Below are 72089 nucleotides of genomic sequence, written 5' to 3'. Positions count from 1 at the left end.
AAATAAATAATAAATGTGAATAATATTAAACAGACACTTCATTAAAAAGAATATTAAATGACCAATAAGTTAGTGACCTTATTTGTCATGACAGTAATGAAAGTTAAAACTATGTAAGAATTAAATGAAAAAAACCCAGGATTGTTAAATAGAAAAAAGACAAAAACATCAAACATTCTCTAGGATGTGGAGCAACTGGAACCCCCATGCTCTGATAGAGGAAGTGTAATACTTTAGCTGCTTTGCATAAATGTTTGGCAATATCTACTAAAGTGAATATTTATTTTCTTTATTACTCACCAATTCCACTTCTGTGTTATGGTCCCCCCTAAATTAGCATATATGTTTGCTATGTTCCTAGCAACACATTATAATAACAAAAAAGTAGTAATAACTCAAATGCCCATGAACCATAGCTTTATGAATAAATATGACACAATCATACAATAAAATGTTAAGTTAGAATCTTGGTTCTCATACTTAACAATCCTTTGAATTTGGGCAACTTATTTAAATTCTCTAGATTTTAATACTATGTCTGTAAAATGGCTACCGTATCTGTTTGGCTGGACTGAGATTTATATAGAAATGTGTGCATGTAAGACACCTGAAAAATAGCCAGCAGAATAATCATGTCCCTGCTCCCAACACAACCAGTAACATTTACATTTATAATTGTATTTATTAGACCAAATATATCTCTTTACTTTGGTTTCCTTCTAGTTAATCTAGTATAAGAAATCACAGTTTATATTTTAAATTTGAGTATTTAGAATCTTCTGTTAATTTGCACATGATTTGTTTGTGTTTATTTTCATTCTGTTTCATTCTGTTTCTGTCTTGCTAGACCATCCACACTTTTGAAACCTCTTGCTCAAATTTTTCTGTAAAGTTTTCCTATCACTTGACACTCTTTCTTCTGTTCAGATATAACAGTGAATTGCAACTGCAGCACCTACTTCCTTATTCTTGAACATTTTATTAATAACTTTGACGCTGGTGAGGAGGAGGGAAAGATGTTCGATTAATATTTCATAAAATTGAAATCTATTATTTTCTTCAAAATGTGCATCATAAAAGAAATATGAAGGGAGAAGATTCCCCACATTAACCCTCCCACTCCTCCTTCTTAAGTGTTGCTCATGTTAATTTGTTAATAATAGCAGTGTCTGGAGAAACCTATTAGCACTTTAACAGCTTAGTGGAGGAGTCTCACAAGAGAAAATGGAATATAAAGATGGAACTAACATCTTGCCACAAAATCCTACAATTTATGGACAAAATTTGTAATAAATATTTGAAAAGACTGTAGGATTACCAGAAGTAGCCAGATATTGGATCTCCTATAGCATTTTTTCTCATTAATTTTTGTACCTAGGGAGTGTACCACTGTGTTGGCCATTGGTTATTCCACAATCTTCTCTTTATAAATAATTTTTAAATTTGTCCTCAGTGTTTGCAATAACAACAAAAATGCTGAAGTGAATAGCCTTGTCATTTGGTACATTTTGCCAGAAAATTTCTGAAATTATTTAATGAGTCACCAAAAAGTATAATGTTAACTACAGGTTTTTCAAATATGGCATTTACTAAGTGGAGAAAGTTCCCTTCTGTTCCAAATTTGTTGAGAGGTTTTATCAAGGATAGGTGTTGAATTTTATCAAGTGCTCTTTTTTATGCATCCAATGAGAGAAATAGCTCTAAAAGAATATTACTGAAATTTTAATGTGAGCTCAAAACTAGATACAGAACTGATCTAAAAAGTTGATAATTGAATTGTGGTTATATAAAAATGTTTTTGTTCTGATAAAATACACACGGAGGGACACAAGGTATGTAAATCTGAAATTGCATTCAGTAGTCTTTATTTTTTCAGGAATAGTAGTATTGTGATCTTGAAATGACTATTGTAAGAGAAAACAAATACATAATTTACTAATACTGGTAGAAATAAAGATTTACCAGACAATAGAAAATAGATAAAAATACAAAATCAATGAATTAATAATCTTAAAAATGAATTGGAAGAACTAGTATGAGCTCATGAAGATTTTGCTATTAAAACGTACTAAAAAGAGATAGAATAAATGACAACCCAACAAACAATTCTAGCACTTAGATCATGGTCTCTAAATAACACTTTCCATTAAAAGGGATGAGAGGTATTTGAAGCAATGTCTAATTTCTTGTCTAAGGCAAATAAAAGATGATCCTGAACATCATAGTTTTTCAAAGCAAGGAAACAATGAATGATCAATGGAATAATGTCAAAGAACAAAGAGAGCAAAATATAGAAACTGACTACAAGTGACTGAAGTTAAGACAATGTGACCATTAAAATGGTCAACAGTGCAGGTTGTTAGAGCAACAAGTCATTATTCACAAAACTGATAAAGAGAAAGACTTGAGTATTTAATCTGTCTTTCTGATACAAGCTATTTTTAGTATAATTGGCTTTCATATAACGATAAGTTTTTCTTATAGAAAAATTATACCTAATAAACATAGAAGGATTGATAGTATTAGGAAATCATTTTTGCCACCTCTAATGACAATCTGGCTCTGGGCAGCAATTTCATTGGATATAAAAGCTATCAGCTAAAGTTTGATGAGAAACTTTTAAAAGAATAGATCAAACTGATACCACCTGAGCTCAATAATCTCAAAAAGTGGATCAACCAAATATTATGAGCTGGATGATGAGATGCAACGGGAAATGCTTCAGAATCATTTTTGCCTAAACATTTGAAAGAGGTTTTTAAAAGTATCATAAGGAAGGAAGTGATCAAGTCTATCAGAAAAATAATTTGGTTTTTCTTAAAAAAATATAAAAAAGAAAGTTGAAATATAAAATAAAAGAAACATAATGGATTTTAACAACTAGATGCACCAGTTTGGATCCTGATTTGAGCAAACCAGCTATAAACACACATTCAAAGCAGTCAGAGGACATTAAATAGGGACTAGGCATTCCATATTTTGTTAATTTTGTTAGGAAGTGGTGTCACAATAGAGTTTATAGATGTTTCTTAGAAACATATCATGTATAATGAAGTTCTAGAGGAGAAGGGACAGGAATTGATGTAATATGTTTTAAAAGATTCACACAAAATGAAGTAGGGGCACAGACAGATCGAAATCAGCAACAAGTTGACAACTGCTCTTGCTAGCGGCTGGTAAAAGGGACTTTAATCCATCACTTTTTCTACTTTGTTATGGTCTCCAACAAAAAAATAAGGAAAACCTACAATTTAGGAAGAGCACTGTGAAGGAAAGGAAAATGACCTAGGCTGGGAAAGAGAGAGCTGGAGTTGAGCTTTGAATGGAGAGGAAACACTAGGAGGGTTTAAGCTAAACTGGGTTGGCTGGACTGTTCCAAAAACCAGGACCAGAACACATAAAGATCCTGTGGAGGTGGAAGCAGGGCTCTATGAAAGAATGAAGATATCTGAATGCTCGACTAGCCTTTACGTGTTAATATTTCACCGGAGTCCACCTGGTGGGTACCATAGTATCTCCAGCTGTAAGCAGTTAGCACTACTAGATAATTATTTTAGGATGCAGAGCTACAGGTGAAATATGTTAAGTCTCCAGGGGTCATGTGAAACCCGTAGCTGCACCATACGTAATTTCAGCGCTCCAGCCTCTCTCCATGCACTCTCCAAGGAATCTTGCTGTGATGAGTTTTAAGTGCCTCCTGTACTGAATTTTCTCCAACCTCTGTCTCCAGCTCCAATCTCTGTCTTGAACTCTATCTAGCTCCACATTCCTAAAAGGATGAGAAAACCTGGAGGCCTCTAAGCACTTCATGCTGAATTGGTTTGCACCCAAAACATCATAGTCCTGTAGAATTTTGCAAGAACTTTGTGAGCAAAGTTCTTGTCTCTTTGAATGGCACATCACTCCAGCTGCTTAAACCAGGGCCCAGAAGAGTCTTAAATGCCTTCTTTACCCTTTTACTCCATGTCCATGCAGTCTACCTGCTTTCAGGTATGTTGATTCTACTCGCTAAATTTATCTGGAAATGTGACACCCCCTCACCATGCCCCACAGGCCTCATCACCTTTGAATGTTTGTGTGTGTGTGTGTGTGTGTGTGTGTGTGTCTTGTTACTGCAATGCCTACTGTATCCTTCTTTTAGTTCCTGCAACAAGGTGATTTTTTCCAAAACACATATCTCATTGTGTCAATCGTCTGAATTAAACCTTTCCTAGCTACACAACTCCTGAGCTGCAATAAACAATGAAAACCCCCGAGAACATCAGGCAAGGCCCCTCACGATGAGGACTTTGTCTACTGCCTTCATCTTCTCTTCTCTGCACTCCTCCGTATGCACCCCCCAACCTGACAATTTGTCTTACTACTCACAGTTCCCTAAGTGTCCCATGAAATTGTGCTGTTCCCTGTGGAAATCTGGTGAATACCTACTCCTCTTTAAAGGATGGGGCAATAGTCCCTGGGGCAGGCAAGCATCTGACATGTATTTGGCCAAAGGTAACCCCCTTGAAAATATTATCCACCTGTGTCATCTGATCTCCTTATATTTCTCTGGCTCATAACAGCTAGCATCCTGTAGGGGTGGCTGTTTCTATGAATGGCTAAGAGAGGCAGCTCCAGTTAACACTGGCCCCTGGTGGACAGCCCTGTCCTGTGGACCACGTGAACCCCAGGCATTTGTCTATTGCCAGGAGCACAATCTTCCCTACTGGGACCCCCGTCCTCTCTGCCAGGCAAAGGTTGAAATGCAGGGCCTAGGGCTAGCATGCTGGGACCTCTACAGATGTTCCCCAGAAGTTCCCTATGGCTAGACAGATGGGGAAAGAAGTAAGAATGTGGGTGAGGGGGACTCTCTGGGCTGTTCTCTGTTGGGTTAACTGGAACCAGCAGTGACTAGGGATGACAATACGGCCAATGTTCCACAATCAGAATAGACTCAGGTGCTCCAGGAAGAAATCACAAGGTGTGGAGAAAGAGGCAAAAAGCCTGGGCATTGTTGCAGAATCATCTAGAAGAAGGTTGGCAGGAAGTCCTTCCTCAACAGATTGAGGTAGAAATGTAGAAGAAGAAGGTGTCCGTAAACCCCCTCTGCAGTCAGGAGTGAATTGAAGTGCAAGGTTCTTGGTAGCCTTACAGATCATCAGACCCTAGAAGCCCCTGCCTTACTTGGCATTAATTAACCCCTTAGTTTCTGGGTCACGGGGAAACCTGGTGGTAACAGACCTTAAAAAACCACTCTAGAAATACTTTAGCATTTTAACAACTGCCATGACAGTACTGTTTCTTAGCGGGTTCAGAATCCCTGGTCTCTTGATATATGCTCTGGAATGTTGAGCTGTGTCTCTCTGTTACTTCTGAAATAAGCACAATCATGCAGCTCCAGCCCCTTTAAGCAACCTTCCATCTGTCTTATCCAGGAATGCAGCCCTCTGGTCCCCAACCTGGCCAGATAAATGGACTGTGACTCTGCATTGCAGACACAGATGTCCCCACAGGCAGGTCCCAACAGCTTACTTGAAGTAGGAGTAGGAGGCCTGAGTAGACTTCAGGCCTAAGTAGCTAAATTATCTTACAAGTTACTAGAAGCCCTAAAGGTTTCAATAAATTTGAATTTGCTCCAGGCAATGATGAAGCAACTGCTGTGACTCTGTTTATCTCTAACTTATGAATTTCTTAGAACCCAGAGGAAAAGGATGTCCTCATCCCCAATTTACAGTAAAAGCCATGAATTTACAGATGACAGCTTCAGAATTCATGTCAGGATATGGTTCTAATCCGAATAAAGCATTATTTCCAATATTTGGATAAGCCTATTTTGTGAGGAATGTGTTCTGACAGGACAGAAGGAAGGGGCAAGAGTTGTGTTGCATCTCTGTTCCTGAATGTTTTTACGTTGCACTGGCCCAGATATTCTTGACACAAGATAAAGAGTTGATTGACATAAATTCCAGGCTACTGACAAGTCCTGCTGCTGACATTCTTTGCAACCTTGAGATAGGAGGTTGGCACAAGATACAGGTCACAAAGACCTTGCTGATAAAACAGCATGCGGTAAAGGAGCTGGCCAAATCCCACCAAAACCAAGAAGGCAAGGAAAGAGACCTCTGGTCATCCTCACTGCTTATTACACACTAATTATAATACATTAGCATGTTAAAAGACATTCCCACCAGTGCCATGACAGTTTACAAATGCCATGGCAACATCAGAAAGTTACCCTACATGCTCTACAATGGGGAGGAACCCTCAATTCCGGGAATTGCCCCCACCCCTTTCCCAGAAAACTCACGAATAATCCACCCCTCGTTTAGCATATAATCAAGAAATAACCATAAAATAGCCAAAGAGCAGCCTGTGCTGCTGCTCTGCCTATGGAGTAGCCATTCTTTCATTCCTTTACTTTTTTAATAAACTTACTTTCACTTTATTCTATGGATTCGCCATTCTTTCATTCCTTTACTTTTTTAATAAACTTACTTTCACTTTATGGATTCGCCTTTAATTCTTTCTTGCGTGAGATCCAAGAACACTCTCTTGCAGTCTGGATCAGGACCCCTTTCTGGTAACAGTATTTGTTTACTGAAGTCAAACCTGTTTCTGTGAGGATAAAGGAGGAAATATCAGTATAAGTGAATAAAAAACGGGCCATGAAGATAGTCATACAAAAGTCTACAGCCATCACAATTTCCAGGGCGGGAGCAAGAAAGAAGTAGAAAGCTAACGAAAACTGATTCTGAGGAGGAATCTTCCCAGGCCAATTTCAGAGAGCGTGCTGTGAAAGAAACAGCCAGGGAGTAGCTGCTCAAAGTGACTGGGACCTTCAGGAGACCTGCAGAGGTTTGGCAATACATCTGCAGTTTGAGTCTCACTAGTAAAACTGATCTTTAATATTATTAAATTGTGTTGAATTACAAGACAATAACTAAACAGCAGCAACAATAACAAAAAAGTCTTCTTTTGACTGTCTAAGTAGGGGATTAGGAAAAGAACCATGAGAAAGCAATCTTCCTGTGTCTCCCAAACTGAGATAAACAGAATACTAGTGTCCTGCAAAATGTTAATAAGTATTAATCAGTAAAGAAGTTTCTGTGATCAAATAGGTTTGACAAGTTCTGGCTACACAAAATAATGGAATCATTCACTAAAGAATGTCTCAGGTTCTTAATGTGCTAATATGCATGATAATTCCCCGGGTTATGTGGAGTTTTCCAAACTCATTTAACTTCAGAATACGTTTTTTTTTTTTCTTTTCAGAACTCCCATTAGCATCCCACTGGATATTTGTGTTCTGTGACACTCAATTTGGAAAACATGAGGGTAGAACCATTTACATTTCAATGGATGCCAAGAAAAAAGCCCCAGGAGAAGGATTCCATTCTGTTTGGCAATAAATCCGCTCTGAAGCAGACTTCTGAACCGGCCAGAGCAGAAGCACAGAAACGCCAGTGTGTAGACTCATCCAACGCCTTAGCCAGGAAACCTCCAAACTGACCCACATTGCTCCAAAAGGAATAGAAAATTTTAGGAACATTTATATTAGACGTTCAGATAGATGCTGATGTACAAGGAGCCAAAAAGGCCTGTGGGTAAGCTCCTGCTTCCTGTTTGACAGACTAGGATGGGAACCGGGAGTAAAGAAGGTAGGAAGGGGAAAGATGAGCAGGGGACCTGAAGGAGCAGAGGCAGACCCTACTGCCAAAGGAGGAGGAAGGGCTTCCTCCCAGCGATGTGGGGCTCCTGGACTGCTCCCTCATCCTGCCTTCATGAAATCCTGCTCCCTCTTAGCTGTGGGATAACTGTGGGGAGGGAGGGAACCAACTTCCTGTCTCCAGAGACACTAAGAACTTTGTTCTCAAATCCCTCATTGAAAGAGTTTCTTAGTCCAGATGTTACCCGAAAGGGGTCCCGATCCAGACCCTAGGAGAGTTCTTGGATCTGGAAAAAGACAGAATTCAAGGCAAATCCATAAAGTGAAAGCAAATTTCTTAAGAAAGTAGAGGAATAACAAATGGCTACTCCATTGGCAGAGCAGATGCATGGGCTGTTGATTGCCTACTTTTACGATTATTTCTCGATTATGTGCCAAAGGAGGGGTGGATTATTCATGAGTTTTCTGGGAAAGGGGTGGGAAATTCCCTGGAACTAGGGTTCCTCCCCTTTTCAGACCATATAGGGTAACTTCCTGATGTTTTCATGGCATTTGTAAACTCTCTTGGTGCTGCTGAAAGTGTCTTTTAGCATGCTAATGTATTATAATTAACATATAATGAGCAGTGAGGAGACCAGAGGTCGCCATCTTGGTGTTGGTGGGGTTTGGCCAGCTTCTTTACCTCAGACTGTTTTATCAGCAAGGTCTTTGTGACCTATATATTATGCCAACCTCCTGTTTCATCCTGTGACTCAGAATGCCATAACTTCCTGGGAATGCAGCCCAATAGGTCTCAACCTCATTTTCCCCAGCCCCTATTCAAGATGGAGTCGCTCTGGTTCAAATACCTCTGATACAGAGAGGGAAGAAACACCAACCCTCAGCGTGAACGCTGGCAGCTGCGACCTCTCACGAAAGGGTGAGGATGGCCTCTGGTGAACTGGATGCGGTCTCTGGTGAGTGGGGTGAGGCCTCTGGGGAGCGGCGTGTGGCTTCTCGTGAGTGGGGTGAGGTCTCTGGTAATGGCGGTATGTTCTCTGGTGAGCAGGGCGCGGTGGCTGCCTGGTGCACAGCAGCCCTGGGCAGCTGTTGAGCAGAGTGGGGAATCCCATGGGTAGCCCAGGACAAGCCTGCGAAACCAGTCATGGCAGCAAGGACGGCTAGGGTTGGGCTACTGCTGGTACCGCACTCCCTGGTAGCCGCGGGGACAGGCGCCTGAAGAGCTGAGGCCTCCACCAGGCGCTGAAGCCAAGGAAACCCCATGGGCTCCCTGGTGAGATACAGGGAGGAAACGTTTCAGGAGTGAGCAGGCAGTGAATCGGCGGACGCGGAGGTGTTTCCATGACGGGAGCTCGTGGAGAGCGCGGCGTGGCGTGGCGTGCTGCAGCCCAGGAGGAGAAAACGCCGGCGCCCACGGAGCAGTGGGAGAGAGGCCCTTCCCCCTCGTCTTGCAGGAAGCGACTTGTTCACTTCCTTATTCGGGAAGGAGCCCTGGGTCTGTGTTCACTGTTGGGGAAGCTCCCGGGCCGCTCCCCGATGCAGCGGGAACGGCTGAGATCTTCAGCCCGGAAGAGGGAGTCTCCTTTCCGCACTGTGGCGTGGTTGTCTAGGCTTTCTCTCCTGAGTCTCCGTCCAGAATCTGCGGATCATGGTGAGCAGGCGTCCGTTCCAACGGGATGACGGGAACTGAGCAAAGGAAGGAATAATTCACTGAGAATTCGAGGGAAACCTTAAACAGTTCTCAGGAATGGGAGATTTTTGTATTCTGTAAAAATTCCATTTGCATGGAGACTCAGATTTTAAATCTCTAATTAAAAACAAAAGTAGTTGAATCCATGTCGGGTTATTTCAATGAACTCATTCCAGGCCCTGCTTGAATCACAGTCTTGTAATTTAGCTCTTCCCACAGATGAGCCCCTGAATAAATCCTCACCCCACCCGAAGCTGAAACGGTCCCAAGATGGAGCCTTAATGCAAGTCTAGGAACCGCCATCAAGTCATCCTGGCTTTGGGCCAGCCCTGGCTTGTTCTGTCTGGCTCTTCTTGGGTCCAAAATATTATTATTTCAGCATGCATTCAATATACAAATTATCAATGAAGCAGTTTCCATTTTTTCACACTAAGTCTTTGAAATTCATTGTATATTTTGCACTTAGAGCACATCTCAATTTGGTCAGAGCACACACAGCTGGTCCAAACCTGTGGCTGCCCTACAGGTTTATAATCAATCACCTCTTAAGTGACCCGCCTCCTATCACTATGGGGAATTAGAAATTCAACATATAAATAGTAAAAACAAACCCCCTCATAAAAACTTACCGAAATTTTAAGAATTAGTAAATGAATTGAGTAATATTGCCAGCTATAAGTAATATACATAGTCTTTCTACAGACCAACAATGAATAGAAAAATTAATAATTAGAATGATGCCATTTGCAATAGCTATAAACATTTTTAAATATCCTGAAATAATTTTATTAAGTGCAAGTCTTTTTTTAATGAAAATTATGATACTTCATTGAAATTCATTTAAAAATACCGAATTAGAGACATACGATCTTATTGAATATGAAGCCTATCATAAAAAAACTGCAGTTCTCCTCAACTTGATCCATCACTCCAATAAAAATTTCAACAGGTGTTTCTGTGTAAGGCAATAAGCTGAACAAATGGTTGAAATTAGCAAGGCTTTCCTGAAGAAGAGAGAGGAAAATGAAGTGTGGAGAGGGCCTGCCAATATGGTAAGTGCAAAACGTTATCTTCTTAGAGTTTTAATTTGCATTTCTGTGATTACTAAAAAGGTTGAACAATTATCCATATCTTTAATTCATTTTTTTCCCTCATGAGATGCCTACAAATTATTTGCCTGTTTCTCAACTTTTTCTTTCTGATCCATAGAAATCCCATTTAATAATCCGGATATTAATTTTTCAGTTATAGATAGGTAAATATTTTCTACTGGCTTGTGGCTTATTTTCTAACTCTTCATGGTGTCTTTTGGTGCACAGATATCTCTTGATGTAGTAGAATTTATCTTTTCTTTTATGGTTGATGCTTTCTGTGTCTTGTTTCAAAATGTGTGTTTTTTTAGCACATAATCATAAAGACATTCTTGTTTTAGTCTATTCGGGCTGATATAACAAAATGCCATAAACTGGGTAGCTTATAAACAACAGAAATTTATTTCTTCCACAGTCCTGGAGTGTGGAAGTATACGATCAAGGCAAATTCAGTGACTCACAAGAGGCCATACACAGATGGTACCTTCTTTCTGTGTCCTCACAGGATGGAACAGGCCAGGAGTCCGGTTAGGGCCTTGTTATAAAGACGCTAATCCCATTTCTGAGGGGTCTGCCCTCATTATAAACTCACCTCTTAAATGACCTGCTTCCTAATACCATCACCTTGGGGATTCAAAATTTAACACAAGAATTTTGGAAGGACCTAAACTCAAATCACCACAATTCTCCTGTGCTGTATCTTAAATTTTGAAAAGTTTGCCTTTTACATTTTAAGTTGTTGATACATAATAAACTGACTTTTGTTTATGGTGTAAAGTAAGAATATAATTTTATTTTCCCCATATAGATAACAAATTTTTCCAGCATTATTTATTGAATGACTCTCCTTTCTGCACTGAAGTGCAATGGAACCTCTAACATTCAGAGAATTTTCCACATATGTATGGATCTGTTTCTAAACCATTCCTGATCTGTTTCTGCCTTATGTTCTCTATCATTACATAAGTAGCACAATGTACTAATTTGTATACTTTAATTTTTTTACAAATGTAGCAACTAGAAAAATTACACTCCTGGCTCACATTATATTTCTGTCTCTCCATGCTGATATGAAGAATCATAGTAACTACCTCTTTCTTTCCAAACCTTACACTATTCGTTTCTTTTTCTTATCTGTTGTGGTGACTAGGTGCTGAAGAACAATGTTGAATAGATGTGGGAACAGCAGAAAATCAATTATATTCCTGACTATATAGTAATGTGCATAATATTTCGTAATTAACTGTTGATAAAATATATTTTTGTGTGTGTTTTATTAGAGCATAAAACTTCCCCACTATTCCTAAATTACTAGGAGTTTTTGTTTTGTTCTGTTTTAAACATTAATGGTATATTAATATCCATTGTTAATCCAATTGACCAAATAATTGAAATATATCTAATGTTTTTTCTGCATGAACGTGATATATTTTATAAATTTGTTTTCTAATATTGAGTCAACCTGATCTTCCTGGAATGCTCTAAACTTGGTCAGAATGCATTATCTTATCAATACATTTTTGGATTTTATCTGCTAAGACATTTTGAAGTTTTGGTATTCATGCTCATAAATGAGTGAGTTTAGCCTGAAATTTTAAATGTTGTTGTTTTCAGGATGGTGTATACACACACACACACACACACACACACACACAGCATTCTTATGTTTTATAAAATAGTTGTTTGTTTACACTTATTTCTATATTTACCTTTTCTTTTGCTTACATTTCTTATTATATCTTGCAGCTTCCTTCTGCGAACATTGTTTTCTTTGTAAACCATATCCTTCAGAATTCTGTCAATGAGGGACTAGTATAATTTTTTTTAAGATTTTGGGGGCCATCTTTGTTTTGTTTTCACTCTTAAAAGATGGACTTCCTACATTTAGAATTCTAAGTTAAGATCTATTTACTGTCATCATGTTGAAGATACATAAACCCACTCTTTTGTTGGCTTCTCTTGTGGTGCCAGCTTTGGGTCTTATGGCCAGTGTTCAGTAGGCGATTTTATCTTTTCTCTCTGACTACCTTTAATATTCTTTTTGGTTTTGTTTTTGTGTTCAGCTGTTTGCTTATGATATGTTTAAGTATACGCCTTATTGAATGTTTATCTTTCATCATATTCAAATGTTATCAATCTATTTCTCATTCTTTTGCTAGTCTATCACTCTATTTTTTTCTTTCTAGATCTTCAGTAAGACATACACTTCATGTTATTTTTCTATAATCTATGTCACTCAAATCTTTATGGTTCCTCTTTTTGGTCACCTTGGGCTTATGCTGGTTTATTTTTTCAGTTCAGTACACTAAGACTTTTTTCTGCTTTGATTAATATGTTCTTTAGTCCATCCATTGAATTTCTAATGTAAAGTAGCAGGCAAGTATATATAATTTATTCTGAAAGGTTTATTTAGTTCTTTATTAAATATTAAATATGTCTGGTCATGTATACCTTTTCTCTTTTTGTTTCATTTGTTATTCCTTATATATTTAGGTATTTATCATATATGAGCTATTGGATAATCCCATATCTGCAGTATAAGTTTTATACTGAGCTTTGTTGCTTGTGCTTATCCTCAGCTCAGGTCTGTACATGAAAATTAGCTTTTTCATTTTGTCTAGTAGGTTTAGATACAATAAACCACATGCTTTCTCTGCCATATTGGTAGAAATAAAAGTCTTCCAGTTACTTAAAAAATTAGTTTAATAAAATACTGACTTCATAGTAGAAAGTAGAAACTTTGCAAAATACTTTAATATAGTCTAGCCCATAAGAGATATGTTTTACATCCTTTCTTCAATTTTTTTTTCTTAAAATATTTACATTCTTGACCACAAAGTACTATTAAATGACATGGGAAAATACTAATGATACAATGACAAATGAAAATAACAAAACTGCTTTTCAATATTCTTGAAACTACAAATAAAAAATGTCCCAGGTAAGTTTTAGGAAATAATCCCTTTCATTTTTTGCTCACCTGTTTATTTCAACCTCCCTCCTTCCCCCCACTTTTTTTTGGATTCAGCTTTGATTCCAGCAAGCCTGGGCCTAATCCTAGAGATACTGATTAAATAAATCTAGATAGTTTTGGAATATGCTTTCAAGAAAAAATATTCTCAGGATTCCAGTGTGAAGTGGGGTTTGGAAACCCTTGGAAACATAAGTTACATTTCTTATAAAGAAATCCCACAATTACATGCAGGGAGTATAATGTTTTAACGAAGTATAAAATACATATCTGAGCTCACACAAAAGTATATCTGAACTAGCACTTAGTAGCATTTTTAAGTATTAGGAAATTTTGATTTTAGTTCAAGTTATATATAAAATAGTCAAGTCTTATATCCTGTTTTATTTCAAATTGTAAAGAAAAATTTGATCCTATTTGCATTTCAGAAAATAAAAACAGAGATCAGAAACACAGTATAGGCACTCCCAGGGAGGAGGACGGCCTCGTCTTCCAGAAGCCAGATTGCAATTGCCAAGCACCCTGGTCTGCTCTGACAAATCACAAATCCTCTCCTTGAAAAGCTAATAACATTTCCCAGAAAGTGAGATACTTACTTTCCTTCGTAAATTCATATTTCTTGGCCAGAAGCCCTGGCCAGTTCGGGAATTTTTATTACAAAATTTAAGTATGGTACCAATACTTTTTAACCACCATGAGTTCTGTTAAGTTTTTCACTAATCAGATAGGAAAAAGAAATGTGTACATTTTAGATCAAGTATGTCCAGTGTTGTGGTTTTCTTGAGCCAACCAAATGTAATGTAAACAAAATGGAAATTAAGTATGACTTTCATTATGAGTTTCTGTCACATAGATCTTTCTATGGATAAGAATATCTTAGAGTTATGGTTTTTACATTTAAATTCTTCATTCGGTGTCAGTTTTAATATATCTTCTCTGTGCTGACACACCATATGCTTTCTAGTAGTTCGTGGGTAGTTGTTGTAGTCTAATCAATAAAGGACTTCTAACAAGTTGCAGGAATTATGCAGAGTGAGGACAAAGGATCCATCTGAACATAGTCTTGGCTTTGCAAGACAGTAACTATTTCACTTTCTTTTAGTCCCCATAAGTGCAGAAAAGATGTCCCATTTTGTTCCAGAATACATTTAAGCAAATCTATGTCTTTTAGAAAAATGTTCTCTAAAATGGCATCTACCATAGAGATGTGGGTTGGAAATCCAGGTAGCAAAGGTGCTTTTCCTGTCTGTACAACTTTGGGGAAAGGGAGAGGAGGGTCCCAAGAGAAAGGGTAGAACACAAGTTTTATGGGAGTTGGCCTGCCCTCTCCACTAGGGACACCGCTTTGAGCCAGGGAATGTTAAATGGAACTTCTTTCAATGTTAGAAGACCATCTTAGCAAGAGAAAAGGGAGGCTATCTCAGGTTATTTTTTACTCTTCCTGAAATCTTCTTTATAAAATAAAATATTAAAAAGTAACTATTTGGGAAATACACAAACTACCCATATCTGTGCATAAAAATCAATGAACTTGGTGGTTACGTAACAAATATGAGCAAGGAATTTTTTTTACAAATCCACATAAAGTCAAAAAGTTCATGGATTTCACCACAGCAGCTGCTGTTGAGAGATCACTGATAACATCGCACAGGAAACAAGCACACAAGTCTTTTGAGTAAGGGCAAGAGGGAGTGCTTTTCAAGGAAGGAAGTAATCTATAGCTCTTCTTTAGTTTCGCAAAGAAGAGATTTCTACATCCCCCACACAGCCACCTGCAAAAAGCATTCATAGACATCTGAGAGAAACACGTTTTTAAAGGGCACTACCAGGCGCATTCAGAGAACTGTATTTCTAGCTGCTTAGCATTATGTAAACACAATGGGCAATAGAATGAGCAAATCAAATGCTCAAAGCAATTGAAATAGTTTGAGTCATATAATCTCTTATTTTTAAATAATACATGCTAACTGGAAAAGAAATTGGAACATACAGATAAGTGAAATATGAAAAAAGAATCAAAATCACTTACTATCCTATCACTTACATACAACTACTGTTGGTATTTTGATACGTCTTCTAGAATTTTATATTCATCTACCAAGATATTTAAATATCTAGACATCTATTTATATCCATCTGTAACAAAAACAGAAATGGATGATCCTGCATTATAGCCTTTTTAACTTAAAATTAATTTAAAATTATGCACCACATAGCCACTATTTTTTGAAAATACACAATTTTATCATTTTAAATCACTATACATTGTTTCTTTTCTTTTCTTTTTTTTGAGATGGAGTCTTGCTCTGTCACTCAGGCTAGAGTACAGTGGGAAGATCTTGGCTCACTGCAACCTCTACCTCCCAGGTTTAAGCAATTCTCCCACCTCAGCCTCCCAAATAGCTAGGATTACAGGCACGTGCCACCATGCCCGGCTAATTTTTTTAAATATTTTTAGTAGAGACGGGGTTTTGCCATGCTGGCCAGGCTGGTCTCGAACTCCTCGGCTTAAGTGATCTGAATCCTCGGCCTCCCAGGGTTTTGGGATTACAGGCGTGAGTCACCACGCCCGGCCCCATTGTTTCTTTTCATGTTATATGTGTATTCTATATATTGTGTATATGTATACTCTAGATATATAGAGTATGTATATATGGAGAGTATTTGTTTATGTGTGTGTGTGTGTATATATATATATATATATACATATAAACATAGACATATAAATATATGTATGTATACATATATACACTCTAAACCCCAGTTTGGAAGCCCTTGTTTCTACATTTTAATACAGAAAAACATTTAATTTGCTTCTATATTTTTCAGTGAGTCTGTCCACGGATTGCTTAGGCTTGCTCACAGCCTGCTTGTGAGAGTTCAATATTAAACATTCTAAGAAAGTAAGGGTCCAGGCGTTTTTGTGACCTAGCCTCAGAAGTTGCATATTGTCAGTTCTCAAATCCTCTATTGGTCAGGACAGCCGCACAGTCCAGCCTAGTTTCAAGGAAAGAAAAACCCTTTCTCTTCTTTTGTCTCTTCTCTTGTTGAGGAAGTGGCAAGATTTCGGAAGCTCATGGGGCATATTTTGCAACAATATTTGCAAAATACAATCTGCCATAAAAGTCCTCTCATTGAGCAGTAATTTGATGAAGGGTTGTCTTTTCAGCCCTGGAAGATAGAGAATACCTGTGTAGTTTTTCATAGTTTCTTTATTGCATGAGTGAGGCCAAAAACAAGAGGATAATTATTTCCGAAGTATATTTTTTATTTCCTTCTTTTTGTTTAAAAAAGTACTTTTATTATGAAATAATGAAATTATCATTTGAAATTTAAAAGAAAAATTTAAAGGCAACTTGAATTTTTTTTTTTTTGTATCTATTAGCTTGGTTTAGGGTTTTAGAGATCTAAAAGCATGGAGCATTGTTTTTAAATCTGCTCTGTGCTAGTTTAGTGACATACACTGATAGACACCAAATACGTTCTTTAACTATCTGAACTGGTTCTATTATTGGTTAAGTGTTTTGTTATAACATATATGCAACAATGTTATAGACCATGAAGATATTCCTGCAACCTATAATTACCTGGATGGAAAATAACACTGAAGTCTTAACCACTGAGAGCCCTGTGGGTGAAAAATGCTTCTGACTCTTGGAACAAAGTGATTAGGATAAGAGTGCAAGGTTTTCTGACCAATAATAAGGATGTTTTTATACTAAAATAGAGCCTAAGTAGGTGCATTATGTCCCAGTATCAATGAGCACCAAGCCTCCGGAATGACTTTCTATTCCTGACCCCTTCAAACAAGCCATTGTTGGTTGAAGCACCCGCCTCTCTCCTAACAGGTATTGAATAGTGAGGTTTTCAAAAGCACCTATAAAGGTAGCTTGGCTTTATATACTGGCTTCTAAACAGTCTGTCTTTAAATGAAGACATGGTATTTTTCAGTAGCTCTTGTACCCCTCCCAATTGAATTACTAAAGAACTTCCCACTTGTCTGAAGTGAAATTCTTTCTTTACAATGAAAAAAACTCTCTTCCTTCTTCTGAAATATATAACAGTCTGACCCTATACTGTTACTTCACACTCTACTCAGTGTCTTTGTCAAGAGAGAGAAGTGAGTCATTTTTCTTAAACTGCTGCTAATACTGACAGTGGACTGCCCTATCATTTATTTCTGCAAGAAAGAGAGATATAATTATTGAGTGTTGCTTTACTTCTTATAGAATTCTTACCTTTTCTTAATTTTTATTTGTCTAACGAGAACTGCTGTTCTGTGAATATTATATATTTCCTATCCAAATCTGGCAGGTTTTAATTTCCCTTCTTTCTTGCATTTTATTTCTCTTCATTGGAAGAGTTCTGGACCTGCAGTTTGCTGAACTGAATTAAAGAAGCTTATTATCTTCTTAAGGAAATGCCCTATGGTCAGTGTGGCTTTTAAACATTTGCTTGTTTCTTTTTTTTTTTTTTTTTTTTTTTACTCTTTAGCATTCTGGTGTCTTTCTCCTTAGGATAATGACCAAATGGCACCCAACTTATGGAATAGGCTACTTTCTAAATACACACGAGACATCCTAGCACCCCATGTGCTTTTTTTGTGTTCCTGAAAATAAGAATTCAGTTCTAATTTTGGAAACACCTAAACATTCATGGAACTGGAAGCTGGAAGGCAACACAGTAAGATATGTTGAAAACAAGAATTCTGTTATAATGCAAATGTAACTTGGGAATATAGAGAGGATACAGTCAATAAAAATGTGGCAATAAAGGTAATGAATATGAAAGTGCTTTATAAACTATGTGGTGCAATATAAATATCTGCTTGCTTAATGACAATAAAAATTAATAGTTTAAGTTAAGAAGCTCACTCTCAAAGGAGATATTTACCATGAGGGGATATGTGCATATAAAGTAAAAAGAATTTTAAAGGAACACTTGCTATTTTCTTCTTATTTTCCATGAGAAGAGAACAACTGTTTGCCCATAATTAGTGCCTTGAACAAGTGGAACATAATAGGTTAAAATCACAAAGCAGTTTGTATAATACCTCCCACCAGCCTTGATGGAAAAATCTTAGGTAGATCACTTGTATTTCTGGTCACCTCTAGATAATAAATAAGTCTCCAAATTGAAGTCACAGCAGCTGCATTCATTCCTCTAATTAAACTGTAATAATGAAAACTCCAAATTTCCTTACTCATCAAAGGTTCTTTCTTGCAGGCTGGATCCAGGGTGGGGTCCTCCTGGGACAGGAATGGGGCTGCCATCTTCCTCTCCCTTTCATACCTTGGCTGCTTGCATCTCTGTCCACTGGGCAGCCATTGGTTCTTCCATGGTTGGGGTGGAAAGGAGAGGTAGGGAACAGAAAAAATATTATCTGACTATAATGTTTTGATGTAGTAAGTGGATATTTGAAATTGACTCATTAGAAATGTCCTCGCTGGAAATAGCAGTTATACTTCCTGTGGTGTGAATGTTCCATCTCCTCCGCGGAAACTTCCTTAGTTTCTTGACATCTGTTGTTCTCTTTGTAGAGTCTACAGCTGTTGTGGAGAAAGTTTGCTCCTGGGACCCGCCATGGGTATCATGGGTAGAAATGCAGGTCTCATGTCTGCCATCGTGACTCTGCTCACAAGGCAGCTGGCAGATTACTATCTCTTGCTTTGGAATTTTCCAAGCATAATTTAGATACCAATTCATTGTGTCTAAAAACTCTGCGAAATTCGTATCAAGCCCATTACTATATCTCTCCAAGTTTCCCTCACAAGAGTTAGGTGAGGGAGGAAAGGGAGAGCCACTGCCTTCCCCTCCATCACAGGATGAAGAGAAATCATGCCACAGACTCAAGTGTGTCTATCAATAGACACTCTTTTACCAGGTTGTACAAAGGGCCTAGTTTCTTTGTTATCATAAGAAGAGTGGAGCAATGGACACAAAATACCTAGATGAAGTGCAAATGTTTGGACATAGCAGATATGAAGGACATTTTATAGATAATTGAAGATATTTGAAAATGATGTGATCTTTAAATGAGATAAAAACGTATTGAAATGAGAATTTGAAAAGTGACTGAAAGATGTACAAAATAAAATCAGGCAGTATCATCTCATATGAATTAAAAAGCATGCATAGGAGAGAGAATAGGTAAATGTATGTTTATAATATACATGAAAGTATTCACAATGGTAATCTGTAGTTGAAATATAGTTTATTTTGCCATTTTTGCTTGCTTTTATTTTTAAATTTTCAACAATGCATATGAATAGCTTCTGTAATAGCAAAAAATATGAAGTAAGGAAAGAAATCCTTTCTTGCAAAAAGAGACTTCTTTCATGATTTTTTCCATTTGTGGTATATTGGAGTTAAAACTTAAAACAGAAAGAGTACGGGCCAGGCACAGTGACTCATGCCTGTAATCTCAACATTTTAGGAGGCTGAGGTGGGAGGATCACTTGAGGCCAGGAATTGGAGACCAGCCTGGGCAACATAGAGAGACCCCATCTCTACAAAAAATTTTAAAAATTGGCTGGGCGTGGTGGTGTGCACCTGTAATCTCAGCTATTCAGGAGGATAAGGCAGGAGGCTCTCTTGAGCCCAGGAGGTTGAGGCTGCAGTAAGCCATGATCACACCACTGCACTACAGCCAGGGCAACAGAGAGAGACCCTGTCTTTTTGCAGGGCTTCCATAAGTACCTAGTACTTCATATTGGAATGGAGTTATATTCAGCACTGTTTCTTCCTTCTTTTTTTTTTTTTTTGCCAAACTAAGTCAGATATAATTCCATTTTGGCATCTTGTTACCAAAATCATTCATTCAGTTGCCAACAAACATAGCTGGTGCTTTAGGTGCGGACCACTCGAAGCCCTCTTTTGTAACAAATAGACAAGTCTGAGAGCTATGGTCTCTGATCTATCTTACCCATTGTCAAAGCACTGTCACTTAGGCAAAGCCAGAAAATGTAGTCATCCAGTTATTACAGCGTGCAGTGACAGCAGTGTCAACTGACAACATAAAACCGACAAGTACCCTCCACACACAGAAAGTACCAAGCCTACGATGTCTTCCCATTACAGCAAGGATAAAATCCATAATTTTTACTATGACCTACAAAGCTCTGTCTTCCCTCTACCCAGCATGATCTCTCAGAACTTCAGTGGCTGAATCCTTCTCATTATTCATGTCTCAGCTCAAAAGTCACATCTTAAGGACAAAGTTACGACAACCCATCCTCCATTCCCTCTCTATCCCCAGTTTTCTATTTTCTGCATATTTCATCAGGATCTAAAACTGTATCATCAGTAATTTATTTTGTATGCATTTGTTTGTTACTGCTTTGGTAGTGTTTCTACTCTTTCCTGCTCTCTGAGGGTAGGACATGGGCTCTCTCCTGCCCTGTGATAAATTTCTTATACAGTGTTTGCCACATAGTAGTTGCCTAGTAAGTTTTTGTCAAATGAGTGAATCAATGCTATAGATATCTTGATACAGATAAATATGCTGACTCTAGTAATAACTGTAATATATACACAACAATATATACAAATATTATATATAATATATAGTATAGAAATATGTATACATGCACCAAATATATATAACAAAATTGTAAATATATGTATGCACATATATATACACCACAATATTTCATTGTATTGTATATGTATATACAATGAAATATTAGAGTACAATGAAATGTAGAGTTAGATATTGTATTATACACTGAACATTTGTATATGTGTATACAGTGAAATATTATTGAGTCTTAGAAAAGGATGGCTGGGCTCAGTGGCTCGCGCCTGTAATGCCAGCACTTTTGGAGGCTGAGGCAAGTGGATCACCTGAGGCCAGGAGTTCAAGACCAGCCTGCCAACATGGAGAAACCCCATCTCCACTAAAAAAAATACAAAATTAGCCAGGCGTGGTGGTGCATGCCTGTAATCCCAACTACTCGGGAGGCTGAGGTGGGAGAATTGCTTGAACCCAGGAGATGGAGGTTGCGGTGAGCTGAGATCATGCCATTGCACTCCAGCTTGGGCAACAAGAGCAAAACTCCATCTCAAAAAAAAATAAAAGGAGTCACTGCTATTTCTGACAACATGAATGAATCTGGAAGACATGTATAAATATGTTGTGTGTGTGTAGATGATAGATAGATAGATAGACATGAACACGCACACAATTTCAGTTTATATATACACACCAAAATCATTTTATTGATTTACTCATTGATGAATTGGTTGCTTCCATATCTTGGAAATTGTTTCTTCTATATATTGGCATAGGTTATTTCTGTGTCTGGTTTATGATCTCACTTATATGTGGAATCTAAAAAATGTCAAATACATAGAAATAGAGAGTAGAATTGTGGTTACCGGGGCAGGGAGTGGAAGGAAATGGGGAGATGTAGGTCAAAAGATACAAACTTGCATTGTATAGGATGAATAAGTCTAGAGAGCTAATGCATAGCATTGAGGACTAGAGTTAAATATTGTATTGTACACTGAACATTTGTAGAGTTAAATATTGTATTGTATATTGAACGTTTGCAAGGATAGATTTTAAGTACCCTTAACCACAAAAAAGATGACTGCATGAAGTGATGAATATGTTAGTTTGCTTGACTGTAGTAATTATGTGTGTGTATATATATATATATACATACGCATATGTATTTCAAAACATCATAATGTAAACCTTAAATGTATATAAAAATAACTAATTAAAAAGATGACACTGGAAAAATATCCTCAATAAAAACCCTACAACTCACAGCAAATATTTGAAAATACAACCAAATTTTAAAATAAAACGTGAAATATTTAGCCAGGTACAGTGGCTCACACCTATAATCCCAGCATTTTGGGAGGCCAAAGCAGGAAGGTTGCTTGAGACAAGGAATTTGAGACTAGTCTGGACAACATTACAAGACCCTGTCTCTTCAAAAAATTGAGAAAATTAGCCAGGTGTGGTGGCACACACCTATATCCAGCTACATGGGAGGCTGGGACAAGAGGCTTGCTTGAGCCTGAGAGATCAAGGCTGCACCAAGCTGGGATTGTGCCACTGGACTCCAGCCTGAATGGCAAAGCAAGACCCTATCTCTAAAATCTAAAAAGAATTAAAAGTAATAATATAACATATTTTTCTCTAGTGTCTTGAAAAGATTAAAAATTTGACAGACTGGAGTTGCCAAGTATTAATAATGGGTACGTTTATCTTATAGTGAAGGAGTGCAAATTGATATAAACTTTCTGATGAGAAAATTTGAAAAAATGTATTAAGATATAAAATGTTCAGCAATCACATTTCTGGGGCATCTTGTGGGAAAAAAGATCACAAAATGGAAATCATTGTAGACAGACAGATATCCATGATTGTTTTCATAATTGTGAAAAATTTACAGCAAACCGTATTTCATCAATGAGAAATGGGTTTATGTGAAACACAGCACAGATATAAAATGGAATAGTATGCAGTCATTGAAATGCTGATGCAGACGAATTGACAGTGGTTATTTCTGGTGGTGGAATTTCAAGCTTTTTTTTTTTAACTTTCTTTACACATGCTGAGGTGATTGAGTTTTTATACTTAACATTTATATTCTAAAAAATAAAAGCTTTACAAAAATCATACTTTTATAACCTTTCAAAGGCTATATCATACTAAATATAGCAGCCAACAGTCCAATATATTGTTCAATGACTTACAAAATAATGGAGATCCTCACTTTGCTATCTCTTCAAATGTGGATGTAGCCTTAACCTTGAATTAATTGAATGTTAGAATTTAATCTGTGTGTATTCCATAAGGCTAATATGAATTTTATGCCTGCTATTCAGAGTTGTAGTTTCTTTTATTGTGCTTTTGGCAGTCTAAGCAATAATTATAGATATCGCTTATAAAAACCTCTGAACTCCTGCCTGGATTTATAATACTATTAATGTTGATCCGGAATTCTTTTGAATAGCTTTGTACATGATTAACTAGAATAAAAATGAGTCATCGCATAACACACAGTGCAGAAATGAGGCTGTATCTTTTCAGGAACAAGTAGTCCCTATTGCCTTAGGATCTGGGGATAGCTACTTAGCCTCTAGACTCATACTCAGTTTCAAAACAAGAATGTTTAACTCCTGTCAAAAAGCTAAGGGTGTTTTGTTCATAACTTTTTTCCTGTGAATGACTTGAGTTTCGACAGAGCTGAATGAACAGCAACAAAGTGAGTGTTGACCCCGAGATACCAAAAAATCCACATTCAACAGTAGATTTATAACCAGCTTGTCTTAGAATTTTAAAGACTATAAATAAGGCCAGGCACAGTGGCTCACGCCTGTAATCCCAGCACTTTGGGAGGCTGAGGCAGGCGGATCACGAGGTCAGGAGTTAGAGACCAGCCTGGCCAATATGTTGAAATCCCATCTCTACTAAAAATACAAAAATTAGACGGGTGTGGTGGCACACGCCTGTAGTCCCAGCTACTCAGAAGCCTGAGGCAGAAGAATCGCCTGAACCTGGGAGGCAGAGGTTGCAGTGAGCCAAGATTGCACCACTGCACTCCAGCCTGGGCGACAGAGCAAGACTCTGTCTCAAAAAAAACAAACAAAAAAAAGACTGTAAATAAGGTATATTCAGTATAAATCATTGAGCAAGTTTATTTTTGTTTCCTCATCTTGGGGAAATTTGTTAGCTTTTCTGGACAATTCTCAAAGACCCTATGTAGATGTTTTGTCTTATTGCAAAATACCATTACAGTTTAGCCATATGAAAAGTATAGTTTTAATAAAATCCTCTTCAACAATATTGCTAAAACCTTGCTTCTTTTTTTTAGTGCCAATGAGTCAGTTACTGTGTATTATTTCATCAGTGTGTTTTAACACTATTTGATAAAATTTTGAGTCATGAAAAATCACATAGTTCTTACATTCATCCACCATCTCAATTTAGAAGACATAAAAGCTAAACACTAAGTAAGAATCAACCAGAAATGAATATTAATTATCTTCCACATTCATCCCACTGATTCAAATGGATTAATTTCAATGAACTTCCTATTCAGAAGGTTCACAGATGTCTTTCATTCATTCTCTTCTTGTTTTACAATTGATCACAATTTCCTTTTGGCCGTTTTGCCAACTAGGTAACATTTCTTGAGAAAAACCTTTCCTTGGCCTTGATGTTTCTTCAACTGTACCATCTCATGTCATTCATCTCCTGGAAATGCCAAAGAGAAATAATGAATGCTTCCGTTTCCTCCTTTTAAGAGAGAGCTCCAACAAAAAAAGGTAAAACTATACCATGATACTTAATCTTTGTGAGTGCATTAATCATCTGACAGAGAAGGGTGTTTTCCATAATGACTGTACTAGTTTAACCTTAATTTATATTAGCATATTTATAACGCTCTTCCCCCAACTCTACTTTCGAGTTAGGGCCTAGCAGGAAGAAGCAAAGTCAGAGAAAAAGAGCAAAGCTCTCTTTTAAAAGGCTGTTAGTCTGCAGCAAGTCTCTTGTAGTTTTCTTCCACTCTAGTTTCTTTAACACACACCCCCTGGGTTACTTAAGTTTTCTCTGTTTACTTAGCTTCTTTCACTCTTTGTTACCAATTATTTCTCCATTGTATCTTTCATGCATTTTATTTTCCATTTCTATAGCCACTAACAACATTTGTTCATTTATAGGCTTATACAGAGTTCTAATCATACTAACAATACATTTCATAAAGCTCCAGATTGCTATGTCTCTGCTTCTGAGGCACTTCACAGTCATCTGCTATGATAGCTCTATGAATATGAGAAAGAAAAACTCTCAATAGTTGAAGTTTACTGAAAATAAATTAAGCCCTCTAGTTTAGTATCAATTGTTTTTTAACAAACTCTTTCAAATTCTGGTACCATCTTTTTTTTCAGCAGATACTCTGTACTTCAGCCAAGACACTTTCTGGAACAACAACATTAAAGTATGCCACCCCCATTCCTAATAGGGGTGTAACTTCTTAATTTAAAAATACCGGTCTGGAAAATCGTTGGTCTTACCCTCTACCATCTAACATCTTTAACTCCTTTTGAAAACTAATTCGTCCATAAATAAAATTTATTTCTATTAAAGGTGTTGTTGGGAATTTGCATGCACAAGATATTATGTTTTGAGGGACATAAAAAATACAAATGACAAAAACATTGCTATATATGATAGAATTGGATGCTAATAAATGTTGCTATGAAAAAAATATAACTACCAGCTACACCATGTGTTACTAGGAAGACCAGGTACAGGGAAATCCTTCCTAACCCTCAGACATCATGGTACACATAGAAAATAATCGTTATCATTTCTGTTTAATATTAACGTGTTGGTGTCAACAGAAGAGACTACACATGACCAGAGGTGACCAGCCTGGGGGTTCCAGAAAATCACCCTGCTTCTGGCCACCCAAAGCTAAGGTGATCGATATCTGGAGCCCAGTTGTAGTTACTCAACACACTTCTGCACCACCCAGTGCTAACTGGAAAGCTCTGGTGCAGGAGTCCGCAGAAGAATTAATACTATTCCCTTTGGGTAATCATGGAATTAAGATTTGAAAAGCCATTGAAGTAATTTTGTTTTTTAACCTTTTAAGTGTCATAGAAGGAGGATAAAACCTCTGGTGAGTAAATATTCAGAGTAAATAAAAAGCAAATTCTGTTGGCAAAGAAGGGAGTAATTTTCTGGATTAAGGAAGATTTGGTTGCTATTTGCTCATACCTAGTTATGTTGAATACTTTATGACTTCCTAGAAATTTTACATTTAACCTTTTAACTGTTATTTTAAAATATTACATAAGGTCGATAATTAATTTTTTTCATTCCCTTGACCCTATTTACTCTGTTTTTCAGCACCTAAAAAGTGAACTGCCATATTATCCAGCTATCCCTCTGCTGAGTATATACCCAAAAGAAAGAAAATCAGTAACTCAGATACCTGCACTTTTATGTTTGTTGCAGCATAGTTTACATAGCTAAGATTTGGAAGCAACCTAAGTGTTATCAACAGATGAATGGATAAAGAAAATGTGGTACATAGACACAACAGAGCATTATTGGGTATTTTCCATTTGTATTTACTCAGAATAAAACGGCAAATAAAATGTTGACGAAAGACAAGAATCGAAGAGCTGAACACAGTTTTGGCAACTCTATAGCAAACAATTAGATGCACGAATGAATGAAGAATAAATGAATGAATAATGAAAGAATAATCTTAAAAAGAAGGTTTTTATTTAGAAGAGCCAAGCTTTGATGAAATATGAAAAAAGTTGTGAGTTTTGGTAAGAAAAGGCTTACAAAACTATGCAGGACGTTAATATTATAAGCCATAGAGTAAGAAATAAACGTGATTATGTGACAGCCATCTTCTACCTGAAGGGTAACAAGAGTTTCCTTTATTCAATAACAGAAAGAACAAGATAGGAGAGGGTGTGTCTAAGGTTGACCACAGTCTGGTTTCCAGTTCTTCACATTCCTAGGCCCTAACTCGAAAGTAGAGTTGGGGGAAGAGCATTATAAATATGCTAATATAGATTAAGGTTAAACTAGTACAGTCATTATGGAAAACACCATGAAGTCTCCTCAAAAAATTAAAACTACAACCAACATATCATCCAGTAATCTCAGTAGTGGGTTTATTGCCAAAGAATATGAAATCAGTCTGTAGAAGAGATATCTGTACTCCCATGTTTATTACAGAATTATTCACAATACCTAAGATACTGAATTAACCTAGGTGACCATCAAGGGCTAACCAGAAAACGTGGTACATATACATAGTGGAGTAAGGTTATTCGTGACAACAAGGATGGAAGTGGGTACATTATATTAAGTGAAAAAAGCCAGCCACACAAAGACAAATAACACATAATCTCACATATATGTAGAATCGAAAAACGTTGAACTCATAAAAACAGAGAGTAAAATGGTGGTTACAGAGGCTAGGGGTGGGAAGATTAGGAAGATGTTGGTCAAAGGACACAAAATTTCAATAATACAGGAGGAGTAAGTTCAAGAGATCCCTTGTACATCATGGTGACTACAGTTAATAACAATGTATTGTGTACCTGAAAACAGCCAATAGAGTAGATTTTGTGTTCTCAACACACAAAAAATGATAAGTATGTGAAGTGATCGCCAGTCCACAATGTGTACATATATGGAAGCATTATGCTGTACATCATAAATACATAGAGTTTTTACTTGCCAATTTATACATTAATTTAAAAAAGAAAGATAGGTAGAAATATTGTCTTCCTCCAGAGCAAAGTGCAGGCATGCTTACCTCCCACGAAAGATTTGAGATTGCAGGTCTCCCCTCCTCTAATGCTGTCTCTGGCGTGTGCAATGCCACCTGTCTCTTCACTTCACCCTGTTAAAACTGCAGCTTGGGAAACTGGTACAAAAAATGCTATTGCTATGAATAATAAAGTCCTTTGTCTCTGGACTAGAAATCTCATGTCTTCTATCAGCATGTGTGAAACGGGAAGGATAATTTGTTGGCATACATTACCCTGAGGCTGCTTTTTCTTTTTTCACCTGAGAAATAGAGATTGTGTTTCTTTCTTTATAGAGTTGTTGTGGAGATGAAAGAAGATAACATAAAAACAGAAAAATGGTTAAGAGCGCAGATTCCACAGCCTAATGTCCTGGGTTTAAATTCCTACTCTGCCATTTACCAGGTAAACATCTTTGGGCAAGTCACTTTTTATCTCTGCCTTAAGTTACTCATAAAATGTTAAATGTGGCTTGGTAATAATACTACCAACTTTACAGTGTTCTGAGTATAAAATATTCTCAGACTGTTGGCTGGCATGTAATATGCATTGTGTTGATGGTTGCTATACTGCATTGAGCAAAGACATTTGTACTAGCTGGTGTAAATGACAGACTTTAGTAGATAAATAGATACACACATGCATACATAAATACATAGACAACGTTGGTTTACAAAGTAGATTACTTCTGGTCATAGATATTTATGTAGAAAACTTGATGTTTGAATTACCTAATCAATGATAGATATAACTGATACGTATGTAGAGAAGGGGATGCCTGTGCAGTCCAAAATTACTCTAGCACAGAAAGAAAATTTTGAACAAGTAGGGGCAATAGCAAGTTGCATCTACTGTGCGTTTTTTGCCTTCCTTTCATTTTAAGTTCAATGTAAAGCACACAGTAGGTGCTCATTAATGTTATTGGCTACCCAGAAAATTAAGGTCTTTAAATAATTATCATTCCTGGTAACTCTTTTAAGTTAGAATTTAATATGAATGATTTCGTTGTGCATTGATTTTTGTAAGATCTTCCAACTCCACTGGCTGGTGAGGCAGCACTCCACTGCTATTTAAGGCCAGAAAGCAAAGCTTCAAACAATACTTCTTTAAATGCAAATGCATAATTATTCTCTCTCTTCAGTCCATTGGATTCAGTGGTTTATTGGGCATTTTCTCTGTTGCATTGATTTGGCACTAATGATATGCTTCAAACTAAGAGCTGGAGTCTTCTACTTTTCTCTGAGAGAATAAAGTGATAATCTTAGTTTTTCTGTAATCCACTTCATTTGTTATTTGCATTTCTATTTTTTGTTCCAGTTTTATGTTATGAACATCAGGTGGTAGCCACAACGAAGAAATACATTTTCTGGCAGCTGTGAATGTTATCCTTCCCTAAAGAAATTAAGCCATCTGGGTATTTTTCCAAGTGCATTGAATTTATTGTAAAAAAATATATATAAGATGAATAGAAGAGTAAAGGAAGATGCTTTTATAATAAATTTCAAATTGATGGCAATTTTAACAGTCTAATTCTCTATAATGGGTGTAAAGAACTTTTAATTTTTCATATTTGCCTTTCTAATTTGTTTTTTTCACTCCTCTGTTTGAAGATTGGAACAATCTGTATAATTCTACAAAAAAAAAAGTTTACAAGTAGGATATAGTGTAATCATGAAACCTACACTGCCCTGGTAGAATCAGATAGTTTTGTAAGACCCTGCTGTCTTATTTGACTAATCTCAGCTCTGTAGGTAATGGTGTATATGTGTTCCAGCTTTATCCATTGGAATGGCAATGGTAGAATAACAAATAACTATGTTCAGAAGAGAGGTGAGACGGCCAACTACACAAAAGTGTGCCAGGCAGCACTGACATTTATAATGCAGATGCTCCCAGTGTAGCATTGCTGCCTCAGCCCGTAGTTTAATGGAAGGCATTGCTGTGTTCCATACACATAGTAAATTGCATGGAGTGATGTCAAAAGACTCCATCCACTGTGCTCTTTGACCTTATGCAAGCTTCAGACCCTTTTGGCTAGGAGGAAAGGAGAAGAATCTTTTGGCTAGGAGGAAAGCTTGATTTTTTTGGCTAATTCACCCTGAAATTCCCAAGTGCTACGATTTGTCCAGCAAAGTTGTCTCAGTACATGTCTTGTACTTTAGTAAGTGAGACAAGTCTACATACTGGGTATTCTGGAAGTGATTCACCCTATGTGGGGCTACTGACTGGCAGAGGGAGAGGAGATAGTGCTGGATGCAGGACAGTCCTCTGGGTAGCCTTGGACCAACGAGTCTTCCCCATTTATTCTCAAGAATAATGTAGAATGTGCTGAGGATGCAACATCCTGAGATAAGGAAGAACTGACCAGAACAGCCAGGGCTCTGTTCCAGTCACCTCTAGAAACAAAACATCCTTTAGTGCTTCAGCCTAGCATGTCACGTTGCTCCTGGTATATAAAATCTATGGTGGGCTGCTTTCTGGGGGTCCCTCAGCTATGGTGCAAGTGGAGCATGTGCAGAGATTCTGTCCTTCCTGGGCAGCTTTCCTGGGCCTTGGAAGACCAGCTCACCATGAATGCAATGCTTCTGCTGTCCCTTGCTGCCTGTCTGTAAGTGCTGTTCATATAACATGTATGTGAGGGTGCTCAGCCTTACCAGACTCAGCCAAGGAGATAATCAGTGCACAGTCAATCTGCTTCACACTGGGCAGGAAAATAAAACAGCTTTCTTCAGCTGGAACATCACTGGCATTTGGGGCAAGATAAATTTCCGTTGTAAAGAACTGCCCTGCACACACCAGGAGTGGCAGCATTTCTGACCCTCATCACTACGTGCCAGCAGCGACAGCCAGAACATGCACTCACATATTTACAAACCTTTCCCTTGTGCGAGGTGGTGGTATTGTACCTGGATGAGAACCACTGGGTCTAGGCTGATCTCATCTCCCAGCACCAACACACATTCCTTATAGCATTTGCAGCTATGCCCTAGAGCACAAGGAAGAAGATGACCAAACCAGATAATATCAAGTCTATAAGGATCAATTTCATCTAGACGTTTTTGGCACTTTCATTTCTTTAAAAGTATGATTTTTTTTTACACTAAAAAGGGCGCCCTAGCATTTTAAGGTCAGGTTCTAAGTAATATACTTTACATCAAGGGCCAGTTGTATAATGTGCAGGGCCCAGTGTAAACTGAAAATTAGAAGCCTCTTGTTCAAAAAACACAAGAAGAAAATGCAATTAAATATGCTAAAATGTAAAGATTTTTTTCAAAATGTTGTATTACTTTTAAAAGAGTAATAGTGAGACATGAATGCAAGTTGCAAAAAAAAAACTTGGGTTGTCATAGTTTTATATAATACAAAAATGTTTTATTAATGCAATACCTTAATAGATAATAAGTTTTTTCTGGCTTGCTTTTCTGCAAATGCATTTATTAGGTCATCAAGATTTATACTTTTGGCAACATCATGAAAATGCCAGCCAATTGCCACTTTTATGACTCTCATTTTACAAAGCCTTTAAATAAATTGGATATCTGATGCATAGTTGGTATTGATGAAATACAACATATGCAAGATAGAACTGATTTTCATAGAGGTCCCTGGCTCTCATTTTATTAAAATTCTCTTATTTAACTATGTTACCCAAGTAGAAATCTGAGAACCACCTTCCAAATACTACACAGATGAGCCTAGTATGAGCAGATAAGCTTCCTTACTGAAAATATGTATGAGATATTCTATCATTTAATCAAAAGCAACACTAGAAGCTTTTGGCAAATGCAAAATTACAAATACTCATTGAAAATTTTGTATTTTGAGAAGGATCAGTATGTTGATATAGCTGTTACTAGAGCTGTTAAGAGTATTTTATAGACTGACAACACAACACTGGGAGAAAGTTCTGATAAATTATTTTAAAATATAAATTGTAGTACATCTAGAAATGAAGATTCTCATAGAACAACTTTTCTAAAATGTTAATTTTTCATGCATATCAGTTTCATGTAAGTCTGAGCTTAATTTTAAATGTAAATGTATGCAATAGCATTTTAGCATTTTCTCAGACATTTTCTGTAACTTGCCCTGTAACTTGTGACTCCATGTCACTGTAACTTGTGACTTCATGAGTTGCACATAATTCAAAATGGTTTTATGCATTCAATTGCTGTATCTTCTTCAATCATGAAGAATAGTTAAATTTACAATTGTCTTCATTAGTAATCAGTCCATCTGAATCTTCATACTGTAAGTGTCCTTTTCCATTGAATGCAACAATCTTTAAATTTAAGCAATATTTCTAAGCCTGTGAATATTTGCTTTCCAATATTGCAACAGTTGTTGAATCCAGAGATTTTAAACTCTTTGACTGATTCTAATAACTCCCTAATATGCTATATTGAAATGTCCATGTATATATTTTTTATTGAGACAAAACTCATAAACCAAAAAATTTGCTCTTTTAAAGTGTACAATTCAGTGGTTTTTGGTATATTTACAAGGTTTGGCATCCATCACCACTGTCTAATTCCTAATTATTTTCATCATACCATCAGCTTTCACTCCCCATTCTGTCCACCCTCGAGTCCTTGGTGACCACTAATCCACATTCTATTTTCACGGATTTGCCTATTCTGGACATTTAATTTTAATGGGTTTATAAAATATGTAGCCTTTTGGGTATGGCTGCATTCTCTTATAATAATGTTTTAAAGGGTTATTCAGTGTGGCATACATATATTCTTCATTACTTTTTATGGCCAGATAATATTCTGTGTATGGATATACCACATTTTAAAATCTATTTATCAGATAAGAGCAATTTGGATTGTTTCTACTTTTTTCACTACTATGAATAATACTGCTATGAATATTCAGGTGACAGTTTTTATGCAAACATATTGTTTGTTCAGTTATTTGGGATATGTGCCTAAGAGTAGAATGGCTAGGTCATATTGCAATTCTATATTCAACTTTAGAGAAAATGCCAAACTGTTTCCAAACAGGCTGCATCATTTTAACATTCCCACCAGTTATGCAGGAGGCATCCATTAGACACATCCTCTGTCCATCTTTTTTTTATTATAGTCATCCTAATGGTTATTTTTTAAATAGTATAACACTGTGGTTTTGATTTTCATTTCCCTAATAACTATTGATGTTCAACATCTTCTCAGGAGTATACTGACCATTCACATATCTTCCTTAAATAAATTCTATTCTGTCACTTTGCCCATTCTAAAAATAAGTTATTTGGTTTTTCTTGTTGAATTATAAGAGTTCTTTATATATTCTGGATATTGGCCCATTATAAATGGTATGATTTGGAAATATTTTCTCCCATTCTGTGGATCATCTTTTCACTTTCTTGATAATGTTCTTTGAAGCACAAACATTTTACTTTTTTTTTTTTTTTTCTAAGACGGAGTTTCACTCTGTTGCCCAGGCTGGAGTGCAGTGGCGCAATCTGGACTCACTGCAAGCTCCACCTCCCAGGTTCATGCTGTTCTCCTGCCTCAGCCTCCCAAGTAGCTGGGACTACAGTCCCCCGCCACCACACCCGGCTAATTTTTTGTATTTATAGTAGAGACGGGTTTCACCGTGTTAGCCAGGATGGTCTTGATCTCCTGACCTTGTGATCTGCCTGCCTCAGCCTCCCAAAGTGCTGGGATTATAGGCGTGAGCCACTGTGCCTGGCCAAACATTTTACATTTTAATGAAATTCAGCTAATCTGTTTGTCTTTGGTTATCATGCTTTTGCATAGCTAAGATAATACATTGCCTAATCCAAGATTATGAAGATTTACAGCTATATTCTAATAAGACTTTTAAAACTTTAGCTTTTACATTTGGGTTTCATTCGAGTCTATTTTTGTGTATGCTGTGAGGTAGGGGTCCAAATTCATTCTTTTGTATATGAATATCCAGCTGTCTGAGCACCATTTGCTGAAGAGATTGTTTTTCCCCATTGAACGGTCTTGGCATTTCTGTCAAAAATCGCTTCACAACAAACATACGGATGTATACCTGGATTCTCAATTCTTTTTCATGGTCAGTGTGTCCATCCTTAATGCTAATACCATATAGCTTTGAGAGTGAAAACTTTACAGTAAGTTTTAAAACCAAGAAGGGTGAATCTTGCAACTTTGTTCTTATTTTTCAATATTATTTTATTTACTCTGGGTCCTATGCATTTCATATGAATTTTAAGAAAAGCTTTTCCATTTCTTTGAAAAAAAGACAGCTTGAATTTTGACAGGGATTGCATAGAATTTGTACATCAATTTCGTGTATACTGTTATTCTAACAATATTGCCTTCAAATCCATGAACATGTGTCGTTGCCTTTATTTATGCCTTCTTATTGTTTTTCAATGGCATTTTTACCTTTAAGTGCACAAGTTTTGTACTCCTTTGTTAAGTTTATTTCTAAGAATTCTATTTTTATGCTATTGTGAATGAAAATGAAAATACTGTCCTCATTTCATCTTCAAATTGTGCATTCCTAATACATAGAAACGCAACAAATATGTGTGTAATAATGTATCCTATGGCCTTGCTGAATTCATTTATTAGCTCAAATAGTATTTTTTATAGATTCCTTAGGATTTTATACATACAAAATCTTATCATCTGCAAATAGAGATAATTCTGTTTCTTCTTTTCCAATCTGAAGGCATTCTGTTTATTTTTTTATTTTTTATTTTAGCCTAATTTCTGTGTCTAGCATCTTTAGTACAATATTGAACAGAGGTAGCAAAATGGATATCCTTGTCTTGTCCCTGATTTTAGGAGAAAAACTTTCAATCTTTCACAATTTAAACTTGATGCAGATTTTTCCTAGATGCCCTTTATCAGTTTGAGGAAGTCCCTTTCATTCCTGGTTTATTGAGTATTTTTATCATGAAAAAGTTTGTGATTTTGTCAAGTATTTTTATCCTGCATTTATTATAACCTGGTTTTGTCCTCTATTGTATTCATACAGTGATTTTTTTTTTTTTATTATACTTTAGGTTTTAGGGTACATGTGCACAATGTGCAGGTTTGTTACATATGTATCCATGTGCCATGTTGATTTCCTGCACCCATTAACTTGTCATTTAGCATTAGGTATATCTCCTAATGCTATCCCTCCCCGCTTCCCCCCACCCCACAACAGTCCCCGGAGTGTGATGTTCCCCTTCCTGTGTCCATGAGTTCTCATTGTTCAATTCCCACCTATGAGTGAGAACATGCGATGTTTGGTTTTTTGTCCTTGCGATAGTTTACTGAGAATGATGTTTTCCAGTTTCATCCATGTCCCTACAAAGGACATGAACTCATCATTTTTTATGGCTGCATAGTATTCCATGGTGTATATGTGCCACATTTTCTTAATCCAGTCTATCGTTGTTGGACATTTGGGTTGGTTCCAAGTCTTTGCTATTGTGAATAGTGCCACAATAAACATACGTGTGCATGTGTCTTTATAGCAGCATGATTTATAGTCCTTTGGGTATATACCCAGTAATGGGATGGCTGGGTCAAATGGTATTTCTAGTTCTAGATCCCTGAGGAATCGCCACACTGACTTCAACAATGGTTGAACTAGTTTACAGTCCCACCAACAGTGTAAAAGTGTTCCTATTTCTCCACATCCTCTCCAGCACCTGTTGTTTCCTGACTTTTGAATGATGGCCATTCTAAGTGGTGTGAGATGGTATCTCACTGTGGTTTTGATTTGCATTTCTCTGATGGCCAGTGACGATGAGCATTTTTTCATGTGTTTTTTGGCTGCATAAATGTCTTCTTTTGAGAAGTGTCTGTTCATGTCCTTTGCCCACTTTTTGATGGGGTTGTTTGTTTTTTTCTTGTAAATTTGTTGGAGTTCATTGTAGATTCTGGATATTAGCCCTTTGTCAGATGAGTAGGTTGCAAAAATTTTCTCCCATTCTGTAGGTTGCCTGTTCACTCTGATGGTAGTTTCTTTTGCTGTGCAGAAGCTCTTTAGTTTAATTAGATCCCATTTGTCAATTTTGGCTTTTGTTGCCATCGCTTTTGGTGTTTTAGACATGAAGTCCTTGCCTACGCCTATGTCCTGAATGGTATTGCCTAGGTTTTCTTATAGGATTTTAATGGTTTTAGGTCTAACATTTAAGTCTTTAATCCATCTTGAATAATTTTTGTATAAGATGTAAGGAAGGGATCCAGTTTCAGCTTTCTACATATGGCTAGCCAGTTTTCCCAGCACCATTTATTAAATAGGGAATCCTTTCCCCATTTCTTGTTTTTGTCAGGTTTGTCAAAGATCAGATAGTTGTAGATATGTGGCATTATTTCTGAGGGCTCTGTTCTGTTCCATTGATCTATGTCTCTGTTGTGGTACCAGTACCATGCTGTTTTGGTTACTGTAGCCTTGAAGTATAGTTTGAAGTCAGGTAGCGTGATTCCTCCAGCTTTGTTCTTTTGACTTAGGATTGACTTGGCGATGCGGGCTCTTTTTTGGTTCCATATGAACTTTAAAGTAGTTTTTTCCAATTCTGTGAAGAAAGCCATTGGTAGCTTGATGGGGATGGCATTGAATCTATAAATTACCTTGGGCAGTATGGCCATTTTCACGATATTGATTCTTCCAACCCATGAGCATGGAATGTTCTTCCATTTGTTTGTATCCTCTTTTATTTCATTGAGCAGTGGTTTGTAGTTCTCCTTGAAGAGGTCCTTCACATCCCTTGTAAGTTGGATTCCTAGGTATTTTATTCTCTTTGAAGCAATTGTGAATGGGAGTTCACTCATGATTTGGCTCTCTGTTTGTCTGTGATTGGTGTACAAGAATGCTTGTGATTTTTGTACATTGATTTTGTATCCTGACACTTTGCTGAAGTTGCTAATCAGCTTAAGGAGATTTGGGGCTGAGACAAAGGGGTTTTCCAGATATACAATCATGTCATCTGCAAACAGGGACAATTTGACTTCCTCTTTTCCTAATTGAATACCCTTTATTTCCTTCCCCTGCCTGATTGCTCTGGCCAGAACTTCCAGCACTATGTTGAGTAGGAGCAGTGAGAAAGGGCATCCCTGTCTTGTGCCAGTTTTCAGAGGGAATGCTTCCAGTTTTTGCCCATTCAGTATGATATTGGCTGTGGGTTTGTCATAGATAGCTCTTATTATTTTGAGATACGTCCCATCAATACCTAATTTATTGAGAGTTTTTAGCATGAAGGGTTGTTGAATTTTGTCAAAGGCCTTTTCTGCATCTATTGAGATAATCATGTGGTTTTTGTCTTTGGTTCTGTTTATATGCTGGATTACATTTATCGATTTGTGTATGTTGAACCAGCCTTGCATCCCAGGGATGAATCCCACTTGATTATGGTGGATAAGCTTTTTGATGTGCTGCTGGATTCGGTTTGCCAGTATTTTATTGAGGATTTTTGCATCAATGTTCATCAAGGATATTGGTCTGAAATTCTCTTTTTTGGTTATGTCTCTGCCAGGCTTTGGTATCAGGACGATGCTGGCTTCATAAAATGTGTTAGGGAGGATTCCCTCTTTTTCTATCGATTGGAATAGTTTCAGAAGGAATGGTACCAGTTCCTCCTTGTACCTCTGGTAGAATTCGGCTGTGAATCCATCAGGTCCTGGACTCTTTTTGGTTGGTAAGCTATTGATTATTGCCACAATTTCAGAACCTGTTATTGGTCTATTCAGAGATTCAACTTCTTCCTGGTTTAGTCTTGGGAGGGTGTATTTGTCGAGGAATTTATCCATTTCTTCTAGATTTTCTAGTTTATTTGCATAGAGGTGTTTGTAGTATTCTCTGATGGTAGATTGTATTTCTGTGGGATCGGTGGTGATATCCCCTTTTTCATTTTTTATTGCATCTATTTGATTCTTCTCTCTTTTCTTCTTTATTAGTCTTGCTAGCGGTCTATCAATTTTGTTGATCTTTTCAAAAAACCAGCTCCTGGATTCATTAATTTTTTGAAGGGTTTTTTGTGTCTCTATTTCCTTCAGTTCTGCTCTGATTTTAGTTATTTCTAGCCTTCTGCTAGCTTTTGAATGTGTTTGCTCTTGCTTTTCTAGTTCTTTTAATTGTGATGTTAGGGTGTCAATTTTGGATCTTTCCTGCTTTCTCTTGTGGGCATTTAGTGCTATAAATTTCCCTCTACACCCTGCTTTGAACGTGTCCCAGAGATTCTGGTATGTTGTGTCTTTGTTCTTGTTGGTTTCAAAGAACATCTTTATTTCTGCCTTCATTTCATTATGTACCCAATAGTCATTCAGGAGCAAGTTGTTCAGTTTCCATGTAGTTGAGCGGTTTTGAGTGAGTTTCTTAATCCTGAGTTCTAGTTTGATTGCACTGTGGTCTGAGAGACAGTTTGTTATAATTTCTTGTTCTTTTACATTTGCTGAGGAGAGCTTTACTTCCAACTATGTGGTCAATTTTGGAATAGGTGTGGTGTGGTGCTGAAAAAAATGTATATTCTGTTGATTTGGGGTGGAGAGTTCTGTAGATGTCTATTAGGTCCACTTTGTGCAGAGCTGAGTTCAATTCCTGGATATCCTTGTTAACTTTCTGTCTCGTTGATCTGTCTAATGTTGACAGTGGGGTGTTAAAATCTCCCATTATTATTGTGTGGGAGTTTAAGTCCCTTTATAGGTCACTCAGGACTTGCTTTATGAATCTGGGTGCGCCTGTGTTGGGTGCATATATATTTAGGATAGTTAGCTCTTCTTGTTGAATTGATCCCTTTACCATTATGTAATGGCCTTCTTTGTCTCTTTTGATCTTTGTTGGTTTAAAGTCTATTTTATCAGAGACTAGGATTGCAACCCCTGCCTTTTTTTGTTTTCCATTTGCTTGATAGATCTTCCTCCATCCCTTTATTTTGAGTCTATGTGTGTCTCTGCACGTGAGATGGGTTTCCTGAATACAGCACACTGGTGGGTCCTGACTCCTTATCCAGTTTGCCAGTCTGTGTCTTTTAATTGGAGCATTTAGCCCATTTACATTTAACGTTAATATTGTTATGTGTGAATCTGATCCTGTCATTATGATGTTAGTTGGTTATTTTGCTCGTTAGTTGATGCAGTTTCTTCCTAGCCTCGATGGTCTTTACAATTTGGCATGTTTTTGCAGTGGCTGGTACCGGTTGTTCCTTTCCATGTTTAGTGCTTCCTTCAGGAGCTCTTATAGGGCAGGCCTGGTGGTGACAAAATCACTCAGCATTTGCTTGTCTGTAAAGTATTTTATTTCTCCTTCACTTATGAAGCTTAGTTTGGCTGGATATGAAATTCTGGGTTGAAAATTCTTTTCCTTAAGAATGTTGAATATCGGCCCCCACTCTCTTCTGGCTTGTAGAGTTTCTGCCGAGAGATCAGCTGTTAGTCTGATGAGCTTCCCTTTGTGGGTAACCCGACCTTTCTCTCTGGCTGCCCTTAACATTTTTTCCTTCATTTCAACTTTGGTGAATCTGACAATTATGTGTCTTGGAGTTGCTCTTCTTGAGGAGTATCTTTGTGGCGTTCTCTGTATTTCCTGAATCTGAATGTTGGCCTGCCTTGCCAGATTGGGGAAGTTCTCCTGGATAATATCTTGCAGAGTGTTTTCCAACTTGTTTCCATTCTCCCCTTCATTTTCAGGTACACCAATCAGACGTAGGTTTGGTCTTTTCACATAGTCCCAAATTTCTTGGAGGCTTTGTTCATTTCTTTTTATTCTTTTTTCTCTAAACTTCCCTTCTAGCTTCATTTCATTCATTTCATCTTCCATCAGCGATACCCTTTCTTCCAGTTGATCGCATCTGCCTCCGAGGCTTCTGCAATCTTCGCGTAGTTCTGGATACTTGGCTTTCAGCTCCATCAGCTCCTTTAAGCCCTTCTCTCCATTCGTTATTCTCGTTATCCATTCTTCTAATTTTTTTTCAAAGTTTTTAACTTCTTTGCTATTGTTTTGAATTTCCTCCCGTAGCTCAGAGTAGTTTGATCATCTGAAGCCTTCTTCTCTCAACTCGTCAAAGTCATCCTCCATCCAGCTTTATTCCGTTGCTGGTGAGGAACTGCGTCCCTTTGGAGGAGGAGAGGTGCTCTGCTTTTTACAGTTTCCAGTTTTTCTGCTCTGTTTTTTCCCCATCTTTGTGGTTTTATCTACTTTTGGTCTTTGATGATGGTGATGTACAGATGGGTTTTTGGTGTGGATGTCCTTTCTGTTTGTTAGTTTTCCTTCTACCAGACAGGACCCTCAGCTGCAGGTCTGTTGGAGTTCACTAGAGGTCCACTCCAGACCCTGTTTGGCTGGGTGTCAGCAGCAGTGGCAGCAGAACGGCAGATTTTCGTGAGAGCACAAATTCAGCTGTCTGATAGTTCCTCTGGAAGTTTTGTCTCAGAGGTGTACCTGGCCGAGTGAGGTGTCAGTCTGTCCCTACTGGGGGGGGTGCCTCCCAGTTAGGCTGCTCAGGGGTGAGGGACCCACTTTAGGAGGCAGTCTGTCCGTTCTCAGATCTCCAGCTGCGTGCTGGGAGAACCACTACTCTCTTCAAGCTGTCAGTCAGACAGGGACATTTAAGTCTATGGAGGTTCCTGCTGACTTTTTGTTTGTCTGTGCCCTGCCCCCAGAGGTGGAGCCTACAGAGGCAGGTAGGCCTCCTTGAACTGTGGTGGGCTCCATCCAGTTCGAGCTTCCTGGCTGCTTTGTTTACCTAAGCAAGCCTGGGCAATGGCGGGCGCCCCTCCCCCAGCCTCCCTGCTGCCTTCCAGCTTGATCTCAGACTGGTGTGCTAGCAATCAGCGAGACTCCGTGGGCATAGGATCCTCCGAGCCAGGTGCGGGACACAATCTCCTAGTGTGCCATTTTCCAGGCCCGTTGGAAAAGCGCAGTATTAGGGTGGGACTGACCCGATATTCCAGGTGCCGTCTGTTACCCCTTTCTTTGACTAGGAAAGGGAACTCCCTGACCCCTTGCGCTTCCGGAGTGAGGCAATGCCTCGCCCTGCTTCGGCTTGCGCAGAGTGCACTTCACCGACTGTCCTGCACCCACTGTTTGGCACTCCCTAGTGAGATGAAACCGGTACCTCAAACAGAAATGCAGAAATCACCCGTCTTCTGTGTCGCTCAGGTTGGGAGCTGTAGACCAGAGCTGTTCCTATTCGGCCATCTTGGCTCCACCCTCGATTTGTTTTCATTTATTGAATCAACTATGCAATCCTGTGATGAATACCACTTGGGAATAGTGTAAAACTTGTTTTATATGCTTCTGGGTTACTTTTTGTAATATTGTATTCAAGATGTTCATAAAGGATATTGATCTGTAATTTTGTTTTTGTGATGTCTTGGGATAGTTTTAGTACCAGGGTAAAATTGGCCTCATAGAATAAGAAGAGAAGTGTTTCTTTGTCTTCTCTCTTTTGAGAAGCGTTCATGAATAATTTGTGTCATTTCTTCATTAAATATTTGGCATAATTCATCATTAAAATTATCCAGTCCTGGCCTTCATTTTATGGGAAATTCTTTGAGAATTAATTCAACCTCTTAGTTGTTATAGATCTGTTCAGAACTTCTAAGTTCTAATACAAGAAAATTGGTTTTGATAATTTGTGTTCTCTGAAACTTGTCCATTTTATCTAGACAATTTAATTTGCTTGCATACAATTGCTAATAGTTTTCATTTATAATCCTTTATATTTCTGTAATATTGGTAGTAGTGCCTCCTCTTTTATTCCTAACTGAAACAATTTGAACCTTCTCTCTTTTATTTTGGTCAGTCTAGCTAGAGGTTTTTCAATATCAGTTATTTCCGTTCTGAACATCTTTCTAATCACTACTTTAACTACATTTCGTAGGTTTTGGATATGTTATCTTTTCATTTCTATTTATCTAAAAGTATTTTCTTATTCACATGATTTCTTCTTTGACCTATTTATCGCGTAGGAATGTATTGTTTACTTTCCACATCTGTCTGAATTTCGCAAATTTTCTCCTATTTTTTATTTTTAAATTTTTTTTGTGATTAGGGAACATACCTTGTATGATTTCAATCCTTCCAACTTTACTGAAGCCTGTTTTATGGCTTAATATATGGACTATCTTGCAGAATATTCAATGTGCACTTGGAAAAAATGTGAATTCTTCTGTCCTTGGGTGAAGTTTTCTAGAAATGTCTGTTAGGTCTATCTGGTTTTTAATGGTGCTCATTTCCTCCATTTCTTTGTTGATATTCTGGTTACTATTTTATTCATTATTGAAAGTAGAGTGTTAAAGTCTCCAGGCATTATTTTAAATATTAGATTTCTCTCTTCAATTCTTTCAGTTGTTGCTTCATGGTTTTTTGGTGTTCTGTTATTAGGTAACTATATATAATCATTTATCTTCTTGATGGATTGACATTAATATTAGAAAATGTATGAATAACAATTCTTGTCTTAAAGTCTATTTGTCTGAGATCAGTATAATCACTCTAGCTCTCTTTTCATTACTGTTTGTGTGGTATATTTGTGTCTTTTTGCTTCAAGTTAGTTGTTTATCTGATTCTAAAGTGTGTATACTAGATGGGATATTTGGATCATGCTTTGTAAGTCTAGTCTGCCAATCTTTTCCTTTTTATTAGAGTGTTTAATATATTAATCCTTTTACATTTAATGTAATTACCAATAATACAGGTTTACATTGGCCATTTTACCATTTCTTTTTTATAGTTTTATTTATCTTTTTCTCTTTTTCTTCATTATTGTCTCTTTTCTGTTAAATAGATATTTTATAGCATACTGTTACATGTAGTATACGAAAAATATGCTCTTAAATAGCTTTATTTATTCCACCCTCTTTTGTGTTGTTGTTGTCATATGAATTACATATTTTTATATTATGTCATAGTTCCCTAGAGGGATAGTACCCTCTAGAGAATCTTTCATTTCAGTCATTTTACCTTTCGAATCCAGAATTTCTATTTGTTTCTTCTTTGAAATATGATTTTTACCTCTTTGTATATATTTTTATTAGGTGAAGCATCATGCTCATATTTTTCTTTAGTTTTTTAGACATGATTTTTTTAAGTTCTTTGTGAATATTTAGCATAGCCAATTTAATGTCTTTGTCTATTAAGTCCAATATGTAGACTTCCTCAACGAAGCCTTTCACGGTGTAAGGACCATACTTCCTTGTTTCTTTGCATGATTCACACTTTTTTCTTGAAAATGACATTTTCCATAACATAATGTGACTAACTTGGATATCAAATTCTCACACTTCCTCAGAACTTTTTGGTTTTGCTGTTTTTCTCTTTCTTTTTTTTTTTTTTTAGTTACCATTTTCTTGTTTTGTGACTTTTATGAAGTAATTCTGCAAAGTTTGTATTCATTGTCATATGTGACTAGAGAAGTCTCTGCCCAGTTAGCTTAGAGGTCAGTTAATGGATTGAACAAAGATTGCTTTTAATGCTTATTACCAATAAGTCTGCTACTACTGCCAAGGGGCTCTCTGTGGGTGTTGAAGAATTGATTATATCAATGCTTGGACTAGATGTTTTCACCTCTACATTAGCCTTTGCCTCCTGCTTTGCAGAGTGTCAAGATTAGCCAGTGGTGAGAGCTTGGAATCATCTCAAAACTTTTTTAACAAGTACACTGTCCTGTGCATGAGCACTGCCCTGGACATGCACCGAGACTTCTGGATTCCCAGGAACATTTCATAGCATATCAAAACGCCCATGGGCATCTAATGTCCTACCTTTTACTTAAACTTTTTTGGTCCATTTATTGTTTGCCCCAGTTATTATTCTCTACCTTTAATAATGTGAAGTTAATCAAGGGCCTGTTTTGTTTTGTTTCATTTTTCTGACATTTACCTCCAGGAAAAAAAGTTTTTTCTTTTTGAGTCAAATCAAATACAGATTGTCTTACAAGTAGGTTCTTCCCCAGAGAACCACCAGATAGATCAAATAATGACAATTTTCTGGGTATAAGACTTTTAAAGAACTCTAGCATCATTCACTCCCTTGATGAGTATTGGCTTTCACTACAAATGTGGGCTATTGTTTTGAAGGATATTGTGGAAGTGGAGAGTGGGTGATGGACCTATGGCAATTTAAAACACCACAAAACCAACTGCTCTTACCAAGATTTGACCTTCTTCTTTAATAAATGCTCCTTTGATTTCTGCAAGCCTTTGGTCAGTCTCCAGAGTTCTGAAAATGTTTATTCTGATGATTTTCATTTTGAATTTTTTTCAAATTTTCTCACCACTTTTATGGCAGACAAAAGAATATTGGGAGATCCTTACTCCACCACATTTACTGACATCACTTCATATGTACTATTAATAGTTTACTGACAAAATGTATCCGCTGAGCACTGGCAGTTCCTTTCCTAGCACTCAAGCCATGGAGTTAGTTTTTTTTTTTTTTTTTTTTTTTTTTTTTGAGTGTCTCACTCTGTGGCCAGGCTGGAGTGTTCAGCGGTGCAATCTCGGCTCACTGCAACCTCTGCCTCCTGGGTTCAAGTGATTCTCCTGCCTCAGCCTCCCGAGTAGCTGGGACTACAGGGATATGCCACCATGCCTAGCTAATTTTTGTATTTTTAGTAGAGATGAGGTTTCACCATGTTGGCCAGGATGGTCTTGATTTCTTGACCTTGAGATCCATCTGCCTTAGCCTCCCAAAGTGCTGGGGTTACAGGCATGAGCCACTGTGCCCGGCCGAGTTAATATTTATACAGATGCCTCAGGGGTAGGAATGTCGAAACTGTGTCCCACCATGGGTCCCAGTGCTGCCCCATGAGGAGCCCCTCCTCACTCTCCCCAGACAAACTGCTATTGCCACAGCTGCAGCTTCTACTGCAACCATCACCACTGCCATCTGGTCCAAGGTTCATCCTATAAGCCCTTTTCTCAGGCCCATGTGGTGCACTAGAGTGCCCCAGGCTTGTGTACACATGCCGGGTGACAAGGCCAAACGCTCAGCCCACACACTGCCTCCTGGCTTATCTCCTCTGTTCACCTGCATACAGGTTGTTCCATAGGCCTTCACTTGGTGAAGTACAAATTCAAAAATAAAATTACTAAGAATTTCAATACAGTGTCAAAGAGTATAATTCCTAGTGTGCTTCCACTTGAGAGAGTAGAGTCTTGTGCCACTGCACAGGTCACTTACCCATGAAGCCAATGATGGTCATGCTTTTCTTTACATGAAGCAGACTGTTATGTTTTCATTCCTCCCATTGCCACTCTTAAATGAAGAGATAGATAGATAATGTTTTTTTCTTCTACCTCCTTCCTTGTAGCATGGGAATCTCAAAATATCTTATGAAGAAATAGTATAAGTAATATAATTTTCATAGTATCTGGCACCAAACAAGTATCCTATAAGTGATCATTCCTTCACCCATCCCGCCTTTCCTTCCCACTATTAATTGGGTAATGCTTTCTATTTCTGAAATATTGACAGGTTTTTACCTTTGAACTCTCTGTTCTTATTACTCCTTTTTCTCCAGATGCCTTGAACGTTAATAGTTCCTTGAAGTTTTCAGTGCTCCTTTTTAGAGGTTCTGACATATTTTACCTGGTTATTAAGTAAGAGTCTTATTACTTTCTTTCTTCAAGCTGGAACCACCTCCATAGACATATTCTATTGTTCATTGCACTTGTAATAATTCTTCATTTCAATTATAGTGATTTATTATGAGTCACTTGAACCATTAGCAAGCAATCGTTTCTAGATCAGGCTTAGGTTATTTTATTTTTAATTTAAAAAGGCAGTCACATTGTGACATGCAATAATATTTGTTGTTAAAACACTAAGAATCCATTTTCTCTCATTTTTTTCTATGAATAATTTTCTTAGACTCATACTTTGGAAACTGGTTACATCTTTTCTTCATGAATGTTAAATACCTACCCATTACTGCTTGAATTAATTTTGTGAGCTAACAATTGGTATATTCACTTAGCTGACTCTTCAACTCAGAAAATTTTTTGCCTTCAAAATGTCTTTAGAATATCTAATAATTTAAATTGAGTTCAAATACTGAAGGTCTATCATGGAAATATACTGTACTCAGTGTTATGCCGAATGTGTGGGTAAGGCATGTCTGTGAATTATAAAGAATCACAGTCAGTTGCCTGGTGTGGTGGGTCATGCCTTAATCCCAGCACTTTGGGAGGCCGAGGCAGGTGGATCACCTGAGGTCAGGAGTTCGAGACCAGCCTGGCCAACATGATGAAACTCTGTCTCTACTAAAAATACAAAAATTAGCCGGGTGTGGTGGCAGGCACCAGTAATCCCAGCTACTCAGGAGGCTGAGGCAGGAGAATCACTTGAACCTGGGAGGTGGAAGTTGCAGTCAGCAGAGATCGCACCATTGCACTCCAGCCTGGGAAACAAGAGTGAAACTCCATCTCAAAAAAAAAAAAAGAAAGAAAGAAAAGAATCACAGTCTAGTTAAAATGTATATGCATGGGTATATGTATGTAAACATTATTTACATATATGTAAACGTAGCTCTGTACAAACATGTAAATATACTTGTATATAAATCTATTTACATATAACTATATAAATGTAAATAAAATATATTTACATGTAAATAAATCTGTGGCCAGATGGGCTTCACCAACCCAGAAGTGCAGGAGAAATAACATTGACTTGCAAGCCCAGAAGACCCTTAGACCCTCTGCTATCTGCCTCTTCCTCCTTCACCTGAGCTCAGCCTCCGTAACTGCCTGGACCCTCACAATGCATCTTTTCTGCCCTGGGCACTACTTGTGTGCCCAGTATCATGCCAGGACCACTGTTGTCCCACTTGCCAAGGTGAGTCTTTATCAACAGAAGATAGGAGGGCTAGAGATGCTTCGTCCCTGATCGCTCCGTCCTTAGCATAGAATTAACCTTCTCTTCATTTGTCCCAGGCCATCCAGCTTTGAATTTTTAATTACACTTTATTAAAATGTCATGGGTAACTTAAGGAAATGCCAATAGAAGAAGAAAAGAAAAAAAAATCCCTTACAACAGTTCATCCATGGAATTTCTTTCAGTGTTACTGGCCAAGAACAATTTTTAACCATTTTTATTATTTCTTTTTTTTTTTTTTTTTTTTTTTTTTTTTTTTTTTGAGACAGAGTTCCACTCTTGTTGCCCAGGCTGAAGTGCAATGGCAGGATCTCAGTTCACTGCAACCTCCACCTCCCAGATTCAAGCAATTCTCCTGCCTCAGCCTCCCGAGTACCTGGGATTACAGACATGCGCCACCACACCCGGCCAATTTTTGTTTTTTTAGTAGAGACAGGGTTTTGCCATCTTGGTCAGGCTGGTCTTGAACCCCTGACTTCAGGTGATCTGCCCACCTCAGCCTCCCAAAGTGCTGGGATTATAGGCGTGAGCCACCGCACCCGGCCTTATGATTTCTTTAGTGGGTACACTCTGCTTAGCTACAGGGCTGCCTCACCGCCCAGCTCTGGAAAATGGCCAACTTATCTACACATCAGACCTGAAGGTAAGGTACTGTTGCAGTGGGCTAGTCCATTAGACTCCATATATTTATTTAAATTATTTATTGGGCATGTACTTTATGCCAGGCACTATTTGGAACACTTAGAGTACACCACTGAACAAAATAATCTGAGATCCCTGCCCTCACAGATGCATGCATCCTACTGGAGAAAGATATGCAATAAGTAATAAGTTTAATAGATACAGAAATTAAATAATATGGTACAGGATGATAATTGCTGTAAAAGAAATGAAAAAGTAAGTATGTTAAGGGGAAACGAAAGTGCTTAAGCTTAAAGAAAGGAGGACATTGCATTTCTGAGTAGGTACGGTGTAGATAGGCCTTTTTGAGAAAAGAATGTAAGAGGTGATGGAGTGAGCCGTGAGGATATATAAAATGAAGAACATTCCAGAAATGAGAAGCAGTCAGTGTAGGACATAGAGAAAGAGGGAGGAAAGGATGGCTCTAGCAGTGTTTTGAAGATGTTGAATGAGTGAAAAAGGCACACTTAGCTATAATGAACAACAACCTGGTCATCAGCTAACTTCAGCAATTTACTGTGGTCCCAGTATCTCTGCTCATGATATTGGTCTTAGAATGAACTTGAAACTAACTTTCAAAAACTACTCTAAATAAATCCATTATAGTGTGATAATATAATAGTTGTTAACTCACAGTAAGCAGAATTCTCATACTATAGAAGTACGAGAGAAGAGATTAATTCTAAACATGAAAGAAGAATATAAGGTAGTTTTCTAAAGGGAATGAAAATTAGTCTAGTCTTTAAATAATACAAAGTGTTAGGTATTGCCTCTATTTTTCTCTTAGGAATTAGGAGAGACAAAATTTACATACACTAGACAGAGACACAAAACAAAGGACCCTAACCTCGTTATCTAATGATACATTTCCTGGATTTCTCAGCCGTTGTAGACTCTGCTCCCTCTTATCCCTATGGAGTTGGTCCACACCTCAATTCCAGCATCCACTAGCCTTTACTATCTGCTTTAACAGTTAGGATTGGTTCATCATTGGTGTGGCCTCTGTCTGTGTTGTTTCTGTGGTCTTAGCTACTGGCAGCCCCTCCCTCTGCAGTGTTGCTCATCAGCTAGCCGTCACCTCCTACTTCATTCAGGTCCCCTCCCAGACTAGCCCTCAGTAGAGGTTGGCCTGAAATCTCCTTTGGAAGCAGGAGTTGCCAGATTTGACAGATGGCTATAGAAAGGAAGGCAATTCCAAGAGAGGAAACTGAAGAGAGGCCAAATGGTGAACATATTTTAATTATGTTTCTGATAAAGAGGCATTGCGGCAGTAAAGGTCTCAGAAGGAAATGGATCTCTCTGAACTCATGTTAGTACAGATTAAGAAATATTTACCAAAGGATCTATTTACAAGGATATGAATGGAGTGCAGGGAGTCCCAATGGTTAGTGCAGCAGTGTGGGGCTAATCCTGGTGGGGCAGCAGATGCCTAAACCTAGGGGAGGGGCAGTACTGGAACCTGGAGACAACCGGGAAGAGGAGGCAAGTGTGGAGAAGACCATTCTGAGAGGAAATTAACCAGTGAGAGAAGTGAGACCTGCATGCTCCAGCACCCATCATATATAATGAATCAACTTCTTTCTTTTGCTGCCAGAATAGCACTAGTTTTGTACGATCCTTGGGGAAATGAAAAACAGATCACTTTCTGTGTTCATGATTCTGAGTCAAGAAAAGCAAGCCCATGCAACCTCACAGGGAGGGGACTTGAGTAATAAATAACTGACCTCAACCTTCCTCACTCTAATCTACTTCCTGGGCTCCCTATGGGCCAAAGCCAGATGGAAGTTTGAGGACAGTTGTGTGTGTTGATTGCAGCTGTCCTGGTCAGTCTCTTGGAGCAGAGCATGCAGTGGATCTGGAGGCCCACGGAGGACATCACAGAACAGAAGAGCAAGCCCATACCTGGGTCTTGTGTTAGTTTCCTGGAGCGACCATAACAGTGTCATAAACGAGATGGTTTAAAGCAGTAAAAATTTACATCTTGGGCTGGGGTAGTGGATCACTTGAGGTCAGGAGTTCAAGACCAGCCTGGCCAACAGGGCAAAACCCTGTCTCTACTAAAAATACAAAAATTAGCTGGGTATGGTGACATATGCCTATAGTCCCAGCTACTTGGGAGGCTGAGGCAGGATAATGGCTTGAACCTGGGAGGCAGAGGTTGCAATGAGCCAAGATCATGCCACTGCACTCCATCCTAGGCGACAGAGTAAGACTCCATCTCAGAAAAAGAAATTTACATCTCAGGTTCAGAGTGGGCTACAGTTCTGAAATTAGAATGTTGGTAAGGCCATGCCCTCTAAAATCTGTAGAGCAATTCTTCCTTGCCTCTTCCTAACTTCCAGTTCTTGGCTGACAATTGGTGGTGTTCCTTGGCTTGTAGGCGCATCCCTGCCACCCCCACCTTTACACAGCCTTCTCCCTGTGTCTCTGTCTCTTCACACAGCTTTCTTTCAATAAGGGCACAAGTCATATTGGATTAGAGGCCTACTCTAATATGACCGCAACTTATCTAATTACATCTGCTATGATTGATTGATTATATTTCCAAATAAGATCAGGTTGCAAGATACTAGGGCTTAGGACTTGAACATGTCTTTTCTTGGAGGAGACATAATTCAACTCATGACAAGGCTGATGCAGAGGAGAAAGGCATACTGTGCAAAGATTTGGTTAGGGAATAAAAATGAAACAAACAATAATATACTATAGGAGATACCATAAATTTAGGAAATAATATAAAGGAAACAATATTAGTGAAGTAACTGGCCGCGAGTACATCTGTGCCTGGAATTGTTTGTAATATCGTGTCCGGAGTTGATGTGTTTGTGGTCTTGCTGACATCAAGATTGAAGCTGCGGACATTTGCCATGAGTGTTACAGCTCTTAAAGATGGCATGGACGGACCCAAAGAGTGAGCAGCAGCAAGGTTTACTGTGAAGAGCAAAAGGACAAAGCTTCCATAACACTGAGCGGGTTGCCACTGCAGGGTGAGGTGACCAGCTTTTATTCCCTTATTTTCCCCTCCCATGTTCCATTTCTGTCCTATCAGAGTGCCCTTTTTTCAATCCTCCCTGCGATTGGCTACTTTTAGGATCCTGCTGATTGATGCTTTTTACAGAGTGCTAACTGGTGTGTTTTACAGAATGCTGATTGGTTCGTTTTAAAATCCTCTGGTAAGAAGGAAAGTTCCCCAAGTCCCCATTCAACCCAGCAAGTCCAGCTAGCCTCACCTATCAATATTCACACTGTGAGTCAGGCACTAAGCTGCATCTGTGGCTAACAGGACTGAAGTCCACATAACCTCCTAGGTGACTCATTAAATAACGTCTATTTGCTTCTGTCATATTTGCAAAAAAAAAAACTGTTAAATTATAAAAGTCGGAGGTTAGAATTCTATGAGAACATGAGTATCTTCTCTCATACTTACATAATGCATCTATGTACGAAAGCCTACTAATGTAGAAAATGTTTAAACAGGTCAGACACAGAGGCTCACACCTATAATCCCAGCACATTGGGAGGCCAACATGGGAGGATCATTTGAGCCCAGGGGTTCCAGACCAGCCTGGGTGACATACTGAGGCCCTGTAACTTTAAAAATAAAAAATTATGTTAAAGACATTATTGCTCCATATGCGAATCCGCCCGTGTCACTGCACTTCACTCTTAGAAAAGATCAGTTTGGCAACTGTACCAAACATGTCATTTAGCTTCTCAATTATGTTACTTGCTTGGTGTATTTTCATGAAAATCTATGACTGTCTCTGTAGCCAATATTATTGGAAGATAGCTCTTGGTTTGGTTGTTACAGCTGTTTGAATCACTGTAGAGTCAGCATAATTGCTTGTAAGAAATGTACAAGCATTCCAGAAAACACAGAAAAATCCTGCTACAGATTATCTGAAGGTTGCCATGGACCACTGCCTCTGCGGGGATTCGTGTATATCTCCTGCAGCCAGATGTCTGTGTTTTCACAATGTCGCGGAAGAGGAAGTGGCGATGGCTGGATGAGGTGGGGCGCAGCCCTAAGTATTCACAATCCAGCACACATTTTAATGGTTCACAGGGACTTTGTGAATCAAATGTGATTTGAAAAACATTTGTAAAGCTGAATTAGAGCCCTCACATTTTATTTTGCTAGGAAAGGAAAAATAATTAAACAACATCTTCGGAGTTTGCTTTGACTTCTGTACATCTAACAAGCTATACTTTCACAGAAGCTTTCTGGAGGTTGCAGAGTCATTAAAATCAGTTAGGGGCCTTATCTTTTGGGAAAGAAAAACTTACGTTCCTTAGAGCCAAGGAGGTGCCCCAACTAAGAACACATCTGCGGCACTAATTTGATCAGCGTTTCTGTCTTCAGGAATTCAAGGTCTAATTTTACTTATCTAACAAGTAAGACATGAAAGAATAAATTGGCTCATTACTGGGTCAATTGGGTAAAATAATAATTATAAATAATAACCTAAAATGATAGAGTTTTTTTTGCAACAGTCCAGTTGGGGGAAATGAAAGGGTCCATTGACCACTCTGTTGGGTGAGAGAACAGGATGACCCATGCTGAAGGACGTCACACTATCACACTGAGGTATAATTTTTAGCCCAGAGAGACAGAGTATGCTATATATATAATTTATATATAATTATATATTATTATGAATATATATAATATATAACTAGCTGAACTAAATTCAAAAGAGTTTAATTGAAGAGCAAATCGGGTAGCCTCCCAAGCCAGACTAGGCTCAGAGACTCCAGCGCAGCCATGTGGTAGAAGATTTATGGTCAGAAAAAGCAAAATGATGTACAGAAAACAGAAGCGAGGGACAGAAACAGCCAGACTGGTTACAGGTTGGTGTTTGCCTTATTTGAACATGGTTTGAACAGTTGGCCACCTTTGATTGTTAAAACTCAGTGATTGACACAAGAATAGGCTACAGTCTGTATACAAATCCATTTAGGTTATAGTTCACAATGTACCGAGAAACTTTTAGGCCGAATTTAAAATCTGTAAGGAGGCAGATTTAGGCAAAACTTGATTTAACATTATATATGCATATATAATGTTATATAATTATGTTAGATTTAGGCTAAACTTGATTTAACATTATGTATACATATATAATGTTATATAATTACATTCCCTGCCAGGTGATAACAGAAAAATTCTTGGTTCTTTCAGAAAACTTTTGGCATTTGATTTCTGCTGAGTTTGCTGCCTTCTCTATTAGTGGTAGAGGGTACATGTAAAATGAGTCCAGTATGGTCCCTGTATTAGTCCATTCTCGTGCTGTTATGATAGATAATTTATAAAGAAAATATAAATTATATACTGAGACTAGATAACTTATAAAGAAAATAGGTTTCATTGACTCACAGTTCTGCATGGCTGGAGAGGCCTCAGGAAACTTACAATCATGGCAGAAGGCAAATCTTCACAAGGCAGCAGGAGAGAGAATGAGGACCAGCAGGGGAAATGCCAATGCTTATAAAAACATCAGATCTCATGAGACTCACTCGTTATCATGAGAACAGCAGGGGAAACCACCCCTATGATTCAATTACCTCCACCTGGTCCCACCCTTGACACGTGAGGATTATTACAATTCAAGGTGAGATTTGTGTGGGGACACAGAGCCAAACCATATCAGTCCCTGATCCCAGAACCCCATATTTAGAAGGGTAGTAGAGCAGCACATAATTTCTGACATTATAAGACAAAAGAGATGGAAAAACAGGGCGGTGTTGGAGTAAAGAGAAAGAGGCAATTTGGATTCAGAAAACCAGGAATGGCTTTATAATGAACAGAAATTCTGAAATGCCCCTTGCAAGAATAAGATTTTAATATGTTGGGAGGAAAACAGGAATTCTGGGTTGAGGGAATTGTATGGGCACACCCAAGGCATTGGGAAAAGGGCTCAGCCTGTCCACATGCCTTTAGGGCAGGGTCTGCAAAAGTTTCCTGTAAAGGGCCATACAGTAGTGTTACAGCCTTTGCAGGCCACGAGGTCTCTATTGCAGCCACTCAACTCTACAGCCATAGTAGGAAAAACAGCCTAGACTCTAGAGAACACAGAAATGGGGAGCATAGCTGGGGTCCAGTCAAACTTTATTTGCAAAACAGGTGGCATGCAGCCATAGTTTGCTACCTATAAACAACATGAGGAAAGAGATTTTTCTCTATATTGTTCACAAGTTTATCTCAAATACCTAGCTCAGAGCTTGACACATAGTGCATGCTCAGTGAACATCCATTAAACGATGAATAAAAAAAAGAAACAGAGCCTGAAGCTGGACACGTAACATAGGACCACCTCAAAGAACCCATGACTGTCATCGTAAGAAGACTTGGTTTTACTTTGCACGCAGCGAGAGACCACTGAGGTCACTTCCCATCTCAGGATGGCATCTTGGCAGATGAGCTGATGGATTAAAAAGCTGTGAGATATTTGGGGCAGAAAGGTAGGCTGACATATTGCACCTCATGTGAGAGGAAATAGATCCTGAGTTAGAACCTGAGTGTTGGGCATAAGTAAAATACTCCTTTCAGAGCCTGAACCTGCAGGACTCAGCCAGGTGCTAAAGAGCAGAGGAAAGACTTGGTGACCAGGAGCATGGCTGGGCCACTCTATGAATCACAGAAGCCAGGATGTCTGCAGTAATGAGTAGACAAGGTTTTTAATTTTGAAGAGTCAGGTGTAGTTGAAGGTGATACATCCACGTGTAAATGTCATGTCAGGTAGGTTATTAGAAAATTGGGTTATTAGAAAGTTCTTCTTGAGAAATAATTAGATGTGACAGACTCTGTCATATATGTTACCAGTGAGTTCTTCTGCCTGTAGTAGGCTCACCTGCATGGCATTTACGGGATGGTTCCCAAACCTCCTCCATTTAGGTAAGAAGGAAACAAAGCCAAGAACCTCTACGGAAATTGTTTTCATCGTGCATACATCATGGGTCATCACACCCAACTACCTGTCAGATATCTAATTTATTTAGAAAGCCTTGCAAACAAAAACAACAACTCCAATAAATAAATAAATAACCCAAAACAATGATAAAAATAGCAATGGGGTGGAGTTACCATGAAGTTTATATTTTTGAAGCAGGACAAAGCTTTGACATTGGAGGTCATAAGCTTGGCAGAAAAGCCAAGGGAAAAGTTTTAAGTTGTGTACCATCTTGGTCACCAGGGCAGTGGCTAACAACAAATGTCACTGACAACTGTTCAGTGTGTAGAGAGAGATCTCTGGGGACCAAAAGTACATGTACTTGCCATTTTACTTATGATTCTATTCCTAAAACATTGTTCTCTGTCATTACCATTGCAAGAAGAAACACTGATGAGAGCCACAATGAAATTAGGTCAGAAATTTACAAATGAATTTAATTCTAAACAAGTCAAAGTATAGGTTAAAAGTCTAGGAAGGAAGTGAAGTCAAAGGTTGAGTATCCTTCTTTCTTCCTGAAGACCATGGTGTATGTTGTATAATTGTTCTCCCCTTTCGCTAGATATTCATCCTCAAAAATATTGTTTCTGAGTATCCTGTTTTCTAGAGAAAATGTTACAAACTCAAATTGTTGCAGGGACCAAATAGGTAACATCAGTGTGGCAGTGTGGATAAAGTGGGCCAGAAATAACAAAAGGGATGGAGGGTCAGAGTGGACGATCAGAGAGCACCAGGCCTTCCTTGAAAAGATGTGGGGGATGGGAAGCTGCAATTCAATTCAAGCAGAATGTGTCTTTGTGTTATTAGCTATCACCATTTTTATTCAGAGAAAGACATATATACATTTTATGTGAAATCTATCAGTGCTTAAATGTTGACAATTTTTTTTAAATATACATGGGTCAAACAAAAGATATCCATACGTCCTCAATTGGCTATTTCATGTTGTGGGTCATTTTCTTGTGGGAGATCATTGATGAATTGTTCAAAAATTAGTCACCATTAGCTTTTGTTTTGAACAAATGTATTTATAAAAATTACATAGGATCTGAGTCGGGGAAGAACAGAAAATCACTTAGGGAGAGTTATCATGATAGCTAACTCTTTTATTGTATTAACCATGTGCTATGTAATGTTCTAAGTGTTTTATGATATAGCAACTCATTTACTCCTCAGAACAGCTTTGTCAATAAAGTACTAGTATGATTTTCTGGAAGAAAACAGTGAGGCACAGGAAGATTAAATAACTCACTCAACTTTACACACCTTGTAAGTGACATCCCCAAGCGGAATGTCGGTAGAATAACTCCAGTTCCTATACTCTAACCACTATCCAGTGGTTTTCGCATATTCATCCTGGGACGGCAGAGAGTTATGCAGCCTATCTGATATTCATTTTCTTATTGCTCAAATGGGCCTTACTAACTGCCCCATATGGGTGTTGTGATATAAAAATAGATCAGACAGATGAGGTTCTTGTGTACTACCAACTGTTATTCAAACATAAATGGTTATGAAAAATTTGATATCAGGTACTTAGCATTGCTGAGACCAAAGGTTATATTACCAAGCTTTCTGAGAACAGCTGCTGTCACCTCAGTAGTTCTGCAGCCAAAGTATAGCAGAGAGCACAGGTGTAACATTTGGTAAGTGGGTGCCCAAGGCATCTCTTCCCACTCTGCTGCCACCCTTAAATGTCTTAAATAGGTGCTGAATACACAGGGACACTGAGTGTAGCCAATTATATAGTGACAATGACACATTAAAAAGTACAAACAGTGTTACGGCTATCTTTTTGTTTCTTTTTTTTTGCGTGTGTGTTTTGTTTCCGTTTTTGTTTCTGCTCAGTGTGTCTCCACTTCCAGCTACCTGAGCTCCTGATGAGTGAAGTTCCAGAATGTCCTCCACAGTTTTGTAGCCATCACGCAGGAGCATGAATGTAACATCCTGATTCATAAATCAGAATCACCTTTTAAAAGTTGACTATCTGTAGGTCTGCTGGTAATTATTCCTGCTACACTGGAGATGAAAGAAAATATGGTCTAACCATGGTGATCTGCCTCAACTAGGAAACTGAACTACTAATCAATACAGAGTAGCAAAGGTGTTATTATTCTCACTGCTTTGGGAGTGTAATATTCTACCATAGATAAGGAGGAAAATAAAAAATAAACAGCTGAATGTCAAGCTCCACTCAATGTGCTAAAAGTCAACGATATCGAAAACAGCCAACGCCAGGAAAGAATGGAATATTTAAAAGTGAGCTTCTGATATTTCATCCAGGGGAAACTGACAACTTAACTAAAACCAGTTTTGTGAGGCAGCAAGGCTGATAAAAGCACAGAGTCTTAATGGATATTCTAGTGTAGCTCTGCAAGAGGGGTCGGTCAGATGGCGGTCTGTCCGGAATTGGTGGGTTTTTGGTCTCACTGACTTCAAGAATGAAGCCACACACCCTGCCAGTGAGTGTTACTGTTCTTAAAGGTGGCATGTCCGGAGTTTGTTCATTCCTCCCAGTGGGTTCGTGGTCTCGCTGGCTCAGGAGTGAAGCTGCAGACCTTCAGCAGTGAGTGTTACGGCTCATAAAAGCAGTGCGGACCCGAAGAGTGAGCAGCAGCAAGATTTATTGCAAACAGCAAAAGGACAAAGCTTCCACAGAGTGGAAGGGGACCCAAGCAGGTTGCCACTGCTGGTTCCGGCAGCCTGCTTTTATTCCCTTATCTGGCCCTACCCACATCCTGCTGATTGGTCCATTTTACAGAGAGCTGATTGGTCCATTTTGACAGGGTGCTGATTGGTGCATTTACAATCCCTGAGCTAGACAGAAAAGTTCTCCAAGTCCCCACTAGATTAGCTAGACACAGAGCACTGATTGGTGCATTTATAAACCTTGAGCTAGACACAGAATGCTGACTGGTGTATTTATAATCCCTTAGCTAGACATAAAGAGTCTCCAAGTCCCCAACAGATTAGCTAGATACAGAGTGCTGAGTGGTGCATTTATAAACCTTGAGCTAGACACAGAGTGCTGATTGGTGTATTTATAATCCCTTAGCTAGACATAAAGGTTCTCTAAGTTCCCCACTAGACTCAGGAGCCCAGCTGGCTTCACCCAGTGCATCCCGCACTGGCGCAGCAGGTGGAGCTGCCCGCCAGTCCCACCGTGTTTGCACTCCTCAGCCCTTGGGCGGTTGATGGGACCGGGTGCCGTGGAGCAGGGGGTGGCGCTCGTAGGGGAGGCTGGGGCTGCACAGGAGCCGGCAGTGGGGCAGGTGGGAGGGAGGGGAGGCTCAGGCATGGCGGGCTGCAGGTCCCGAGTTCTGCCCCGTGGGGAGGCAGCTGAGGCCAGGGGAGAATTCCAGCGCAGCGCCAGCAGGCCAGCACTGCTGGGGGACCCCGCACACCCTCCGCAGCTGCTGGCCGGTGCTAAGCCCCTCACTGCATGGCTGGCGGCGCCAGCGGGCAGCTCCCCGAGCCCATGCCCACCCAGAACTTGCGCTGGCTGGCAAGCACCGCGCGCAGCCCCAGTTCCCGCCCGCGCCTTTCCTTCCACACCTCCCCGCAAGCAGAGGGAGCCAGCTTCGGCCTCGGCCAGCCCAGGGAGGGGCTCCCACAGTGCAGCCAGAGTGGGCACCAAGGCTGAGGAGGCGCCTAGAGTGAGTGAGGGCTGCAAGAGCAGCCAGCATGCTGTCACCTCTCAGCGGGGGCACAGCAGAAGGAGCCCACCTGGCAGCGAGTAGGGTGCTGGCCTCTCGGAGCCCAACCTGCAGCACCAGAGAGTGACCATTTAAAATGAGCTGATACAGCTCAGTGCCTGGCACACAGCACTCAATCAGTGTTAGCTCCACCTATTATTAACTGAAGAAGCCAGAAACATGGGCTGGGCCATCCAAAAAGCAAAAATAACATGTAGTCATAACATCAATTTCTGAGGTAAGTGACTGCCCAAAAGGGCCACTGTAGCTGTAACTCTGTAGCATGTGAACATTTTCTTTCTAAAAAAATAATCTTGGCTGGGCACAGTGACTCGCGCCTGTAATCCCAGCACTTTGGGAAGCCAAAGTGGGCGGATCACCTGAGGTCAGGAGTTGGAGACCAGCCTGACCTACATGGGGAAACCCCGTCTCTACTAAAAACATGAAATTAGCCAGGTGTGGTGCCGCATGCCTGTAATCCCAGTTACTTGGGAGGCTGAGGCAGGATAGCTTGAACTGGGGAGGCAGGTTGCGGTGAGCTGAGATCGCACCATTGCACCCAAGCTTGGGCAACAAGAGCAAAACTCTGTCTCAAAAATAATAATCTTACTTCTTAAAATCCTAAGAATAGCAATAAACTATCCCTGCAGTCCAGATAATGTAGTAGATTGCACAAATGGCCAGAACACATTACTTCCCATGCCTGTGCCTTTATAATGTGATTCTTATGTGACTACAGCTTCCCTCCCCCTCTGCCAACAAGAAGTGGAGGCTCTTTTCCCATTCTTTAAATCTGATCTGGCTCTGTCCCTCCCTTTGGCCAAAGAATACACTAAATGTGAACTTGCACTAGTTCTGAGACAAGTCCCAAGAGGCGTGCACATCCCACTTCCTCTCTCGGAAGCCCCTCTCCACTATGTGAACAGCCAGCACTGGGGTGCTGAGGATGGGGGCCGGGGGCCAGGTCCCAGTTGAGGATGACCTCTGCCTGCCCACAATTAGCCTGGCAGTTGACCTTAGATGTATAAAGGAGCTTTACTCAGGCTAGAAGAACCATTAAACTGAGTGTTACCTAGAACTGTAAGCTAAAAAGACGCGTATTTGTCAAACTACTACGTTTTGGGGTGGTTTGTTTCTCAACAAAAACAAACAACATTTTCAGACCCAGAAAGGCAGTGAAGCTGAGTTTGCGTTCCACCTTGCACCACCCAGCTGAGTCTGCTGAGGCATCATTCATCACTTTGCACAGCCTGTAACAGATCAGCATTACTAGGCAGCAGCTGGCCAAGAATTGTCTCTTTCATGTTAAAGGGACACTAAATAATGTTCTGTTATTGATCCAGGTGTGTCAACTGCTAGACTAGAGTCAGAAGTTCTGTGAATGTTGAATAGAGCGGTTGCAGATTTCTTTATTCCAAAAACTTGGACATTCATAGAATCACACTTCAAAATACTATCACAATTTGACATGAACGGTGACACTGAAAATAGTCATTAAAGAAAAACTCAGGTTCATTGATTTGCAAAATTGGGAACATATATATTTTTTAGTGTTCACTTCAGAGGCCTTTGGGGAATAAGCTGGAGAACCAAATTACTAGAGAAATACAATCAAGTTCTGCTTATGTAATGAAGAATGTTTCTGTGTTTATTGCATCTAACTATAAAGATAGGGTATATTGCATGCAAGGGCTGCTATAACAAAATATGAAAGACTGGGTGGCTTACACAACAGAAATCTATTTTCTTGTATTTCTGCAGGCTGGAAGTCCAAGGTGAAGATGTTGGCAGGGTTGGCTCCTTCTGAGGCTGTGAGGAAAGGATCTGTTCCAGACCTCTCTCCTTGGCCTTGTGGATGGCCACCTTGTCCCTGTGTCCTCACCTAATCCTCCCTCTGTACATGTGTCCAAATTTCCTCTTTTTATAAAGATACCACTCATATTAGATTTGGCCCACCCTAATGACCTCCTTTCCATATGTTACCTTTTGAAAGACTGTCTCCCAATACAATCACATTCTGTTTTAGCCAGGTCTGGCTGCTATTACAGAATACCCTAGGCTGTGCCTCGGAGTTCTGGAGGCAGGAAGTCCAAGATCGAGGCACCGGCAGATGGGTGTCTGGTGAGAGTCTCTATCTGGTCTGCAGATGGCCATCTTCTGGTTGTGGCCTCACATGGCAGAGAGAAAAATCACCTCTCTTGTGTCTTTTCTTATACAGCACTAACCCCATTCAAAAGGGATTCACCCTCATGACGTAGTTACTGCAACACTGGGGATTAGGTTTTCAGCATATGAACTTAGGGTGAATACAGACATTCAGTCCATCACTTATTCTGAGGTGTTGGGGGTAAGAATTTCCACATATGACTTTTTTTCTTATTGGGGACACAATTTAGTTTATAACATAATGGCAAACATGGAAAGAAAGCTAAGAAAAAAAAACATTAAATGCAGAACAGAAAATGCTGAACAGAATGAGATAACCTAACACTACACAATAAGCAAGTTGCGAGGTTTTACCTTTTACACCTCCAGATGACTACAACATGCACCATTTCCATGAGGCAGAGGAGAATGAATCTTATTTTTGGCATTAGACAAAAGGTAATAAGTCCTGCAAGTACTTACACAGTCTTGGTGGATATGCACTAAAATTTTCTTTTCTAAAAAAAGAAATATATTCTAAAAGAAGTCTATCCTCCTTTTAAAACTACAGCTGTTTATAATGCCAAGGGTTATTTAGCAACATACATTGTTTATTTGTGTTCTAATATAAAAATCTTCATTAAACATGGTGTACTGCTATAAAGAAACATGCACACGTATGTTTATCGAGGCACTATTCACAATAGCAAAGACTTGGAACCAACCCAAATGTCCAACAATGATAGACTGGATTAAGAAAATGTGGCACATATACACCATGGAATACTATGCAGCCAAAAAAAGGATGAGTTCATGTCCTTTGTAGGGACATGGATGAAGCTGGAAACTATCATTCTCAGCAAACTATCGGAAGGACAGAAAACCAAACACCGTGTGTTCTCACTCATAGGTGGGAACTGAACAATGAGAACACTTGGATGCAGGATGGGGAACATCACCTGCCGGGGCCTGTCATGGGGTCGGGGGAGGGGGGAGGGATAGCATTAGGAGATATACGTAATATAAATGACAAGTTAATGGGTGCAGCACAATAACATGGCACATGTATACATGGGTAACAAACCTGCACATTGTGCACATGTACCCTAGAACTTAAAGTATAATAATAAATAAAAATAAAAATAAACATCTTACGGTGAAGGAAGCTTCCAAGAAAAGATGCAAAGTAATATGGCCATGAGCTTGAATTATATTTACTCTTATCTTATTCATCACATTACATCTATGCACTAGACATTGAGCTAGGCATTGTATGGCTGGCATTTTTCAGACCAAATCTTGCTGTGATATCATAATATCTGCTGTATTTTTTGTAAGTCTAAAATAAAGCATGTAGATTTTGTTCTAATTGTCATTCAGTTGAATCATAATTGTATTTATGTGGTCTTATTATGCCACAGTGATTTCTCTACAGAAATAAGATCCTGTTCTGTCACTCAGTGAGCTTTTAGACTGGTAGAAAAGACTAAGATATTTAAAAAAGAAAAGAAAAGAGTGCATAAAGTGCTACTGGGACAGATTAAAAGTAGCTGCCAATTTTTTGATGCTTTTAAAGGTGTGGGCTTATTTTCTACCCCATTGGTTTTTGCATAAGCTTCATGATGCCTGCCTAACAAACAGTGTAAGAAAGGTTGTGTCACTTTTCAAGCCGAGACATTAAGGGAATGGTAACCTCCACTTCTCTCCTTTGGAACACCAGCTGCTATGCCATAAAAAAGCATAAGCAGCTAAATGGGGAGACTTACTTGGAGAAAAAGTAGGACCCCCATCAAGAATCCCAGTTGAAATTCCAGCCAAAACCCAGGATGAACTTGTCAGCCATTTGAGTGAGAAAATAAGTTCCATGACATGGAGCTGAGATGAACCATTCCTGCTGAGCCCTGTCCACATTTCAGACTGTGGCAAAGTAAATGATTGTTATTGCATTAAATCACAAAGCTTTGGTGCATAAATACCAGAACACCTATAAGCTTCTGTGAAGGAAATCTCCTGACAGCCATGAAAACAAATATAATAATAGGAGCCATCTAATTTTCTCTGAAAGTTTAACAAAAAATGCTCTCATTTAAATATATTATTATATTACAAGATAAGCTCTCAGATTATAAGAGTATCACTGGATAGGCATTTGAAAAGAGCATGTGTTTTCTGCTTGGTTGGGCTAAATCATAGCTATTTGTGAAATATCACAAATGTTTGAGCATGTGTACATAAATTCTAGATTGGAATTTTTGTTTTACAAATACTTTTTACACTTATTCTTGTCTACTTTTTAATCCATAAAATCCTAAGAATGTTATGAGTTTTTGTAGGCATAAATTTTCAGTTTTTATATTTTATTTGAAAATTATAGCTTTTTGCTATTATATACTTCTTTCTTAGTCAATTTTTTATTGCATTTTCCAATCTTTTAGGTTTGTCTCTTTAAAGTAACATATTGCTAGACTTTGTTTCCTTGTAATTTGACAGTTTTTATCTTTTCATAATTTATTTATTTGAATTTATAGTTCTGATTAATATATTTGGTTTTATGTTTTCCTCTGTCTTATTAAAATAGATGAGGGCCTAGTTTTTATTTTAAACAGTCTCAGAAATACAAGATACAGTCCATGCCAACTTTTTTCTATTTCATAATGTTAATTACCAAGGGAAATCAATAAAACAAACATAAATTTTATATTTATCTTTTCTGTAGAAATTTTATTGTTTAGAAAGTGCTTTTTAAATATTAGTTTCTCATTCTTATTAATGTTATTTTATTCTCATTTATACTTGATGAAACTAAGAGGTTTATTGATTTGTTAAAGTCACATCACCAGTGGTTGTGAAGTGATCTCAAATGCTTATCTTCTTTATAGAAAGAGAGAAGCCAAAACACCTTTGTTCTGTGCACTCTACTGTAGTCATGTAGGGAGCAAGTGTTGGGGGATGGGATAGTTGGTTCCCAATCCTGTCCATGTGGACAGCCTTTCACCTAAGGGACACTTATGGTCACTAGTCACCCTCCAACTCTCCACTCCAGCCTCAGCCAGTAGAGGAGGCGTGATTCATCCGACTGCTCAGTTTGGAAAGACAAATGAGGTGAATCAGCCAGCCATGCCCCTCTGTCTTCCAAGTGAAGCTGCTGGCCCCCCATGCACAAGGTCCCTTCTTGGTTTCTCCAGACCAAGTGTTTTGGAACCCAACCGCCAACCTTGTGGGTAGATGCCTGCCTGGGTCCAGCACTTTCGGTGAGTAGGTAATCAATCCATCTCAACCAGTGATTCTGATACCAGAATACCACTTATCCATGCGTGGAATCCCCTTCTCTATCATCAGATTCATTAGTAATAAAAGTAACATTCTGTTCTCCCAACTGCCTAATTTCTGGGTTTTATTCCTTTGTCAGTTCAGAATACAGATATAAAAGAGGTATGTTATGTATGTTATTTGTCGGGGATACCTCTCGAACTGCAAGAGGAAATGTGTGAAACAATTTGAATCTTGTTATTTAATTTGGATTTTGTGGGGGAAATGGCCTATAGTAGCCTATAACTATGACAACAATGTTATCTCATCTGCAATAACAAATGTTGGCTCTCAAAAGGTTTCCTTCACTAGTTCAAAAATAGGTCAGCAAAAGCTCACAGTGGTTGAAATAATTTGAGGGGAGGAAGATTAAATGATCCTTAAACCAAAGGCAGTCCATGTAGCCAGCTAAGCCATTTAAAGAACAGTTTGGGGGATATGATAACATAAGTATATGAATATTCTATAACATCATCATCTTAACTTCTGTTTCAGGTCAGAATTTAAAAGCACAGAGCTTTGTGAAAATGAAACACATATACCCATGCACTCTGGCATTTCCAAATCAGAACATGGAAAAGCAAAATGGCAACACTTTTATTCAACAAATATTTAGCCACTGCCAACCATATGTAATTAACTGAAAGAGGAATACAAAATAAATTAGAGATGGACCTTGACCAGAAAGAGTTTATTCTCTGAAAGGAAATATGACAAGTGCATACAATTCTAAAATATATGGTAAAATATGTTTTGCCTTAAAAACCTACAATTAAGCTGTGATGGGGATTTGGAGAAGGAGGGCTGCTTTCATTTTGGGCAGAGAAGGGTATAATGATAAAGGAAAGTAGAGAAGAGGCAGCACTGGTATTGGCTCTGAGGATTGGACAGTGGGGTGAGATTTTAGGTGGCGAGTCAGAGGGAATCTCTGGGAAAATCCAGTGAGTTAGAGTGGACTGAATTAGTACAATCATGGAAGAGATCTTTCTCTTAATTTCCAAGTAAGGCCAAATAAGCTGTAACAGAAGCTCACAGTACATGCCACACACATCCAGGAGTGTGTAGAAAGAGGAACCAAAACAAGAAACAAGAAATGGCTCCACTCCTGTGGCACAAACAGCCCCTAAAGGGAATGAAAATAAGACTTAGACAAGGAGGCAGGCCCAGGTCATCGAGGGTTGGGAATATGAAAGTACAGAGTTTGGATTCTTTTTATTATTTTCCTCCTCCTGCTCCTCCTCCTCCTGCTCCTCCTCCCGCTCCTTCTCCTCCCCCTCCCCTCCTCCTCCTCCTCCGCTTCCTGCTTCTCTTCTTCTTCTTCTTCCTTTTCTTTTCTTTTCTTTTTTTCTGTGTTTCTTTAGATACTGGGTTCACTCTGTCACCCAGGCTGGAGTACAGTGTCACAATCATAGCTCACTGCAGTCTCAACCTCCTAAACTCAAGCGATCCTTCTATCACAGCCTCCCAGGTAGCTGAGACCACAGGTGTGTGCCACCATGCCTGAGTAATTTTTAAAATGTTTTTCTAGAGATTGGGTCTGGCTGTGTTGCCCAGGCTGGTCTGGAACTCCTGGGCAAATGAGTCTCCTGGCTTGGCCTCCCAAAGTCCTGGGATTACAGGTCTGAGCCACTGCACTTGGCCTCTGGACTACATATTCTCTACTTGAATGGAGAGCTACTGAGGGTTTTAGAATAGGTTAGTGCCTCAAATCAGGGGTGTGCTTGAAGTGCATGAGGCCGAATTGAAGGTGGGAGGCCATCACAATGATCTAGGGCCATGTGTCACAGGTAGAAAATGCCTCGGTGCCAGCAGTAGTCATGACATGAGGGCAGATGTAACAGATGTGAGAGGGAAATAAAGAGGAATCATCAACGGGTAAGAAACCAAGCGGGAGGAGAGCAAGGGGTGAAGGGTAAAGGAAGAGGGAGTTCCTCTCTGGATGCATTGAAATGATCCACCTTCTCTTTCTTCTCAGCACATTACCCACATGAATACACTAAGAGCTAAAAAGAAGCTCCACATGTTCTCTCCAAATCACTTCAATGGCACTTTTGGCCCCTAATTTTAGGAGGCCCAAGGGTGCCTTCTATCATAAGATTTCTCAAGGGGAAGAATCCCAGTAACTCCCCAAGGAGCAAAAGCCGCCCAGCCCACCCAGCGCCTGCCTGCTGAACAAGCTCTTTGCCCTCGTCCCCATCACTCATTTCCCGGTTCAATCTGCGTTCAGAGTGTCCGCAAGATTCTGGAAGCATCTTACACTTCAGCTTCCCCCTGGAGTAACTGTACTTCACATATTTTTTAATAGGTGTCTCATAATGTCAGTTACATTCCAGTGAGATCTGCATTTGGGGCTTGAATCTTACTGATTCCTGGCACAATATTTCTATATGTAAATGTGCAGGGCACAGTGGTTTACTGCTTGATACAGCTGCCAGTTCATTTGTCACTACTAAGTAACAAATTAGTTCATTATTTGTTTTCCAAAGAAGGCAAAACAAACTGCAGCAAGCAGTCATGGCACATAGACAGAATGCTAACCTCGCCACGGAAAGCCTCCTTTATTATTTTGAATTTGAAAAGAACATAGAAAAGGAGCCTCTCCACCTGTGCTACAAAAAGGCAAAGTGATAAGAACAAGCTTCATATTCATTGTCCAGCCCAAGAATCGATTTCTTGTCTGGTCATTTTGGTCACTGAATTTTCATTATCGTAGATTCTCCAACAGCCAATAAATGGTAGGCATTAATATTAATAACTATGTGAGGTAAGATAAATACTATTAATCTGAGTTCACAGAGCATAAATCTGAGACTCAAGAAGTTTAAGTAGCCAGCCCAACAGCTCCCAGCTCGTGGCATATCCTGTGACGTGTTGAGAAAAGAAATCTAAAAGTTTATATTAGAAATTCTCTAGGCTTTCCATCGCAACGATTTGTCAACTCAAGTCACTTGTTATTTGCCTCCACATTTCTAAAGATCCCTCACCAGAGAAAGAAAATTGCATTAGCTGCATTTTTAAGAAAGCATAGGCTGGGCGCGGTGGCTCATGCCTGTAATCCCAGCACTTTGGGAGGCCGAGGCGGGTGGATCACGAGGACAGAAGTCGAGACCATCCTGGCTAACATGGTGAAACCCTGTCTCTACTAAAAATACAAAAAATTAGCCAGACGTGGTGGCGGGCACCTGTAGTCCCAGCTACCCGGGAGGCTGAGGCAGAAGAATGACGTGAACCCGGGAGGCGGAGCTTGCAGTGAGCCAAGATAGTGCCACTGCACTCCAGCCTGGGCGACAGAGCGAAACTCTGTCTCAAAAAACAAACAAAAAAAAAAACAAAAAAAGAAAGCATAGAGGAAGTGATTCTGAAGTTTCTTCCACTAGGGTATGACATTGGAGTTGACATTTCGAATCAGAGTGCAGGTGTTTATAAAAGATAGAGGAACCTGGACCAAGACTGCCTAGAAATGGTCTCATTTTGCATACTGGAGAATGGAAGCATCTATTATTTCTACTCCACAAACCCTGGCTAACTTACTCAAGAGGCAGAATCATTTTGATAAAAGAACACGTGGTCCCATTATCTCCGAAGGGCCTAGAATAAAAGCTTCGATTTAAAAAAAAAATGATGAATAAATAGTTACAATGAGCTGGGCACAATGCCCAGTGGAAAAGCACACTCAGTCCTATCAAAAGAAGACACTTTCAGTACACGGGCTAGTACTTCTTTCTCCATTCAAGTGATATAGGAGAATAATTTGTGCTCTTAAGGAACATGATCGTGAGAACAAAAACGTTTTTAAAAGAGGCATTTCTTTATAAGGGAAAATAAAGTTTATCTTTGAACGGTTTTTGGATATTTTTAACCACCCTCCTCAATGAGGAGAAGAGGAAGTGGTTAGAAGTATAATGGGGAATGGGGAATTTTTCCTGATTCAGGCCATAATGAGCTGATATTTTTGTTAGCTATAAAAACATTTGTGAAATATCTTTTTGTTCCTCATAGTCTTTAACATTTAATAGGAATTGATGTTATTTGCATGATCATCACAACCTAATTTTCATAGCAACTCCTCTTTTTGAAATAGCTGACCATTTAATAAATATCAGATTTTTAAAATAATTACTTTTAACTTTGGAAACATGATAGAAACTACTGCGTGATGGTACATCTACAAGCCCGTCTTATCCCCAACTCATGAGTCAAATAACAGAAGGACTTTCTGTGGCCATTCTTCCTGCAGCAGCAAAGGAAGTGTGTGTAACTAGTGAATGGGCCATCTGTCTTGAAGCCTGTAGTCCCAACACTACAGCACCCTCATCAATAGATGTCTGGGTTCCAATCGGCTGTGTGGGTGGTAGGAACTAACATCTCTTTTTGATGAAAGAGCCCTACAATGTCATTACCAAGGGTGACATTTTAATGGCAATCAGACATATCACTCTTATCTAAAAAGTCACTAAGCTTCCATCAAGAGTGCACCTCCTGCTCTGGGAGAATGCACGAGGCATTCTTTCTGCTAAAGCCGGTTAGCCATTTTTAGAATTGCTGACCAAAATGCATGTTTTAACATGAGGCAGCTGCTGACATTGGTCAAGTCTCTTGTCTGTGTTTATCTTGTCATGGGAACAAATTTTCGGGCTTATATATGGCAGCAGTCCTAATCAATCATGGACCCAGGCTCCTTGGCTTCCCAGTGTTTGATAGTGGTGGAAAATCCATTTATAGAAACCTGGAAAGGTGGAAGAAGATGACATTAAATAAATAGAGGAAAGACTTTACTCAGTAACCCAAAGTTTTGATAAAGTAATCTAACTCTTGTTACACAGAAGAAGGCACAGGGATTTGGCACTTCTTGCAGAAATGAGTCACTAAAAATTTGGAGGAAATCAGAAATGCAAAGCCTGTTTATGATGGCTAGACCAAGGTCAATGCACTTTAAATAAATCTTGTATTGACTTCTTGGTGCAAGTTTCAGAGAATGGAGTGGGGAAAAGATATTTATCTTCCTTACTTGGAAAAGGACACATAATTTGGAGTGGAAACCAAATAACAATTAAATTATTGCCTCCTTCTCAGGGAAGACACCAACGTTTAAATGAAATAAGTAAGACATGAACAAAGCTTGAAAATCCTGAAAAATAAAAGTACAGATACCTAAACTCTTATCATCAACAAGAATCTAGTGAACCCTAATAGGTTTAAGGTATTACCCTTAGCCTTTTCTGGAGAAATAATATAAAAAAAAGCCTAGAGCTTTCAAAGTCATAAAGTCTGAGTTTGAATGCCAGGTATGCTCTTGCCAGAGTAAGCAAGTAATGACAATCTCTGAACTTTACGTCTCACCTAGTAATTGAGAATAAAATTTATCTATTATGTTGTGGGAATCAAAATGATCTATTAATAATTGATTTTAGTAATGTAAAAAATACTTAGTAATCATTGCCCATGTATTATGCTCTGTTCTAGAAATTTAAAATAACAGTTAGTAAAAGAGACAAAACATCCCGCCCTCAAAGAGTGTGCATTCTAGTAGGAAAGTTGCACAGCACAAAACATAAAATGGTACAGAAAATGCATGGCAGGCACTGGATGCTAAAATAAAGTAGGAACCAGAAAATAGGAAATATTCAGTGGTGTGAAGTTTTATGGCCGGGCGCGGTGGCTCATGCCTGTAATCCCAGCACTTTGGGAGGCCGAGGTGGGTGGATCACCTGAGGCCAGGAGTTTGAGATCAGCCTGGCCAACTTGGTGAAACCCTGTCTCTACTAAAAATACAAAAATTAGCCAGGCGTGGTGGCACATGCCTGTAATCCCAGCTATTTGGGAGGCTGAAGCAGGAGAATCACATGAACCTGGGAGGCGGAGGTTGCAGTCAGCTGAGATCATGCCGCTGCACTCCAGCCTGGCTGATAGAGCAAGACTCTGTCTCAAAAAAAAAAAGAAAAGAAATTTTACATAGGTTCACCATGGAAAGCCTCACTGAGAATGTGAAATTTGGGTAAAGGCCTAAAGCAGGTGAGAGAGTGAGTTGTACAGATAACTGGGGAGAGTGAAAAAAGAGACACTGCAAAGACAGGATGACATTGGAGTTGACCTTTCAAACCAGAGTGCAGGTGTTTATAAAAGATAGCGAAACCTGGAGTATGAGTGCCCACAAATGGTCTTATTTTGCATACGAGAGAAAGGGAGCATCTTTACTTCTACTCCAGCAACCCTGGCTAAGTTACTCTTTTTGCAAAGACATTGCCAAAATCAGGATGCACAGGGCCCCTGAAGTGCACGCTGGTCTTATGGGTTCCAGGAAACGTGAGAAAGCTGGGATAGCTTGCAAGAGTGAGCAAGAGACAGAAAGGGAGCTCAGCCTGCAGGTCACGTGTGCTTGGCCATGACAATCTCAGCCCAGCATAGGTTGGACTTGGACTTCCTAACTTTTCTTAGGGAGAAGCCACTGGAGGTTTTAAAGCAGAGGAGGGATCCTTGTGGCTACTGTATATTTAAGACTCCAAAGAGGAACAAGAATAGAAGCAGACTATTGCAATAATCTGGGAGAGACATGACAGGCTAGAGCAGTAGCAGGAGAGAAGGTGAGAAGCGGTAAGGTTCTGGATGTATTTGAAGGGAGAGCAAACAGGATTTGATGACAGATAAGTGTGGAGTGTTTGAAAGCAAAAAGTAAATAATACTATGACTTTTTGAATGGAGCAACTGGAAAAATGTATTTACCCATAACTGAAATGGGGAAGACTGCAGGAAAAACAGGTTTAGGAGTGAAATATCATGAACTCAGTTTTGGATGTTTGAAGTTTACAATGTTTATTTGATGTACAAGTGAGATGCCAAATGGGCAGTTGGATATGTCAATAGGAAATTTGAAGAAGAGGGGTAGACCCCAGACAAAACACTGAGTATCCTCTTATGTGGATGTAATTTAAAGCCTCTGGTTTGGATAACATTATCAAAGGGGTGATTATAGTTGAACAAGACATGATGTCTGAGAACTGGCTGGGCCTGTGAGTATCTCAGCTATTAAAGATCAAGACAAAAGGGCCATTGCAAAGGAGGCTGTGAAGAAACAGTCAACGGATTCAGAGGAAAAGCAGTAGACTTTGGTTTTCTGGATACCAAATAAAAAATAAATAAGTAAAAGATTCCAGGAGGAAGGAGTGGTAAAGTGTCCAATATTGCTAATACATCAAATAGTGGGTCTTTGAAAAATGACTGTTGGATTTAACAACAGGGTTTTAGAAAAATTGTTGGATTTTTTTTTTAATGTGGCAGGTATATAACTCTACTTTTTGTTAACTGTCTTCCCCTTTCAAAAAGTCTGTTCCCATAACTATTCTGAGTGTACATTAATTTTTATAGTCCCAAATGTCTAGCCAAGGTGACTGGACCAGGGGTAGATCGTCAGCACTGAGTGGACCAATCAGTTCATCTCTCCTGGGAACTCAGAAATCCCCAAATTTGGGATACTTGAGATGAGAGTTGAATGTGAACTGGAATTGTACTCAGAAGGGAGGAAGCAGACTACAGTAACGAAAGGAGAAAAACAGTTTAAATTTAAATATGTTGTTTTGAGATGAAATGCCTATAAAACATCTAACTGAAGGTATTAAACAGGCATTGGCTAGGGCCATGCAAATTGATAAGACTCTTTAGTGAAACATTTAAAATAAGTAAATGGGAAAATAAGACTCAAAGTATAAGAAATTAAACAATACAAATTTAGGATTTAACTTTTTAAAAAAGTAGTCCTGGATTTTTTGGTGCCCACAGACAAATGGCAGAAGTCAATGTAAATTCTGTCTGCAATAATTCACTGTCAACTCAAGCCTCTAAGAAGTCTTCCAGATAAAGTATGCAGAATCATGAAATTGTCAACAATAATAAAATACAAAAAATGTTGATAATCATCAGAAAAAAAACTAATGAAGGAGATGTCTAATAAAATACAGAATATCCAGTTAAATTTGAATTTTATATAAACGATGAATGTAATCTTTAGTATAAGTGTATACTAATATTGCATGGGGAATTTTTATATTAAAAAAAGGAAAGAAAAGGGAAAATACACATTATTAATGTGAATTTCAAATTTGTGAACTTTAACTGGGTGTGCTATATTTTTATTTGCTTAATCTAGGAGCCCTATAAATCAATGACAGAAAACTACAGAACACAAAAGACCAAGAGAAAGCACCAAAAGCAGGCTGAAGTAAAAACAAATAAAAATCGTGCAAAAATGGTTGAAACCTCAGTAGAAGCTAGACAGTCCAGAAAACAATCAGATCCCATGCTTAAAAATGGAAGAAAATATTCACCCTTCAAGAAAATATGTTTCAAAATGAGGACAAATTAAAGACAAATACATTGTTTCACACAAATAAATTACTGAGTGTCTACCAGTGAGAGATTCCTCACAACCTCTGTGGCTGTGCAGGGTAGAAAATTTTCCAAACTTTTATGCTCTGCTGTCTCTTGAACACTTTGCTGCTTAGAAATTTATTCTGCCAGATACCCTAACTCACCTATCTCAAGTTCAAGGTTCCACAAATCTCTAGGTTAGGGACAAAATGCTGCCAGTCTCTTTGCATAGCAAGCATAACCTTTACTCCAGTTTCCAATGTGTTCCTCATCTCCAGCTGAGACCAACTCAACCTGAACTTCATTATCCATATTACTATCAGCATTTTGGTGAAAGCCATTCAACAAGTCTCTAGAAAGTTCCAAACTTTCCCACATATTCCTTCTTCTGAACCCTCCAAGTCTCTAGGAAGTTCTGAACTTTA

At 38.7% G+C, this 72089-nt stretch overlaps 1 long non-coding RNA gene across 1 annotated transcript; it reads left to right on the top strand.

The window, feature by feature from the left end:
* The first annotated feature begins 26510 nt into the window (after positions 1-26510).
* On the top strand, positions 26511-56425 carry LOC115834476. Its single transcript, XR_004029410.1, has 3 exons — positions 26511-26702; positions 28001-28109; positions 56003-56425. It is a non-coding gene; the product is annotated as an uncharacterized LOC115834476 (long non-coding RNA).
* Positions 56426-72089: the final 15664 nt, after the last annotated feature.

This window comes from Nomascus leucogenys, chromosome 3 (genome assembly GCF_006542625.1).
Source record: "Nomascus leucogenys isolate Asia chromosome 3, Asia_NLE_v1, whole genome shotgun sequence".
NCBI lineage: Eukaryota > Metazoa > Chordata > Mammalia > Primates > Hylobatidae > Nomascus > Nomascus leucogenys.
The sequence above is the reverse complement of the archived record's forward strand: the minus strand, read 5'-3'. Positions and strand labels throughout refer to the sequence as shown.